We start from the raw sequence: 71,798 nt of genomic DNA, 5'->3' as shown, positions 1-71,798 counted from the left end.
GATCTGCGATATGAATCAGTCAAATGTGACTGTGACCAAAAAGCTCATGGCGCACAAAAGAAACAGAAAAACTGGAAACGAACATTCCAACATACTGGCCGAGCGGAATGCAGCTCCAGACGGCGGGATCCGGAAGAAGTTGCAGTAGCCCGTGAACCTAGAGCCACTGGTGCGGTAACTAAAAAACGAAGGTCGTCACGCAGCGAACCGATAAATGAGAAAAAGAAACGGCTGATCCGCGAACTGCGCACGGCTGGGTACACACGACAGCAAATCATGGAACGCGCGGGCGTCACTTATCACCAAGTGACATATTTTCTTTACAAGGAAAAATTAAGAATGGCGGCTCATGATAACCTTCCTATCAGTCAGGAGCAGAAAAAGGAAGTACTTACCTGCTTTGTAAAAGGGGACACCAAAGCGCACATTTTGGAGAAGATCGGACTGTCGGAAAGCACTTTGGAAATCTTGTTGCTGCAAAATGATAAAAGCTTTCGGGAACGCATGCATCAAAATTGCCTGCAGAAGAGAACTGCTGCTTTGAAACTCCGGACACAGGGATTGTCGCTCAGGGTCATAGCGGAACGGCTAAAAATCCACCACAGTACTGTCCACAGGATGTTGAAAATGTCATGCGAAGAATCGATCTCACCGGATACTAAAAGTCCGCAGAATAACGCGGAGATTGCGGAACAGTCTGGGAGTGTCATGGAATCAGATAATCTTGAAGAACAACAGCTTGTTTCTGCACTGCCAGCTAATGAAGAGGGCGGCAACATAACACCACATGGGCGCCGAGGTCCGCTATAGCGAAGATCATCCAGCGTTGTGATCCAGGCAGTACACATATCTGTAGACGTGCTACCATTTCTAGTTTCGATCACATCCCTGGATATGAGCACGCCGAAACAGCCACAGCAAACATTTATTTGCCTGCCGATAATATGGAAGAAGAAGCACTGACCCATTTCGCCAGGTAGCACTTTTGACGTGTGTTGTGCAGACGAGACGTGACGGCGACAATATGTTTAAACAGAGTTATCGCGCAATGTTTGACGTTAATTGGTACGTCTGGGTACTGAACTACGTATATTTGCAGCGAAATTGTTACAATTAAAACGCATCCGTCCTGGCTCGTATTTTGACGGTGCTCGGCACATCAATCCATGAATGCCTTTTTTACGAAATCAGACCGGGTGACAGAAACACCCAAGGAAATCTCGGGAGAAGTACTGGGCCCGAATCCCGGGAGAAAACAGCCTGGCACAAGAATATCATTATCGAACTGACTAAATAGGCTGTACAGTTTACGAATGTTCTGCGCAGATGCGGAAAAAATCACCTTAACAATTTGTTTGGTAAAAATACGTCACCATCGAATATGGCATCGATATGTTTTCTTCATCATACAGTTATTCAGATGATTGCTCTCATGTTATTACCCGGCGACTGCAATATCATACTCGTATTATGTGCAGTTAATATAAACTAACAAAATAGTTTGCCGTTTTCAAGTCACACCGATTATGGTAGGGAAGCATGTTTTCATAAACGAAAGTCTTGTGTATGTACGAGTAAGTATAATTATTGGATCGGCATCACCTAAATAGGGCTGACCGAATTTTATGTTTTATCTTCTGCCGCAACCTTTTCCAGTTGCTTACTAGCAACTTGTTGCTGGTCGCGTGTGGGTGCGGAATCCGGATGGCCGACGGGTGCTGACATAATGGGAACAGGTATCTTTCTTATGGCAACAGCCAGTAAATTTATGGCAGGTACGTTACCATGGGAAGCAAAATGGTAATATTGGATGGAATTCGGAGATAGTGCCAGCGCATAGCCCGTCAGCGGGGATATTTTTTAACCGTGCACACTGGTAGGTGCCACTATTCTCCCATTGTGCGAGGGTGGAGCTGATTCTTGCATTTCCGGCTGATGTTATGGTAGCACACTGGGTACCGTATATGCAATGATGATCAACGCTGGTAGTGGTAGACAAGCTCTACCTTGCTCAACGACCAGCTTGCAGTGGTGTACATGACGACATATTTCTATAGACATAACAGAATATAGCCACTTCGTACAGTTATAACGTGGAAAACACCCGCAGACAGATAGTAAAGCCTACAGGGTAGAAATCAAATAAAACAGAAATTTTCTAAACCCGCGTCTACATGTGTTTTTAACATTGGTAGTGGGCAAACTTGAAGAAGTGATCCAGTTATGCAACCCATTAATGCATGACCATAGGACGTCTACTGACCTGCCTAATGTAATTTCAACACGAAAAATAATTTTGGGATATTTTCATTTGGTACGGAAGGTGCCACAGATGCTATCCAGCATCCAGACCAATTAATGCCGCAACGCTTGCAAGCCATGAAGATTCTGCGAATCAGCGCAGTCGTCAAGCCGTAGCAAAATTACATCCTTCAATGCATTGAAGTAAACCACAGAGACGTCGGAAACTCATGGACTAACGAATTGCACGACTGGGATCGGAAAAACGGTATTTGTTAATGTAAGTAGTTAGTTGTTAGTAACATTTGCTAGCGTAATTCACGAAAACGTAGAACGAAGACAGCCGCATGAGTTACTGTAACCTGCATGTTTCATGGTGATGGTATACCATAAATGTATTGAGAATTATGGCGATCTTTTTTCATTTCAACTGGCAACTTTAAAACAGTGCTTCGCGTTTTTAGGCTCAACCTTCGACTGCGAATTCCTCAATGCACTGTTGTGATGTACAAGCTTGTCCGGTAATTTCTGCCGGTTCAATACAGCGAAATACACAAATTTGCGTGTTACGCCAAACGTAATGTAGTGGCAATCGCTATAGCGCAAACTTCGCGCTAAATATGTACTATCTGTACCTTTACGACAGAAATTGCCGGACAGGCTTGTACCCAACTGTAGAGTCAACCATCGCGGCACCGTTCCGTATCGTCTCAATCTGAGCTCGACCTTGACCATTAATTTTGTTATTACGAAGTGATTAGTGGCCTAGCGCTTAGTACTCGTATAAATATGTTGTTCACCGTTCCAGTTCCAATAACAGTTGGCTTTTTGATATGGAACGGCGTTGAAAATGAATGTAGTTGTTGCTTTTGTTAGAATTTTTGTGTTTCAAGCAGTGGAACAATGCAAGAGAAGCAAATTGCTGTGCTTGGCAGTTACTTTGCTCACTCCTCGCGTAATCTTTAAACCAAAGAGTTGTATGGGTTCGAGTTGGTGATCTAAACCAAGAAGGTGATCAATGGCAAAGAGCTTTTCACTTACAGTTTAAGAGCAGCTACAGAGTAGTCTATTCAATTCGAAAACGCATACAATACTGTAAACTATATCTTACAATTAGAACATGAGAAATTACAATTTTTCATAGAATCACTGAACAAAATATCAAATTTAAGAAATTTCAAAATTCTTGTAAAGATATCATATCAGTATTAGTGAGCCAAAGCTTAGACAGCAAGCACTCTGCACTGCCTGCTGGCACCACAATGGTAGATTAATCCGTTGCGGCTGCGTGATTAATGCAGCTGTCTGAAACATTCAGTGACCTATACGTAGCAATATACAGTAGTTGCCCATTCTAATGGTTTGCCGGCTTTCAGAAGTATATCCCGTGCAGCACAGGAACAGATCCTTCGATGCAAGAGAACAATGCTTCCTAGCCGTCAAGTTCGACGAAAAAAATCATCATCGTCCGATGCTACGCAGCATATACGACACTAATATTTCGCCCTGACAGCTGCGGTTCCGGCGCTCGGTGATAGCGGCTCGTGGTAACCGTTTTTTTCCGAGGAACAGCCATGAAGACAGACAGCAGGGTTTCCTGAACCTTGTGGCTGTGTTGTTGGCACAGGAGAAATTTTATCCTGAATAGCCAGTGCCACAAAATCGTCATTACGCGTGTTGGTTCCATGATATTGTCCCGGACTGCATTTCCGGATACTGACAGCTAACCCACTCAGTAACGAGATCCCGGGCTTCCAGAATCGGCAGGTTTGGAAAAGTGGTGGGCCTGTTGACGTACGGCGCGAATGGCGATGTACTGTGCGCTACGTAATGCTGATGAGGTGGAAACATATTACACGCTTCGTCAGAGGGTGTCAAGGGACTCGAATTCGGTGCGATGTGCGGGGTATGTTCAGCCATACAACTTCCGCGGCGTGAAACTGAGGCTGCGTGCCCGCGCTTGGACATTGAATCATGCTGATGTTTGACGGTCTTGGCTGGCTGGAACGCAAAAGCAGACGATGTTGTTGGAGTATCATCCAGGTGACATTTTGGTGCAGACGTGAGCATACTGCGGCCACGATCCATCGAGAGTCCCGCGTTCACTATATCGGCAAGGTCGTAATTCCCGCCGAAAAAATCATCAAAGGAATCGAGTTCTAGCTCGCCGTAACCGCTGACCTTGGGCGAATTTTGGCCGTAAAATTCTAAAAGAGGCAATAAAATTTGAGGAACAAGAAATTTTCATTTTGAGCTTACGTACAGGCAACAGAGTGGAAATATGGGAAACCAGCAAGTAAGCCTGTGTATTAAGTAGTCAGTACTCATAAAATCACACGTGCGGATGCCGATGCACAATAAAAATCGCCTATTTCCGCTCAATGTCGTCCAGTGTACCTACATTGTCCAGCACATTTGGTAACATATACTAACATCAGGTTAGAAACTTATTGTCCACGTACCGGCTTGGCTTTCATCGATATCCAGGCGCATAATCCCGTCTTCGGCGCCGTGTGAAAATAATAGCGTTTCAGCTGGACTTGCCTCATCGTGGAAATCCGTAAAACGTCCAACGCCAAAATGCCACATCAGTCAATTAACAAAACAATCAAGTACATTGCAGTAACAATAAATTATTGTGCCACATCAGTAACTGCAGGTGACTGTCCGATCAGACCTTCAACAAGACAATTCCATTCAAACTCGGAAATTCCTTCACCGGAAGTCTCTGCGTTGCTGGTTTCTGCAACGGAAACTTCTGCTTCGAAATTTGCGGCAGTGGTAGCTACTGCATCGGAAGTTTCTGCATGGGTCGTTTTTTCATCGGAAGTTTCTGCTTCAGAATCCTCTGCGTAGCAAGTTTCTATTTCTGCTTCGGATTCCTCTGCATCGGAAGTTTCTGTAACAGAAGCTTCTCCTTCGAAAGTTTTGGCAGTGGACGTTACTGCATCAGAAGTTTCTCCTTCGGAAGTTTCCGCTTTGGAAGTTTCTGCTTCGGAAGTTTCTGATTCGGAATTTTCTGCTTCGTAAAATGAATTGCGTTCGCGCCCTGGATTTCCTTGTTGCATGGCAATCAATCGAGCCGATTTTCGGCTCTCAGAAACCGTGTAGTCACAGCTCTTCAGGTTACCTCGCGGTATCTTGACGGCTTGTTCTTCCTCGGCACTGTTCGAGTCATTTTCAGGTGACTGTCTGTCGACCGGAAGCCCATCTAGCGCGATCGAACCTTGGCTCCAAATTTTTTTCAGAATGCTCCTTACCGCACTTTCGCTCATTTTCAGCTGTTTCGCTATGGCGACCATCGGCAATCCCTCTCCGCATAGTTTCTGAACAGCCGATCGTCTCTGCTGGTACTTGATTTCGGAACGTCCCTGGAGGGATTTGCCATGCAGTCGCAAAATCCAGTTTAAAGCATTTCTTGAGATCCCGAACTTCTCCCGGATGGACCACCCACTGTGACCTTCTTCAAAACAGTGAAGTATTTCGTTCTTCTGCTTATGACAAACAGGGACTGGTTTTTGCCGAGGAAAACTGTGCGAAATTACAGCCGCTACAACTGCTTTACTTAGCTTAACTTCATGCACAATTTCGGTTTTTGAGTAGCCGCGATGGAACAGTTGGAGAATCTTATTCTTCTGCGCACTGTTCGCGGTCATTCGGCGATACTGCTCCACGGTCCACTCGCTAATGTTCAACTGCTTAGCAATTTCTGTTCGACTGATTTCTCCACTCTGGGCTAACTGTCTGATCTGTTTTCTCCGAATTTCGGTCTGTGAGATGCGTTGTTCAGGCAGTTTTGCTCTCTGGATAATTTTGAGGAGTGTTTTCATAGATCAGCCGTCTTTGTTGTTTATCCATTTTTCGCTGCGTGTGTTCAGCAAAAGAATCTCCATGTTGGCTGCATGGAACCTTGGCTCCATGTTCTCCTTCGCGTTTGTACACCGGACCGTGCATGTTTTTAACAGTTTTGGTTAGCTGGACCGTGGAAGCACTGGTTGTTGTTGGTGCATCATTTTGCATACAACGTATTCCAGGCGTGAGGATGGCGCGGACACCATCCATCGTGAGTCCCGAAATCTTGGCCATTTGGGTAAGGTATGCATTTCCGCCTAAAAAATCATCAAATAAATTGAGTCGTTCTTCGCCGTTACTGCTCGCCGGTATCCGAAAGTGGCAACCATGCACTCCAGGAACAGGATTTGTTCTTTTTCATCGGAGCAGTGGCCACCCGTTCCTTGGACGGTCTTGTACCTTACTGTCCTTACATATCTGCATCTACTGTAAATGTAGAGTACAGACTACAGTGTACCTTATTATGTATATGTCGGAAGCTCGTCTCTTACGTTACGATTGCAAGTTTCTATATTGCTGCTGCATATATCTCAACATAATATTATGAATTTTTATGTTCTGTGTCTTCCATGCGGCTCCGTTAGCCGTTAAAACCACAAATTATGAGGACTGAGCGCTATAAACAGCTTATTCAGTAGTATCCCGAAGAGCGTTTGCTAATCTACGTAGTGCATACCAGCTTGGCTTTCGTCTGACTCGTACTTCATAGCTCCGTCGCCGCGGTCGTCTTCTATCCTGGCATCATTCGAAACCAGTTCGGGAGACGCCCTACTTGGCGAAAGCTCATCCGGCGTCCGCGATTCTTGATCCTGGCTTTGTTTCAGCCATTTGCTTATCGTCGGTTTGCGGGAGTGTTCCTGGATAATTTCCGTATCTTGCTGCAGAGTTTTTCCCGAAGTCTTTTTTGAGATGTCGTGCTTTCGCTGAATTCGAGGCACGTTACTCAAGCAAATGTTGAACTGCTTCGCAATTTCTGCCGTACTTCGATTTCCTTTGGATGCCAGCTGTGTGATTTCTTTTCTCTGATCTTCAGTCAGCCGAGTGCGTCTACTAGGCAGTTTTTCTGTTTTGATAATATTTCGTAGTATACGTTTGCTGATGCCCACGCGTTTCATGATTTGCCACAGTTTCATACCATCTTTGTGCAGTTGACAAACAAGCCGCCTTTTCTCTTCGTCCATTATTTCGTTATATGGTCACTTTGGAGTGATCCGGGGTGAAAAGCCGTTTCTGAACAAAGAGACTTTTTTAGAAATTTGAAAGCACAGCAGCTCTTTAGAAAAATCTGTTCTTATAACGAATTGTACGTACATCTCCGAAACGACTAGTGTAAGCGGCTGTATTACGTATGAGCGGCTGTTTCTTTACGGCATAGCGTAATGAAATCACCTTATTGCGGTGCAAAAAAATTGTAAGGCCCAGTGAATGCCGTCAAAAAACGCAGACACGATTATATAGCTGCTTAATATCCCTCCCGCGGGGAGTTGATTGTCCTCGTTTCAACGAGTAAATCGTTTACCCCAGTTTGAAAGACGAGAAATCTTTTGCTTGCAATGAATTTTGGATGCAGAGTATATCTGTAATTCCAGATATACTGTACGAGTACATTTGCAAGAGTCTCCAAAATGATAAAAAGCGTAGTGCATAGGCCCACACATCTATGAAAAATCTTGCGACCATACAAGAAAATGTTGTTCCTGACTGCTAATCGAAATTATCGAGACGTTTATCTAAAATGCATCAGACTGACGCGAGAAGTCAGTTCCGCCTTATTTGAAGTCCGGGCCCCGATTAGTTGAAAAGGAGGTTCGAGCGTCCCACGCCTTAGCACTCTTCTTTTTTCCAAAATTTATAAATTATTTCAAAGGAATTATTTGGGAAAACTGGTAACGTTTATCGATTCATTAGATCACAATGAACTAATCAAAATCAAATTTCAAAGGAAACCTAACTGCTGACAATAAAAACCGGGTGGCCCAGTGTTCGTGATCGTGTTGACTTTTCAATTAACATACTGGCCCATTGTTCGGCATTTACGAGTACATAATACGCCCAAAAACATCTCAACACTGTTAATATCAGATGGACGCATCGGCTATGACTATCGTTTTCTCCGGTCCATAGATGGTTGCCATCTGTCGGCAACTCTGCCGTCCATCCGCGATTGTAGCCTCCGACCGCCAGGGTGTTCGAATCACAAATCGGACCATCTCCATTTACTGTATTTTACGGCAATTTACGCGGATGATGGTAACATAATCCGGGGAAGCATTTTTTACCAATTTCTATACACACCGTACTTACCGTTTTATGGGGATATCCGTTACGGCGGATGACATCAGTCTCCTTTGGAAAATCGTTATGGCGCTTTGGCAACCAGACATACGTGAGCAAACCACAGGTTATTCCTCTGGAACCTTGATCACATAATCCGGTCGGGCTGTCACCTTACACACGTGGGAGTGTTTCGTGAGCGTAATGTGTCAGATTCGTGCGCAATGAGAAAAATCTAAATATATGTACAAAACACTTTCGTGAAGCAAAGAAGCATTGTTTTTACTCTGGATTTACCCAAATGTACAATTTACCGAGACAAAGAGGATGCATTTGCAAAAAATTTACGATCATCCTTTTCAAATTGTCATCTAACAAAATACTGCCGGCCGTATTTGGGTGCGCGTGTCCGACTCGTGCAGGATGCTACAGAGTAGCACGTTTTGACTTCCGTAAATACAAGCCCGTCCACAAACCGACTGACCGCTTAAGGCGAGCAAATTCAGTAGCCACGGGCTTGAGCTATTTAACATACTACGGCACGCCACACCACCGTGGCTATCTTAACGACGCCTGTCGGTCGCTTTATGAGCTGGCTTTAGTACAGTATACACGATTACACGTTACCATGGAAAGCGCAATAACAAGATTTGATGGAATTTGGAGATAGTGCTGGCCGATGGATTGTCACTGGGGATTCTTTAAACCGTTCTCCCTGTCATGTGTCCGCATGGTACGGTGCTTTTTGATGATGCCTTGGAAATTCGCCAGGTGTGGACAATAATGCTGCGCAGATTTAACGAAATAATCAGCATTTTGCCACCTAGCCGTAAGCTCGTGGATGCAACTGAAGCCCGGACTATACCGGCGGTACCCATCACAGCCGAAGTTCACCATGCCTCGGATTTGCATTATCAGCTCTCCTATGTCGATTGTCAAAAAGTAAAATAGCTGGATATATTTCTTGGGACGGGCAAAGTGGTACGAAAAGACCACCGTAGCGGGTATCCATTGAATGTGGTATGTACTAGGGAAAGCTTTTTTTCCGCGATTTTTTTCCAGGGCAGTGTTTCTGCCATACTGTATGTAACGATATTTTTGACAATTTTTCCGTCTTTTTTTAAGTTACTGGCAAAGAAGTTTAAACACTGGTGATGCTAGCCACTTCCGGTATGTTTGGTCTTTTTGGACAGAGCGTAAGGATTTCACTTTCTTATTTGGTTTAATAAAATGCAAAATATTTCAAAACCGGTATTGCACTGCACGTTCCGATACTCCAGTAAAAAAATCGGAATATGTGCAGATATACCAGTTACTTTCGATACTACTCTAGCTTTACGATGAGTTTCACAGTCTGAACTGGCAAAGTCACCGGTAAGAGCCGCTACCCAATACCAAGCATCGGGGTCAGTTTAGCAACAGCCATTATCGCGATTCACCGGCAAAAAAGATGCATGTTGATGTTGTACAATCTGACTAATTATTTACGCTTCATAAAGATATCCGTAAAATAATAACCGATGGCATAATACCATAGGCGAATTAAACCCGCTTGGGCGGGAGGGTGAGAACCCAAAACCTCCCAGAACCAATTACTTTCGGCAACGTAACAACTGCTTTTTATTGTTAAAAACACCCCATCACTTCCCATTATGATAACAATGTACGAGTAAATGAATCACAGACGGCGTTAATATTCAGTTGGGTAACTTGGACGAATATTCATCCAGTTACCCGCAAGTCAGGATACCATCGAAAACTGTAACATTTTATACCATATCTACAAACACCGTCAAATACCTTCTAAATCTAATCAGTCGGAACGAACGGATTGCAAACGTCGAGGAATGACGAGTAATTTTTAAGCGGTTTCACGCATCTTGTCATAAATGATTACAATTTAAGCATTTTTACGCATATATTGCCATAAATGCTATAAATTATCATGTCATGAATCCAATTTGTTGCCGTGCATTTTATTTTTATACTGGATGAATATTGAATACTGAATTTATTTACTGAACACCGAATACTTTTATTTTGAATTTATACATGTCAAATGATAAAATAAAAAGCACAAAATAATTCCGGTTTATTCAATTGCCATTATCTCAACGTTAACTTGATTTCACGTAAAAACGTTATGGATATTCCAATCTGTTCTAAGCTTTGCCGCGCACGTTTTCGGGTAAATTAGGTTTCGGTTTTTTGTGAAACGTAATATGTCATATCCTGTGGATTTAGAGGAAATAGTTATATTTAATCTGATAAGACGACTTCCGGTGGTTTACATATGTATGGAAAGAAACCAATGACTATAGGCACCCCTGCCGCCCCGATTACTATGTGTACCCTCTTATGAACCCTTTTTTACTTTAGGCACCCCTTTTTCGCTTTTTGATTACTTATTGCTCGCACCCCCTGTTGTGGATATGACTAAAAATGGCTAAAAAACTGTCCGAAAAGTTATCAAAAACATCCAGTACATGCACTCGATCCATGTTATTCTTTTTTTTTTCATTTTTTTAGTTGTTGTAGGAAAGCCAGGTCAAGGTGTATAGGGGTAGAATCCACTATCCACCTTGGAATTACCTATCCACCTTGGCCAGGTCATATGCAATTAAGGTAAGTAATACAAGAATTAGGACCGGCCGGTGTTCGATGAAAATCGTAAAACCGAAGCCTACCTTAGCCCAGCAACGAAAGAAAATTCTGAAAGCCGATCTAACGATCAAAATAATAGTTAGGCTCAGAATTCAGTTATGAAGATTTCAGCGAAGGAAATCTGTGACACACGCTTAAAAAAATCGAACTTTAAACCTTAACAAACATCAAATAATTGCACGGCAATGATGCATCAGATATCTGCACCGAGCGGGCAATTTTGGGAGCGCAAAAACGTGCGACATTTTGCTTTATAGTGTGTTTTCATTCCAGTCTGTAACTTTACTTTGCAGTTTGCACCTTACTGCTGCCTATATCTATGTAATGGGTATGAGTATATATGTATTGCCTACAGAATTCAGTGCTTCAGATTATTTAAAAAATTAAAAAAGTTCCTATAATTAACGATTAATTTAAAACAGTTAATTGACGCTACTAGTTGCAAGTTAATAAACGCCAGCCGGTCAGCGAATTAATCAATACTCTGTACACTATTTATCCGCAAAATTTTTAATTCTAATGAACCCGTTATTAATTAATTAATTATAATTAGACATTTTAACACGTCGTGGTAACTTATAAGTTATGTTAAAAACTTATGCGCCCTACGCGTACTGTCTGGTTTACGCTACCAGAATGTGTTTGGATGGCCAATTAACACTAATTATAATGTTATTAATTAATAATTAATTATTCAGATTGGGCACGTAGCAGTGTCGACGATACCCGATAGGCGTTAGAGTACTTATTAATGGAGGTGTACGATTACGGCATATCGCAGTGAAATGTAAGCATTAAAATATGTGTGCACATGAGTTTGCATGAGAAATAGCTAAATTGGCGACTTTGACGCTCGAATATTCTACTCTCGAGTAGCTTTTTCTAGAGCAACATTTACGAATATATGGGGCGTGGGTACAAACGTGCAAAAGACACCTCATCGCAATATGGACCAGTTATGAGCGCTTATCTTATCTCGTGCGTTACTCAGCTTTCGGAGAATTATCACAATTGCCAGGATTTACTAAATTTCCGGTCTATTTTGAACCGGACTAATATGTGATAAAGCAGACAAAACATTTTAAAATTCAGAACCGACAAAAGTAATCAATCTGTAAAAAGTATGACTCGACACACAACAAGGGCAGTTTTCTGAAGGTATTGCGCGAATCTTCGTACAACGGCACGTATTGTACATGCGCTCGTTATCTTTTCTTAGCGCGCTCACTTAGCTTTAGTCCCTGCATACATTCGCGGCGTAGTCAGATTCTTTTAAAAATAATTAAATTTTGATATAGTCTCAGTGTCTCAGCGATATTTGTCTGAAAAACGCCATCAGTTCACTTACAAGTTCCATATCACAGAACCAAAATGCAACACTGTACGCACTCTGCCGACTGCCATTAATATTCTCGCATTTCGTATATTTCTGTGCGCTTAACAGGTAAGCCAATCGAATACGATATCTACAGACTACAGCTGAAAATCCCGCAAATGCATGCACAAAGATCTCTCACGCTCTAATTAACCAACTGTGCCACGGTTAGTGAAAAATCGATTTCCCCTTGGATATAAAATGCAACCACCCGCGTAGTTGAAACAAGGAATTCAGCGCCATATACTACACCACTTTTTCGAAAATCAGTAAATAAGTTCAGAAAAATTTCTTTTGAAAACTGACAACGTTTAAAAATACAAAACGATCTTCGATGATATTTTCATACAGATAAACCTACAAGCTTTTTTTGTAATTTTGTTTAGCATTTCTTTGACTTCCGTTCATACCTGCACAGCTGTACCTAACCGCGAAGGTGAAGGAATAAATAGGACAAACGTTTAATATGTTTTTTGTTGCGCCGCATTAGCCGCAACTTGCTCAAACTGTCTTCTGACAATGCGTTGCCGGTCGCACATGGGTGCAACATCACCCATATTCTGCACTGGGCATTTTTATGATTTAATTACCTCTCAAGCGCAACCCAGAGTAAGAGGGAATCAGTTGCTCACTACAGATCCACCCTGTACTGCTGCTTTAGTCACCCGTATGGACCTGCACGTAAAAGCAGAACAGCGGATCTTAAAGCGCTACATTTATACCTCTGCACTAATGAAGAAGGTTCATGGATCGTGCGAATCTTTAATTAATTGATTTTCATAATACGGCCAACGAGTATTGTACAATGGGTAACAATAAGTAAAATAATATCAATAATATGTAATACATGATGTGAAGTTCGCATAGAATTGTAAAAAATTACAGACTGGCCCTACCGGCCAATGTCAAAACGCCGGCGAATTTCCTGCCGGCAGAATTTTGTGTGGTCAAAACGCCGGTCGAATTTTCGGTGTAAAAACGCCGGCAGATCCAGCTCACAGTTATTGATTTCAAATTAATTTGTAACTACACAGCACTTATTGATTATCACTGCACCTTTACACAGTACATGTGCGGTACGCGAGTACTGTAAGTGGATACGCTACATGCATTGGATCTGTGCTCTACTGGTAGAAGTGCGACTGTACGAGAGGTATGAATGCACATTCCTCTCTTAACGTGGAACGTTCTTTCATCCTCTCGTACACCTTGAGTGACGGCAAATCGTCGGCAATGACTTGCCTCAGTGTGCAGGTACTTACACATGTAGTGCTTTGAAAAACCCCTGTTCCGTTATGACGTGAAAAGTGTGCAACTGATTTCCCCATGTATTAGCAACATCCAACGCATCTGCACATAATTTTCTCCGGAATTAATCGCATTTTAAGTTCACAGTGAATTTGATTTACAGGATGATAATCTTTTTTGTTCACATATGTTTGATTGGCAAAAAGAGAGCCTGAGAGTTTGGTATGACGGGTAAAATAACACGATCAGAACGCGTGCGTGCGTCGCTTCAAAACGGTATGTACCACTGAAAATTTTTTTTCTCCCACCAAGATTTCCATCAGTTGATGGCAGCGCTGAGCGCAAGATTTTTAACAAAATCAAACTGCTACTTAATTTTTCGGCAAAAGCCCGTCTACATATCAATGATATCATTATTCGTTCAAAATTTGGGGCTAAAGTAATGGAAACTGCATAAGTCAGGGTACTCTGACGCCTCCATGTGACTGGGGTAAGGGCTTCGCATCTTAGTAAACCCTTTGGATAAGCGAAAATAATGCTCAAAAAATTCTTCTGCTGTGTTTTTGTGCCTCAAATTTTGTTTGAACAGCTAACGAAAATCGAACAACAACAAACAAATGGGAATGTTCATACCGATGAACGCAAAATATTAGGGTGCTATTTTGCGGGTGCTGCATATTTTAATTTGTCTAATTACTGAATGGCTTTTTTCCAGCTGTAAAACTTCGAGAAATCTTAAGGGATCCGGCCAGGTACGTAGCACAAAATCCCTGTACATCCACGGGAACTTTCGCTGTCGCGCACTCCCAGAAACTTTTATGCGTTGCTTTTCAACATTTTGTTGCCAAAAGATTCGTATATACATATTAGGCTAGAAATCCATTTTCGCGCGCAACCTAGAAATTATGGGAGAACTGAAATTTGAAATTCCAGAAAGTCATTCAGGTCTACCCAAAGTCCCGTTATAAATCTTCTTCAAAGTTTGCACGTAAACATACACATGAAGATCGCACCAGAGTCGTACCATTTTTTCAGATTTTCAAATACCGTAATTCAAAATTTCTTAAAATTCATTTTACAGTTCGGAAAAAATGGTGCACCTTTGGTTTGGTGTAACAGCGATCTTCATATAAATGTGCATTTACCTCAAAATTTTAAGAAACGGTTTATAATATAATAAGATTTTTAGTACATTTTGAATGCGTTTAGACGTTTTGGAATTCGATTTACCCGTAACTTTCCAACCGGATGTTGCGCGCGCAAACGGTTTTCACGCTAATGTGTAAAAATCCTTTGGCTTCAAAATATCAAAAAGCGATACAAAAACGTACTCGACAGCGAAAAGTCCCGTGGATGTTCACGAATTTGGTGCTATACCAGAACATATCCTGCCTCATTTAAATTTGAAGAAGGACATTTAAGTATTTTCAACAATGGCAGAAAGGGTGTACTACATTGCGCGATGGCCACAATAAAGATCCAAAAAAACTGAACGGTGTCATTTTCGCTTAGTCGTACCTAAAGAACGATCTCTTCTAGTACAAATAAAGAAATGTTGCAAAAATAGAAAACTTTTTTAATTTTCTTACGAAAGAGCCAAATTGTTCAGAAGCAGAAGTTAAATTGTTAGGTAAGAAAGAAAACATATTATAGTAATCAGTTTAGGGCAGTGCATTAAGCATTATCATAAATAAAATTTCATTTTACCGCGAGCTGCCTTTGCTTTATGAATCTGTGAGTGTTTGCCAGTTCGCTTATTGCTGCCGTTTTACGGTTGAACGAAATTTATTTTGAGTATTCCCGCAGCTTGAGTTAGAAAATACGAGTACATGTACATAAGTATTCTTATGTACATGTACATGAGTACATGTACATGCGTATGTACATGTGTAAGGTTTGGGTGGATAAGAAATCCAAAATGGAATATATATGCGTCACAAAAAAAGGGGCGTGGGGATGTTTAATGCTTCTTGTACTGGAATATTAAAGGGGCGCAGAATGCGGAGGCTCAGCCGACGTAACTTCTTGTACTTTAGTTATTTGCATGAAACCGAAAAGATTTTGTAATTCCTTCTTTATTTTCTGGAATGTCGCTCGGCAAGTTTCGTTAATAGTTAAACCAGAATTCATCGTTTCATTTAACTTACGAGTAGATCACAAAAGACGAAGTAAACTTGTTGCACGACTTGCAAGTAGATGTTACCCTACTGCAGGTGGTTTTCGGAATGTGACCGAAACCAGCGCCTAAATCTGTAGCAAGTGGCAGAAGCCGTGGAAGTTATAGAACCATAACTGCCAGCCATTGTCATTGTGAATCAACTGCGGAACCGACCCGACCAAACAGAAAAGATTAAGCATACACCTATCATTGGTATCGATATGGCTACCAACACTAGAGCCAGTAAGTCTGTGTTTATAAATCAAATGCTTGCAACGGAAGTAGATCGCGTCGATTTTAAGGAAGAACTGGGGCGAAAAATCTTGATGCAGAACTTCAAAAAGCGCGGAGAAAAGACGCCGATAGCCACGCCGAAACACAAAAACCACCAAACAACGGACGAATCGATCAGAAAAACCGACGGCTAATCTGCAAACTGCGCAAAGCTGGATACCCTCGGAAGGATATCGCGGAACGCGTGGGTATCGGTTTGATGAAACTGAAAAATATCCTGACTAGAGAGAATTGTTCCCTGCAAAAGAAGTGGACTGATGACGAGAAGAAGGAAATCCTGCAGCAAGCAGATAAAGCAAAATATAACATTGCCCAAATTGCAAGGCAGTTCAATATGTGTAGGTCGACCGTGAAACGAATGCAACGCTTGGCCGAACTGACCGAAGAGCAAAGGAAAACCATCCTCGATTTGTTCCATCGCGGCTACTCAAGAGCGCAGATCGTGTGCGAAGTTAACGAAACAGCTGATACCGTAGCTGCTGTAATTGAAAATGACAGGATGAGGAGCTATCGGGAACGATGCCGACAAAAATATCAGGCGCAGCGCACAGCTGTCCTGAAACTGCGGGGAGAGGGAATGTCAGGGAATATTATAAGGCAGCAGCTTAAAATAAGCTGGTTCAGACTAAAGCAGTTAGAGACGCTCAGCCAAGAACCGACCACATCGAGTGCGGGTCCGCTGAGCAACACAAAGAATGATCCCGCACTGGAATCCGATGATGTCGAGGAAGAGCAAGTCGTTCAGACACCGCCAGCCAGTGAGAACCGCCTCAGCGATGCAGTACAAGGATGTCGAAGGTCGGTTAGATTGAAGAACAGGATACATGGCGATGGTGATGTCGAGGGAGAGCAGGTTCAGACACAGCCAGCAAGTGAGGATAGCCACAAAAATACAAGGCTAGTATGTCGAATGCAGCTTCGATCGAAGATTATGCGACTTCCTGATGTCGAAGGAAAGCAGGTCGTTCAGAAACCGCCAGCAAGTGAGGACAGCCACAATAATATAGAACAAGGAAGTCGAATGTCGGTTTCATCGAAGGACATGCGACATGGTGATGTCCAGGGAGAGCACGTCATTGACACACTGACAGCCAGTGAAGACAGCCCCAATATTACACAGCAAGGATGTCGAAGGTCAGCTCGACTCAAGGCCATGCAACGTGGTGATCCAGGCAGTCAACGCAAACCTGCTTGTTATTTTGGCTACTACAACAGCTCTTCGTCTGCCCATGACCAAAGAATCACAGCAAAGATTAATGCACAAATACCTGGTGAAATCAGTGAAGACGAAGATGTTAGAAAGTTACCGAAGTACACATCTCAAGCAATAATGAGCTCGGATTCTGAGGAAAGTCAAACTGGTACGTGATATATAAACGGGCTGCCGTTATATAGGTAATCCCAAAATATGAAACTAAGCATTGCGTGAATTATTCATGCAGAAGCGCAAGGTATTGACGCTGGTAGAAAATGTCACTGGTCAAAAATTTTAACATTTGCAACTGTCACCGGCACTTCGTTAAGCTTTTAACCGTCAACAAATCCATACTTCCCGGCTACGCATATAACATGAGCTTTGCATAACATATACCTATATTTGCATGATTCTTTTCAAATATTGTTTTACACCGCGCTGTGATCACCACCTTATCGCTACCACAACTATTTTCGGCCTAAGACCAAAAATATAGAGACGAATCTTGACAGTTTACATGGTATAAAGCGCACATAAATTTTCTAAACCATGTAGTTAATAACGTGCTCGCTCAACTACAGTACCGTTGGACAAAAATGTGTTGCAACTGCCCGGTCGGTGCGCGGTTTAGAAAAACGAGCATTTTATTCATTAAATAAGGCGCAGCAGAACCACGTCCACTGCGGTTAAACCCCAGCGCAGGTTCTGAACGTATAAGCGCTCGTTCGGAAACAGTTCGTTCAATTGAAGCATCTTCACGCACTTATTACAATTAATCCTACATTTTAGAGTCCATGGAACAATCGTCTCTCTCCTCCGATCACGAGGAAGGTCTGATGCGTATCAGTAGTGGAGGCTCAGTTGTGTCAAACAGTGCAAAACTGCCGGATCAGTTCAACTCCTGGCAAATGTTTGATGAAAGCTTTAAAGAGTACCAAAAGAGCACCTTTCAAACGTTCGCTATTGATCGATCGAAGATGCTAGATGCCGACAATCCACAATTTTCGGTCTTGCAATATGAATTCGTTGAATATGTCTGTGTCCACCACAAAGGCCAAAAGGCTCAGGGAAGCAGAGATAGGGCGAATTCCTTCCAATATGCCCGCAAAACGGGTTGCAGCGCCCGATTAACTGTAGCGGCAAGGCTTAACGATCGCCACCTGATTGTTACGAAAAAGTATTGCCAGTATGAATTTTCTCGGCAAAAACGCAAACCCTTTGACCTTTTCTTAATATTTTCCGGCTAAATGCGGAGCGGTTGGCATTGGCTCACAAAACATTTAAATAATTATCAGTTGGCTGCGATTTACTAACGAACTGGTGGTTGACTGGACGCATGCCTACACAAATTACTTCTTATTTCGCGAATTTTTTGGTTCAATTTGCAAACACAGACAGCCATAATTTAACCGAGGTGATTTTGTTCTACTGACAGAAAAGCATGCATAGTACTGCCTTTTAGAACAAGAAGCCAGTTAAAAAATTGACCGGAAAGGCCCCATCAGTCGACTGGCGGAACGGAAGAGCTAATAGGCCTAGTCCCAAATGGTCGCACTCCCAATCAATCCCAGACCCTGTGTGGACAGTCGCAAGCGGTCACAATTACTTGCAGTCGGTCCCATCCAGTCACAGTTACAGACTTTAGTAATACCCCATAATTTTCCTGAAGTCAGCAGTCATGGCGAGCAGCAACGCGATTCCTATGAAGATTTTTCCGGGGGAAAATATAACCTAACCAATACAGACAAGATCCAGGGTGTAACGGCGAAACGTGCCCGCAAACGGAGGCTCTATTGTTGAGCATGCCCTATGCGCCTCACACAAATTACGTCCACCGGTGTCTTGCAGTGAGCGAAATAAGACACCGGAACCTCGTGAAATAAATGAAAACGCGGGCAGCCAGGGCGGTATCATATGTTTTGTTATTATGGGCCATGTCTGCGCCTGCATAGTACACAAAGAAACACTTGGTGAAGTATAAAAGCATTGATTAGATTACACTGCTACACCGTGCTGCTTCCAACTAACTTGTGGGGAAGCATATTCGTGTGAATATCCGAAGGCTATTGTAGCGCAGAGGCCACTCTGTTCTGCTTACCATTAGTTATGATAAGAATTCTCTGTTGCCTGTTGGGGTAAGCAGAGCGATTTATTTTTCATCAGCATGGTATGCAAATTTATGAATTCGATCTCATAAAGGTGTAGCTTGCAAAATTCTGCAATTTTTACTTGTTATTTTACTAGAACATATATTTTCTGTATACATTCAGTAGTGGTGTTTCGCCTCATATTTAATTCTCAGCCGTGGTTTATTTCAATAGGCTACTCGCCTTTGCCTAATACTTTTCTTCCTGTTATAGTTACTGCTGTGCACAGCCACCAAATCCTGAGCGTCAGCACAGTGGATATCCAGCGGCCGCAACCGTACTATAGCGAAGCCAGTAGCGCTCCAAAGCGTCAGCATAACGTAACGGACAACGAACCGTCTGTCGAATCGACCGCTAATACGTCACCGGCTTTGCCAATCCCGATCACACAAACGCTCCCAATTGAGACGAACTGGGACGACAGCCACTACCTCGCGCAGCAGCCCGTTGTTTCGCAACTGCACATACAGGGATACTCCTGTGCATCAGCAATGCAGCACATTGATGTCGGCCTCCAGTCAAAACACACCCCTTTGCGCGCTGTCAGTAGCGACGCTGTTGAGCGGGATTTCCACAACAAAGAATCACCGGCGATTTTTCAGCTGCCTCGTGTAAGTTCTTTGCAGTGTGCCGGTTATTTGCTGGCTTGTTTGTCCCAGTAAGGCTGGAAAATTAATATCTTTAACCAGGAAAAAAAACACAGTGAAGATGTTTATTCAGCTGTAATGGGCTGCCCCATTGCCTGCTAAGAATGGGGGGCCACACGAAATAGTATGGCAGTCTTACCTTTGTTTTAAAATATTCCCATGTTTATAGGCTCAACCTTCCACTGCAATAGTTGAGGACGACACATGCGTAACTCCGGTAGCTACGCTATGTCGGTTGGAAGGCGTCGGTAATATCGAGCAGCGGACACCAGAAGCAGCTGTTGATCACATCACTACGGGGCCGTTCCCAACTCTGCCCGAACCTGAGGGGATGCCATCTGAAGATCGACAACAGTCGTATGTAACTTCAGAGAAGGAGGATTCAATCAGCGGTCAAACAAGGACTGGTGACGCAGATTCATTACCAAATGACAACTGCGCTGTCGAGGTCCACTCTCCACACTCTGAAAACGGAACAGCAGGAACTGAGGAAATCAGAAGCAGTGACGACTGCCGCGTCATTGAGAGCCAGAAAGGTGTGTATCTAGTTCTAGATCTTTATTACCACGAACAGAAAAAATTGCATACACCAATGCCAGAATCCCAGACCGAATTAACAAAAACCACTGCTATCATCGGAAAGCCCATGTTCTAAAACGCGGCCAGAGGGTGTTCGTTTTTTTCGAAAATGCATTCAAGCGACCAAACAAATCACCTCCAAAAGCCGGGTCTGCCATGTAAAGCTAAAGTTCATCCATACTTAAGAATACTATGTTTATACTTACGAAATTACTGTTGCTACGTTAAAAATATTAGGTTTGAAAATAAGTGACCTCAAAGAAGACAAATATTCGGTTAATCCCATAAGGGATTAATTGGGTCTTATGGGATTGAATATTGATTACCCCTTTCTAATTGTCGAACGTAAGAAAATGCGTAAAACGTAAAACATTTCCACCTTACTGTTAACCATTTCGGGGAAACGTCGAAAATATTACGCTGATCAGAAGTCTTTCAATCAGAAAATCGCTGACAAAAATCTGCATCATGTACCCAGACAGGCATTCAAATCGTGAAAATTAATGCAATTGTGCAAAATATAGTACGGATCACTACGAGGTAATTAGTACTCATTTCACTGACCAAACACACAAGATACTCGTAATTACACTGAATGAGTGACCAAACTACCACCGCTACCTAGTGCACACTTCCCGTTGGGTGAATGAGTGACCAAACTACCACTGCTACCTAGTGCACACTTCCCGTTGGGTGAATGAGTGACCAAAATACCACTGCTATCTAGTGCACACTTCCCGTTAGGTGAATGAGTGACCAAACTACCACTGCTATCTGCTATCTACCACTGCTATCTGCTATCTGCTATCTGCTACCACGTATACGGTATACCTATACAGATCCACTGAGGACCACAAGAAATGCGGAGGCGAAGCCGACGTCATTTCTTGTACTGTACTGTTACCCTGCACTTGTTCATTTATTTTGTAGTGCGGGCGCATGTACGTCGCAGGAGCCATTCACGATTCATAAACGTGAATGGCTCACAGACGGTGAGCCACGTTTGTGAATAGTGAACACGTTCTTACAGTAATGACGTAAATTGCACAGTACTTCCAGCTGCCGATCAAAATCAGCCTTGATGTAACCATTTTAAACTGCGATCTCCGCATGTGCCTACAATTAAATAATTGAATTTTATACAACGAACGATTACTTTACAGAAACTACGGCTTCCGTGTGTGCGAATAATCGTTGGCTTTCGCTCGATGATTATTTCGGCATGCGATATTACCAACAGAACGCTATGCCTGAGGATGATCACGTGGCAACGGAAGTACCGGAAAATATTTCGTCTGGCACAAGCACTGAACCGGGAGAGTTTGCGAATACAGCTACCCTTATGACGGGAGTATCCGCTGACAACACCGCTCCACAATCACAGGAGATGGCGAACAGGGAAATCAGTCAAAATCTAGAAATGCAGTCCATCAGTTTGAAACTCTGCCAACAGGGATCTTCGTCTGAAGCAATGAAACAGCATCTTGCTGTTTGCTTCCTGTCCGACACCGCATCCATGCAAGATGACAGTAGAGTTGACGAAGGGCAGGACAACAACTACGAAGAAGCAAACCCAATCGACCAGCTTAGTAATGTAAGGTTGCGCAAGGTGCCAAACTATGTCTTTGTTTGTTTCCTGATGGTGATTGAGATTCGTATCTGTACTGTTACACAGCGATGTATCGTTAAGTATATAATTTAGCGGGTAAGGCTTTCTTCCTTTAGCAAAATATAGTGTGTCAAGATAAACTGTTGGTTTCGCGGTGTTCTGTGCTGCACATTTCTTAACCCGGTTAAGCCTTACAAAATTGTAAGTCATAATTTATACCTTTATTTAAAAGATGCTTCCTGTATATGCGTAGGCTCAACCTTCGACTGCAATTCGTGACACTGAATCATGCGTTACCCCGGTATTCACATTCTCCCCGTTCGAAGAGGAAGATGCTTTCGATACCGAGCAGCAGCAGTCGGATGCAGTCGAAGATTCAACTATTACGGACCCGATCGTATCGCCTCGACCTGAGTGCATGTCAAGTGAGGGCCTCCAACAGCCATATCATCCGTCCGAGCATATTTCAGAAGCCGGCATAGATGTGGAAACTGACACAATACAATTTCCCTCCAGCGAAATTTCCGTGCATCCAACTTCCAGTACTTCGCTGAGCCGCTTCAGGGAAGCGAATTCCGAGATGTTGTTACTTTCGCCAGAAAATGCGACCACGAGTAGTGTTCGCGCAAGATATCAGTGTCATATTTGTCGCTTATCTTGCGAAGAAGAGGATGCATTCCTATTACATTTGGCAGAGAAGCAGCACGCAGAGCTTTTTGCCACCGGGGTTTTTCTATACTGTACAAGATGCAAGTTCAAAACCAGGAAACCGGCAACGATGGGCAAGCATATTGTCAAGTATCAATCGCAAAGTACGCTGCAAACCAGTGATATACATTCTGTTACAACTTTCCATTGACTTAATTCAACCGCATCATGTTTCTGTACTAAAAGTGTAACACACCAGTTACGGATTCTTCTATAAACAGTGGCACTACTTACTCCACTTATTACGGACGAAGTTCAAGACATAATGCTTGCTGTCTGTGTAGTTAAATATAATTGTTATTAGAGTGGTGTTCAACGGTAAATCGATAAACTATCTGCAGTTTTCGGACTACTCTAGTCTAATTCAATCAAAAATTTTTCGTGATTACAGACATAAATCGAAAAAGCGGCAAGACGTTGCGATTTTCCTCTCACGATTTGTTTATTGAACAGTGGTGGTGCAAATCGGAATACATAAACCATTGTTGACCAATGCTGGTCCATATAGGAATAAAGTAACTCGCGGTAAATCCCGAGATCTACGCCTGACGCATAACGGAAACGTACAAAGCGAGCGAACGGACAAAATAACTGCTTTTAATAACTGCTCCGCTATTTTTTAATAACTGGCGTAAACATATTTTGAGGGCAGTCGTATTGGTATCGCTCCCGTTATTAAAATGGCTTGGTCAGTGGACAGAGTGCACTGAACACGTCCAGTCGGCAGCACATATACAATTATTAATGCCCAACGATCGACCGCGATAGCAGGCCACAGTGATCACATGCTCTTAAGGGAAGTGACCCGGTACATGTTGCCAAATTCGTGTTTTGCAGCCAGATGATTTGTATACATAGGCGTGAAAACCGTCTGTGGGCGCAACTCCCGGTTCGAGAGTTAAGGCGGTAAGCAAATTTTGAAAAGTTTAAATGCATGCTGGGCACCAAAAGTCTGGTTGTCAACCGATCTTCGCCAAATTTTTCATGAAACCCACATATTCATGAAGATCATTATTACACCTAACCACGGTTCTAGCATTTTTTTCAAATTTTCAAATTAATTTTAATTTTTTAAATTCATTTTAAATTTGAACAAATGTTGTAACGTTGGTGCGGTGTAAAAACGATCTTCATACTTACGTGCTTCTATGTGCAAAATTTAAAGACCGGTCCATAATGAGACTTTTGGTACACTTGAATGCATTTAAACTTTTGGAATTTTCTTTCAGCCATTGCTCCCGAAGCGGATGTTAGGCCGCAAACGGTTTTCACGCTTAGGTGTACAAATCATCTGGCTACAGATTGTCATAAAACAAACAAAGAATTTTTTGGGAGTGCGCGAAAGTGAAAGTTTTCGTGCACGCACACGAATTTTGTACGATGTACCGGCAACTTCCTTAGTTGTAAGCACCGAACAATGGTAGTAATAACAGGTCCTGCAACTTACGTTCACTCATCAGCCCTGATCAGTGATCCCTAAACACTGGTCTGGACTGAGCTGACTATTTCTGAATTTTGATCATTTAGAATGATTGTTTCCGAAAAGACGCATTTTACACAAATTCGAAACATCTAATGGTGTTTGCAGTTACGCGGGATGTGGCTGTACCCGATGTGTTAGTAAAGTTAAACTGCAAAAAGTATTTTTGTAATTTTCGATTTTCTTTGCGACTTTACAATTCTCGAAAGCAGTTCAGGAAATGTGTTTTGCCTTTGCTTCAAAACGTCTCGTGCGCTGAAAGGTGAGAACCGACTGTCGCTAGAATTTGTTATATAAAATTATTTTGTTTTAACATTTAATTTGATTATTGTATTTTAGATCATTGCTGAGACAGCGAGACTTCCAGTCCCGTTGAGTAAGCCGGCTAAGAACTTCAGCCGGAAGGTCAGCCGTTTAAGCCGGCCGTTGCCATCTCCTGTTGGCAGGGAGAGGCGATGGAATGCTTTATGTTACATGCGGGAAAAAATTTGGAGTGTATGCAGTAGAAATATGATATAAAACCTTGACATTGATACAATCCTACACAGTGAAATGGTACTTAACTGATGAAAATTTTTCATACAGATGTCCTGCCCTTTTCTACGTATCCTACTCCGCAACACCACAAAACTTAATATAAAACATCTCATTTAAACTTTCGCACCGGTATTAATCAAAAATCTAAAATCAGCTAACAATAATTAAGCATTTCTAACTACGTTGTGATTACATAGCACTTGTTGATTATTACTACACGGTACATGTACAGTACGCCGGATAGTGGGTACGGTACATATAATATTGGATCTGTACTTGGAGATTGTCAGTGCTCTAGAAGAGAGGAATGAATAAACATTCCTCTCTTGACGAGGATTACGTTCATTCGTTCCATTCGTACACCTAGAGTAGAGCAACGGCAATACTTGCCTCGTTACTGCTAATTTACCTGCTGTACTGGAGCCGAGGGGGACGAACGATGTAGATGATCGCCGACCAGATGGTGTATCACAGTTGCCTTGGAAAAACGGACTACGGCTGGCATGGGATGTAACGTGCGTTGACACAGTTGCCTTGTCCAACGTCATCAGCAGCAGTATCAAAGCCGGAGAAGCAGCTAGGAAAGCAGAAGAAGAAAAGTTCCGGAAATACGAGTATCTGGCAACTGAATTCTGGTTTGTTGCTTTAGCTTTTGAGACTTTCGGTGTCGCCAGCCCATCCTGTAAGAAGTTTTTAAGTGAATTGGGTGGGAGACTGAAGGATGCGACCGGAGAACGACGATCTTATGAGTTCTTGCTGCAACGTCTAAGCATCGAAATTCAGCGTGGAAATGCGCTATCTGTGACGTCAACTGTTCCTCGCTCTGACGGGCTTAATGCTGTTTACTTTGTTTTGTAATATCTTTGAATGTGATGTTTAATCAGCTGGACGATAACTAAAACAATAAAAAGTAATAACCAATACTTGCATCAGTGTGCAACCCCTGTTCACCTATGACGTGAGAACCGCCGCCGCAGTGATGTCCCGTTTTTTTCACGGGCTCGGTAAATCACGGGAATTTCCCGCACCCCGCACCCGCTTTTGCTCGGAAAGCGGTGCGGGAGACTTTCTGCTCGGATCGGGTGCGGTCGGGATTAAAGCTTGATAAGTACGCCCGCCCGCTGCTCGGAAAAACTCGGGATTTATTTGAATGATGAAAAATTAAATTATTTGCAAATTAGAAATTATAAAATTATCGTGTAAGCAAGCCACCGTAGCATGTAGCAGTAACTTGCTGTAACTAATTCCACTGCTCCGCATTCTAGTAGCTGTTGTAATCCCATTGCCGCTGGCTGACGGCCTGCAGAGTGCAGACTGCAATACACTTTCAGTACCGTAACTTTCACACTTCCAGTATCGCGATTTGTCTCGTGCCTTGGCACTGGAATTAACGAAAATTCAATTTTACTGCCACCTGTTTTTAACTTTTTGGCCAGAGACTGTAGACTGTAAAGTGGAGATCAAACGTGTTATCGGGAGTTTAGAGTTAGTTAATTTTAACTCCCAAGATTTCAAAGGATCTGAAGATTGTTCTTTTATTGCTCTAAAGCAAGGCTGGGTTGAAAAGGCTACGTTTGAAAAGCAAAGCTTTAAAGCAAGGCCACGTTTGAAAATTCTTGCCAAACAAGTTTAATGCGCTCCAGCAACGACCGCTGACGTCGAACGGATGTTTAGTGTTGCGGGAATTTTGCTCAGTAACAGGAGATTAAAAACTTCGGATCAGCATTTCGAGAGATTACTGTTTTGTAGTATTAATAAACGGCGGTTAGATGGTGATTTAAATGTCGGTGGTAAGAGAAAGTTGAATAGTTGACGGTGATAATAAATTGTACGGCGACACTAAGGCTTCAAGCTAAGGGTGAAATTTCTTAAAAGTAAGATTTACGATGCAGGTTGAAAAAATAGTAATTTTCCAAACGTATGGCATACTTGAAACATTTTAACAAAAAAGGCAGTAACAATAACATTGTTAAAAAATTATTTTATTGAAAATCGGGAGTCGGAGCGTGGTGCGGGACTGTCCGAACGCTCGGGTGCGGGAGCGGGTGCGGGAAAGTTTTTGATCGGGAAAGTGCGGTCGGAACATGAAAAATTGTAAACGGGACATCACTGAGAAGCCATAGTGTGCAACAGGCAACTGATCTCCCCATATATATTGGCAACATCCAGCGCATCTGCACATTATTTTCTCTGAAATTAATCGCAATTAAGTTCACAATGCATCGGATTTGCAGGATGAGAATTCTTTTGTTCACCTATGTTTTAATGGCAAAAAAAGAGCCCAAAAGTTTGTTGTGACGGATAAAATTATACGATCAGAGCGCCGTTACGTGCTTCGCTTCACAACGGTACGTACCAGTTAAAATACTTTTTTCAAACCAAGATTTTCTTCAGTTAAGTAATAGCAACGCATAATTTTCGACAAAATCAAGGTCAAGCTGTTGCATTATCATTCGGCATTCGGCATTTCATGTTACATGTAGCCAGTATATAATATTGCATTACATAACCCCGTATTCGTTCTCATTTTGGGGTTAAAGTAGTGAAAACTGAATAATTCGGGGTAGTCTGACGCCTCCATGGGATTGGGGTAAGGGCTTTGCATCTTAGTAAATATTTTGTAGAAGCAAAACAAAAGTAATTTTTGCGGGGAGCCACAACGAATTACAGATATTTTGGTAAAATAATTCTCGAAATATTCTTCTGCCGTGTTTTTTTGCATCGAAATTTGTTTAAACAGCTAGCAAAAAACGAACAACTTTCTTGGAAATGTGCCTTAAACTGCTCTTTAGCGGGTATTTTAATTCGTTTCATTAATGCATGGCTTCCGAGAGTCGAGAAAACGTAAGAGATTTGGCCCGGTGCATGGCACCAAATTCGTGTACGCATACGTTTGCTGGCGCGCTCTCCCCGAAACATTTTGCATATCTGATTGTTTTATAATATTTTATTGCGAAAATATTTGAATACGAATGCGTGAAATCCGTTGCGCACGCAGCGTTTGGTTGGGAAAGTTATGGTAGAAACAAAATTCAAAAAAGTTTAAATGCATTCAGTGATTCAGGTGCACCTAAAGTGCCGTTATAAACGGCTTTTCTTCAAATTCTGCATGTAAACTCACATGCACTTGAGGATCGTTTTTACATCGAACCAGAGATGCACCATTTTTCCCCAAATTCTGAAAATAATTTTGAAAATGTTTGAAAGTACTCATTTAAAACTGAAAAAAATGATGCAACTTTGGTTTGCGTGAAAACGCTCCTTGTATAAATTTGCATTTACCTGCTAAATTTGTAGAAGATCGGTTTACATATAGTTAACTTTTTGGAATTTTAATTCTCCATAACTTTCTAAGCAGATGTTGCGCACGCAAAAGCGCAAAAGCTAGGAACCTTTTGGAATTTTCGATCGAATGAACCCATCTAATCCATTCTCGACGAACCTTAATTTTTTAACGGTCGCCCCATTTCGCGTTCGATTATCATTGAATACTTACTTATTTGTTTGCGACGGTTGGTCGATTTGGCATCAGTTTGCTTCCAAACATTTGCAACACATTGGCAACACAAAATCTCTCATTATGATTTATTCTTGATTTTTCTTAGGTTTCCTTAGCTTAACATAAGAAAACAGAAGAACTGCAGGAAAAGCCACTTTTCGTAACGAAAATCAGAAAAAGGAAAGAATGAAAACTGAATTTTGAAACACTAGTAGATAAAAACCACAACACGCTATCCCACCGGGCGGTTGTAATTGTCCTAAGCTTCGGAAATCCCATATTTCCTTCATTCCACATTTTCAGCTTAATGTAAAATCTTCAGTGAAATCCCATTAACCCAGACAGTGGTCCAGCTTTGCACTTGATTTTTGCATAGCAGAAGCGAAATCGCCCGTGCACTTATGTTACGCGCGATGCCTGAAACAACTCTACGTCACAACGCGCCTTTTTTTAGAGAAAACAATCTCTTTACATGATGGCAAAAAAAGCCAGCACGACTAGCACGTAAAGTTTGCGGTTGGCAAACTTTAAATTAAAGTGTTTAAACTGACGCGGTGCCGCCGGCGGGTGGATGCGCATAGACGGCGGGAGTATGCAAAACTTTCATGTTTTTCATAGGGCATTACAATTTTGTAAATCACTGTAGCCATTTCTTTTCACCCTGGTTTTTTATAGCCATCCCTTACCCTTATGATGGGTCATCTTCTGCGCGGCTTTTTTGATTGTATAGTAAAGCTCTCGAGCGTCTTCTGTTAGAAAAACGAAGCGAACATTACCACTGTAACGGTCCTCCATGTAAAATGGCATGTACTACAGCATAAGTGGAAAATTTTTTTTCGTACTTGGAATTTTAATCATTTGATGGCAGCACCCATTATTGCGATGGCATGGCCTTTGGTAGCCGACAAGTTGCACGCAAAAAGGTACAGTTCATATGTTTGCTCTTCGGCAAACTTTGTCGAGTGCACATCCTCGCGTTGAATTAACCGGCAGTAGAACTAACAATCAGCTAGTAAATGATTTATATAATTTATAAATTAACTAGGATAGCACTATCTGTACATTCTTTCGAGCTGATTTATATAATTTATAAATTAACTAGGATAGCACTATCTGTACATTCTTTCGAGCTGATAGAACAAGCGAGCGGTTCATTAACACCAATTATGCCGCACCATCTTAAGGCTTAAATCTCGGAACATCAGCACAAGTACTTCGCATGGGGCCTTAAGTTTTCCCCTCATACAGCACGGGAAATTTTGTTTTCCCCGCACATGTGCCGCTTAGGCGCTTACACGCTTCAAACTGACTGCAGTTTAAAGCCGCGTGCGCCGCGGTAACACGTTTGCCGTTATCCGAGCTGTCTGCTCTCTTGTTCAGTTGCGCAACCGGATATGCCGAGTTGGCCAGAAACCGGTTTTTAGCTGCAGCCAGCTTTAAGCTGCATTCATGTAAGCGACTAAGCGGCACATGTGCGGGGGAAAACGAAATTTCCTGTACTATATGAGGGGAAAACTTAAGGCCCCATGCGAAGTATGTAATAATACGAGTATTATAATCGTACATATGCTTACACTTCACATACTATATTACTTTAATACACTTCACCAGTTCACATACGTTAAGTATTTATCCATGAGCCACCCAGAGTACGGCTCATTGTCAGTAAAGATAAAACTTCAAAAGCATTTGTCTTGGAATATGCCATACTCTACGCGTGGAATCTATGCGAATACGGCTTAGCTTTTAAAGTCCAATTTTTTTGGCTTCGGAAGAGGTTTTTATGGCATTACTTCTAAAAATTATGCTAATAACATTAGGTGCACGATTATAGAATCTTTTCAGCAAGTTTCCTTGCTGTTCCGCAGGTTCCGGCCGCGCCGCAGCTCAGCATTGTTAACCGGTCCCGGCGGTCCGCATTCTGCTAATTAATAGTCGCCTCGCCATCAATAACGAACGATGCTTCTTTTTCCTATATTACTATTTAATTTTTTACCAAATTCAAGGGAATTATCAGTATTCTAAAAATATTAGGAAAGTGGTAAAAGATTTGCGTACCTGCACGAATTCTTTCACTCTCGCGCACTTTCAAAATCGCTTTTGCATTGTTTGCCGACATTGCTTTACTAAATGATTTGCATAAGGCGTGCGAACCGTTTGTGCGCGCATGCGCAACATCCGGTGGGGAGTTGCAGTTGTAAGAGGCTTCTAAATGTTGAAGCGCACTCAGGTATGCCAAGAGTATCATTTCGGATAAATCATCTCCAAATTTTGGATCTAGCCGCATCTCAAAATTTTGCATGAAGTATGTATGGAGACTGATCTAAAACCGTATTACATGCACTGTTTTTTTTATAAATTTAACGCACATAACCATAAAGACATGAAGATTGGTTTCACACCAAACCAGCTTCCTGCCACCCTTTCGGAATTTTAAACCGAATTCCAAAAATTCCAAAAATTAATTTAAAGTTTGAAAGAATGGTAAAATGCTGGTTCGGTGTAAGCAAGATATTCATGGTAATGTGCGTTTTCATTAATAATTTTAAGTGGGTTGGTTTATAATGAGACCTTCTGTACACTTCTGTGCGTTTAACCCTTTGGGATTTTATTTTACCGAAGACTCTCAAACCGAATACTGCGCGCATAAGCGATTTTCAAGCTGATGTATACAAATCATTTGACAAATCATGCCAATACTGGCGACCATACGCCGTACACCCCGCCAACCACTCGACCATATCTTTACGAACGGCCGGTTCCGATTACTGTAGCTGTCGGACCTACGGTCCAGACATCGCCGGTCCAGACGGACCTCGGCCCCGCTACGAGCCACCGCCATATTACCCACCTCGCTACGGATATCCACCGTACCCTGCGCCTGGACCTTCAAAACAGCGGGACTCGTCAGAATAACGCTGGCAGAATCAGTGGTGCTACCCGTCTCCATGGGTTTACCAGCCGGACCTTATGGATATCCACCGCCATACGGCGGATATGGAGGATACGGAGAACCAGGAATAGTACCACCGTACTTTCCACCTCCGACGGCGCACCCTGAACCTACGGTTCAGGCGCCGACTTGCCCGATCCCGGAACCTCAGCCACTTCCGATTACGCCGGTAGCCCCCACGGAGGGACCGGCGCCGCTCCCGACCACCTCACGTTGAAGCGGACCGCGCGACTACCACATACGGGTATTCGGCATGGACGGGGTTTGCAGAACTTATTACCGTCCAGAAGGCGACCCCCGCAATCGGCAGCATAAAACATTGCAAAAAAGTGTTTTGTAATGCCCGAAAACAAATGTTTCAGCACGTGTACACCCTCGTGAAAATAAAAGTTAAGAGAAACATCCAGTCACCAAAAGAGGTACTTGTAAAGTTACGCTAAACTTACAAAAAAGTTTTCATGACAGCCGATTATAACTGGGACCTTTCATATAACTTACGGAATACATCAAGTTGCTCAAAAGTTACTTACTCCGTTACTCGTACTACAGCACTGACGCACTGTCTGTAAATTCTTTTTTGTACAGATACGAGGTAATCTTAAGCAGTAATAAGCAGCCACCAGTGGACGCAAGTTGCATCACTGCATAACTGCATTGCTGTTTTATATAGCGCAAATGCACAAAAAGATTTTATGCTATGTAGTTTTAAAATATTTTTTATTAGTTATTGCACATGTATACATATTCCACTTCAATTTATATTTCTCTGGTTCACACAGAGAATAAACAATAAATTAAGAAATTCGGTGGCGTCGTAAAACAAAATTAACCAATATGGCTTTTAATTATTAGTAAACTAGTAAATAAATAAGACACCGTACTGCAGTAAAATTTTACAACAACAAATTACAAACATAGGAAAACATTTTTGTGAAAGTATAAAAGTGTAACCTTACAAAAGCAAATATGCATGTGAAAGTTACATGTTACCCCACGAGGTGGCGGCCGCGATAAGGGCGCACGGTCGAGCACGTAAACATAGCTCAGCTCGCTAATAACGCAGCCGAGCCGTTGAAATTCAAGTTTCAACACACTCTTGTAGGACTCAGTTTGTTTTTAATTTTAGTTTTATTACACTTTGCTTTGATGTTGAGGGTTGAGTAGAAAATGATCAGGTCTGAAACCAGACATGATTGTAGTTTTCTGTATGGAATTTTGAAACATTGAGTCAGGAAGCAGTGCCAGGTTAAGATGGTTTCTTCACGGGTCCACGAGCAGTATCGCCGTTGAGAGCATCTCTGCTGAACGAGGAGCCTGCAGCTGGGTTGTTGGACGAAATTGCCGTGATTCTCAATCATTCTGTTATAACAGGTATGATAACCGGTTTAAAAACGTTATATGAAACGCAGCCATACGATTTTGGAGTTGACTTCGTTCTAGTAAGTGTGAAAAAAAAATTAAAATTCGGAAAGTATCTGACAGGGAACGATTTGGAATTTTTACCTTTATTTTACGCTGGACGGAGTCGACTCTTTAATGTGCTCACATCCTTATGAAAATCTCTTCACACGTTACAGTTTTAAAAAGTGACGGTGCTGCTTGTCAGTCTTTAAGTTAGTCAAGCTAATTTTATTGTATTTTGTCACAGGTTCTTCGGTTATTTTTGGAGTCGACTCCATGGAACGATCTCCCTTCCCCTTCGTTTGGCATGAATTACTGGCACCTTTGTTGCAAACGCACACGAGCGCACACTGCTCCTTTGGATGGAGGTGCGAAGCACATTGCCAGTCTAAACAAAGGTGAGCTCCACAAGCTGGATTTAGACGTTGAGTTAATTGAGTAAATTGGTGTGGAGTTAGTTGTTAAGTAATTGAACTTGTGTAGGTGCAGATTAAAATTATTAAATTGTGTTAAATGTTTTCCCGTTCATCAGGAAATGATAACGGATTTCATTCTCCATTTGATGGACTGGAGTCGACTCCGGAACCGAAGCTGGCTTTTTGTGGTTTGATTTTGGCTGTAGCAATATATTCTTTCAGTCTAAATTTTTAAAACAGCAATTGCAACACCTCAGACGATAATTTGATGTTTATTTGTGTTGTTTTTTTCTGTTATTTCAGTGTCGTGTTTTTTGTGCGTTGAACTGAAGTATGTGCAAAATTACGAGTGATGTGCGGCAAAAGTTGCAATAAAGCTTCTGAAAACGATAAAGCAAAAGTTCTGAATGCTGTACAATAAAACTTCTAAAAACGACTGCCAAATTAAGTTGGGAATTATAAGTTCTACACTAACTTTTACGGCACAGAAAGGTATAGCCGCTGTTCAAAGATTGTTACAAAAAAACTTATACATTTTCACGAGGGACAGTACCAGAATTTGGTACACCTCAATGCATATGAAATTTTTGGGATTTTTTTACAGCCGCAACTCCCGAACCGGATGTTGCGCGCACAACGGTTTTCACGCCAATGTGTACAAGTTATCTAACTACAGAATGTCATAAAACAAAGCGGAAATGTGTTTGGGAGTGTGCGAAAGTGAAAGTTTCGTGCATGTACGTGAATTTGGCACCATGTACCGGGCAACTTCCCTGAAGTGGACAGTTAATTTATGCTCATGATCTCGAGTCTCGATTCAGGAAGGCCGCCGTCCCGTTTTTGGGCAGTGCATCCGTCACACACTGTGCATGATGTACTCGTACTAATATACACTGAATAAAATGAACGCGAAGCCGTAAGCACGGGCGGCTGATTCCAACACCCGTCAAAGTAATCGCCCCCATTTCGGCCAGGGTCAAAAAGAGGGAGGGGAAATTAAAGGGAGGGATTTTCTTTGGTCAAAAAGAGGGACGGAAAACTAAAGGAACGGATTTTGAGTGGTCAAAAAGAGGGAGTAAATTTCTATGGTAAGAAAAGGAAGGGAATTTGAGCGATACTAAAATTTGAAAAATTACAGAGCGAGCAAAATTTGAGCAAAACAAACTTTTCAAGTACTACCTCCGGATGCTGTTACTGCGTAATAGCTTCAAATATTATAGTGGCAGTCTTCCACTTTACAAAAAAAGTTATGTCAGATCTTCTCCGCAAATTTGGTTTTGGATGCTTTAATTATGAAACGTTTTTATGTTCAAAAGTAAGTACTAACTCACAAACTACATTTAGCTCATTTTGCAACCAAGCACCCGAACGAAGTGGGCTTTTCTTTAACAAGCTGACGAGCAAAACGAGCCCGCGCTTCTAATTGATGACATTTGAGTCTCTCGGTCTCTGAATCGGAGAGTACCCCTGACCTTTGGGTCGCTGCGTGACCTTTGGGTCGCCGACGATTTTTTTTGTGATTCATATGTAACTAAACATGGTGAGTTAGACTCTGTAAGAGTTTAAACTCTGTAAAAGTCACAGAATTCTATATGCATAAACGTGAGCGCGGCGTTACAAACTGATACACCAGGTGACCTCGAACCTGGGTACCCGAGGTCGGCACCAATGTTTCCACTGTATATATGCAGTTTGATGTGCTAAGTTGAACTGAAGTATCCTGACATCCCTCAATTTTTAAACAGTCTACTCAAAGTTAAAAACCGCAATATTGAGTAAGGGCTGCGTAGGAGATCGTCGCACACGAGTCAAGAATCGTAGCCGATATTTATGGGTCATTGAATTAGTTTTCAAAAAACCACTTGAACATGATTTTTTTAAGTGACTTTGATTTTTTTTAAGTGACTTTGATTTTTTAAAATATTTCGTAATTCAGAAAAAAGGATGTCCATCAAATTTTGTCTGCCGGTATAAAATGTAGGAATCAAAGTGAAATTGCAGGTTAGGTAAAAATATTTTAATTTGAAGGTTTTACTTCCTAAAAATTTGTTTTTAAATCAACTTTTAAGCATTCAGATAACTTTCGAACCAAAATCTGGTATTTATATTATTTTTTTGAATACATTCTGTATCTACGTTATATATGTTTTTCACGTTTTATATGCCGAATTAATTATAGACTGCCACTACCATTAATTAAGACTACCACTATAATACAAAGTATTTGACAATATTACGCAGTAACAGCATCCGGAGGTAGTACTTGAAAAGTTTGTTTTGCTCAAATTTTGCTCGCTCTGTAATTTTTCAAATTTTAGTATCGCCCAAATTCCCTTCCTTTTCTTACCATAGAAATTCCCTCCCTCTTTTTGACCACTCAAAATCCCTTCCTTTAGTTTTCCCTCCCTCTTTTTGACCAAAGAAAATCCCTCCCTTTAATTTTCCCTCCCTCTTTTTGACCGTGGCCCACATTTCCGCTTTTATTACCGTTGAATCGCGAGGGTTCAAATTTCTGAATCGCATTTCTGTATTTGCTAATTTTTACAACTATGATCGATTCTGTTTTACGATATGCAAAGAAACGCAGTTCTGATTTCAATAAGCATAGGTTTTCTGATTTTCTTTAAAGCGTTTGTGAAGTATTTAATAGTTATATGAATACTGATTATCTGTGCCAGGACTTCAGCCCCTGTCCTTTGAGGCAAAGGATCTCGGCTTCTACTTCACCAATTTTGTTGCTTTAAAGTACATCAAAATTCTCTAGCTGTAGCGGTGGATCCAAGATTGTTGACTTATTGCCAAAATCATTTGTCTAGGTCCAGTGGTCAATCATAAGCTTGTTACCATGGACGCGATAAGAAATGCACACTGTTCTAACACAACTTGACCCAGAACAGGAGAAATATCTGAGCTGCTACTTAACGATAAGTACGAGTACATTACAAAGTAAAAAATTCATGTAACTTAACACGTTAGTCATAATCACGTTAGTCATCATTGCAAATTATGTACTGTATGTACAAGTAAACAGTGTACAAGTAAACAGTCCGTGCTTCGATTAACTTATGTAAAGTGTATCATTACTAAACACACGTACGGGTTTATTATTACTCGTATTATGACAGTCTGTAAGCGACCGCAAAGCAACGCATCCTTGGAATTACTTATTTTTTAATAGTCATCGGCCAATATTCATCCGTGCTGGGCTTGTATAATACCACTTCTTGCCAGCGCGCCGCATGACTGACTGATCTATTAGTCACTACAAAACAACAACAACAATCCGTTGCCATGGCGTATACCACACGCCTGGTCACAGTTATTCGAAGTAAATACGAGAGATCGCGCCCGATATTTGTTAGCGCAGTTACTGTTCGCTTTTTGAGATGGTAAAATTAAAACAAGCGTGGTAGTTACCTTTAGAAGCAAACAAGAGGTTTAGAGTTTTACAGTTCTTGGACTGGCAAAGTAAGCCGTCATAACCGTTTTCCAATACCGAGTATCGAGGTCAGTTTACCGAATAACCATTGCCGCGATTCACCGGCCACGAAAGGGAACGTTACTGTTGTAGAATCTAACTTACAGAGTAGATTGCTTTTTTTGCCACATCAAGGTTTAAGATTATCATAATTAAATTACTTATATGTAGTTTATACCGCTTGGTGCCTTTGCTTAGTGTCCATATTGTGGAACTCATGAATCTGTGATCGTTACTGCTAGGGCCGAGTTTGCCTGTTCGCTCAGAGCTGCCGTTTTACGGTTGAGCGAATTTTGTTTAGAATAATACCGTAGCGTTACTTACAAAATATGTATATGCATTTGTTGTTGGAATTGTTAATTTATAGTTATTTGTTGGCTATCAAAACCGATTTTTCGTGATTTCTGCTGTAGTATTATTTTTGGCAGGGGGTAAAACGTGGCGTTGGCACCTGCCAGTGGCACTGCCAATGGCATGGCAAGCGATAAAACCTGGAGGCTCTGGCAACTGGCAAACGATAAAACCTGGCAGATGCCACATAAAATGTGGCACATTTAATAAGCGGGCGAACGTCGGAGCGCTTGGTCAACTGTAGAGTTCTGCAGTTTTGCCAGTGCCCTGAGTACAGGCAGTTTATTTGTAAAGAAACAGCACTGGCCATGAACGAAGTGCCTAAACAAGCGCCGGCATACAAAATTTCAAAAGGTCACTTTGCATCTTGCCGTTTGCGCAAATTACCGTAATAAAAAAGAATTACCAGACGCGTTAAAAGTACAACCGCTGCACTTTCTGAAGGCACGTCGCTGTAATATGCGTCGCAATCGAATTAAATGATAGATGTGAAGTTGTGAACATATTCAACATAAGCAGTTAATCATCGTATGCTGGCAGCTAACACATTTATGCATATGCACTGTAATGCGCAGCAGTGCGCATGTGGAAAATTGGTGGTTTAAATTGTACCCCCGACAATGATTTAGATAAATACTTCTATCATTATTCAAACCCGAAACATAACTGGCTTGCTGTTATGGAAACAACCGGTAAAATAAAAGTTGGAACAGATTTATTAGTTCATCAAACTAATTTTCCAATTCATTTTTTGGATAGCCGTACACAACATTGCACTATAGAGTACACCGTACACGTACAATGCTGTACAAAACAGTATGCAAAATTATACGCATATTTAGTCAAAATTAATTTTTTTTAGTACCATTGCACTAGTACCATTCTCCGTTTTAGACTATTCAGGAATGACTATGTAATGTATTTACATGATTTATGTTGTACTACTCGAGAGCGGCAGTACCATTTTCGTATTTTTGTTCTGCTTACCAGCTTACATAACGTGATCTGTTTCGGGTAATTTAAATAAAATGTTCTCTGTGATAAGCCCGCTTATTTCTGCTGTTATTAATTTACGTGATGAAACATTAGTTTTCAATTTAGGCGTTAATCGTCTGCATATCGTCTGACTGACCTGGATGAGAAATACAGTACGCAATATCGCTGATTAAGGTAACTGAAATAACATAGTCCATAACAACTAAACTGATCGCGGAGTTAAATGTACATAAAAAATCATTTATAACGACACCACTATAAGCTGCATGTTTACCGATCAAAAACTTATACTGAATGGTAATGTTACTGGTGCTCGTATTTTCGCAGTTAAAAATTATTGAGTTTTTCAAAATGTCGAACACTGTAATGCCAATTAGACATAGTCACGTACCTAATAACACTCCGTGAGTATGATTCACGATAAACAGTTTCGGACTGGAAGAGAAACTATAACTGATTGACTATTGCTATAACTGATTGACTTTATTAACGTTGTCATTTCTGAAGAGAAAATTACAGTTAATAAATGTAGCCGCGCTTTTTTAACACGCTCATCAATAATGCTTTGACTGCAAACTACAAGCCAGGCCGAGAAGGGTAAACGGTGTTATAATCTTTATTTTCAGTCTACGAGTCGTACTGAGGCCTGCTCGGTTGAGTGTTTTAATTATGTCAGCACTGTTATTTAATTATGTGAGCACTGTTATTACAAAAAAAACCGGCGCCACGTAGATTACATTCACAGTTCACATATGAATACATCCTGTGCTTCACATACATACATCCTGCTTTATCTTTTTGTTTTGCCGGCTGATTATTTTGCCCGTTGTAGTGGGGACTGTAGGGTGTACATAAAGCCGATTATCATTCATGCGACAAGCAGATGAGCCCAAACCATAGATTCTTTTTGCCAGTGCGCGTAGTGCGTACGTTAATATTAAATTTGACCGTTAAGTCGGAACTTCTGCATCTGACCTGTTTTTATGAGTCTGAGTGCGACGCTGTTTGTATTGTGCGGCGTGCGGCCTAACAATTCCGACACATGCCAAGTTGACGTTTAGTCAGTTCTATAGAATATGCACTCCATCAAGTAGGATAGGGTCCTCGCGGGAAGCATTACGTAAAATAAATTCGAGTAAAAGTTTCTATCATTAGTCCGGTTCAAGATAGACCGAAAATTTAGTAAATCCTGTCAATTGTGAGAATTCTGCAAAAGCTGAGTAACGCACGAGATAAGATAAGCGCTCATAACTGGTCCATATCACGATGATGTGTCTTTTGCACGTTTGTATCCACGCCCAAATATTCATAAATCTTGCTTTAGAAAAAGCTACTCGAGAGTAGCATATTCGAGCGTCAAAGTCGCCAATCTGGATATTTCTCATACAAGCTCATATGCACACGTTTTAATGCTTACATTTCACTGCGATATACCGTAACCGTACACTTCAATAATTATCCTTTAATAAGTAATGCTAACGCCTATAGGGTATCATCGACACTGCTACGTGCACAATCTTAATAACTAATTAATAACATTATAATTAGTGTTAATTGCTCATCCAAAAACATTCTGGTAGCGTAAACCAGAAAGTGCGCGTAGGGCGCATAAGTCTCAACTTATAAGTTACCACGACGTGTTAAAATGTCTAATTAAAATAATTAATTAATTACGGGTTCATTAGAATTAAAAAGTTTGCGGATAAATGGCGTACAGAGTATTGATCAATTCGCTGACCGGCTGGCGTTTATTAACTTGCAACTGGTAGCGTTAATTAACTGTTTTAAATTTAATCGTTAATTACAGTATCTTTTTTAATTAATTTGAAGCACTGAATTCGGTAGGCAATATATAGAGTCTTATAGACAGCAGTAAGGTGCAAACTGCAAAGTAAAGTTACAGACTAGAATGAAAGCTCACCGTAAAGCAAAATCTCGCATGTTTTTGCCCTCCCAAAATTGCCCGCTCGATGCAGATATGTGATGCATCATTGCCGTGCGGTTATTTGATGTTTGTTAAGGTTCAAAGTTCGATTTTTTTAAGCGTGTGTCATAGATTTCCTTCGCTGAAATCTTCATGACTGAATTTTTTGAGCCTAACTATTCTGTTCTCAATATTCCACTACTATGCCAATTTGCGTAAGTAATAAATAACAAGCAGCTTAATTGATGCTTGAACCTCTGTTAGTCTATTATTGACATTTGACAGCTTTTCAGTTTTCACCTTAAAGGTTTCAAGAAGTTTAAACACACTCCACTTCTGTATGTGGTTTAAATTTTGTACGATACTGGTAAGTGGTAACTGGACATTTTTACAAGTCGGTTGGTATTACATGTACATTATTAGCGTGAAATGTACTACGTAGGAGTACATTTCACGCTGATAATGTAGAAGTGATACAAGTAATGGCGCCGCTAATTATTGGTGTTTACATTAGTAATTATCGGCGCTATTGTGTATGCATGATTTTAAGAAAGCTGTGGTGTTGGATGATTTTGTTCCCAGCGTTGCATAACAATACTTCAGGCGGCATCCATAAAGTCCGTGACGCGAATTGGCAGGAGCAGGAGCGTCTGACAATTCTATTTGCCTTATCTCGATATTACAAAAAACGTATCGCAGGGGAAGGAGGGGGTGAAATTGGCAAATGTTGGCGTTATTTAGGGATGCCGCCTAGGCCTAACTGATTCCAAAACATGAAATACTGTACTTGGAGTATTTATTGAGTTATTCGTAATCATTTTTGCATCCAGTGCATAGAGATGTTGTGATTAGGAACCATCCGCTAGTCATGTTATTACTGTACTACATTTTTGTTGCAAAGCATTCGTACTTCCTTAATTTATTAACAAGAAATTGGTGCAAAATAGCAATTTCAGATAATCTTCGCATGCTAAGTTGTGCAACAAGTGCACAGATAATAACAGCAAAGCGTTTCAGCTTCGAGTGTTCTATCATGGTTCTGTGCTTCTACATAAGATTATAGTTTAAGAGCTCTGCTATATGAGTAAGAACAAGAACACGCAGTCCGCATATGGCAAATTACTTTGAAGCAATAAAACTTAAATTTTTGCTGCTACGTCATTCACTGTGTTACCGGTAGACATCCTGTACTATTGAACTGCAGTTCAACTTACAAAGGCATTTCAACTTACAAGTACAGCTGTACTTGTAAGTTGAAATGCCTTGTACTATACTTGTAATGCCCTGAACGCTTTAGGCCTGGTTGTTTAGGATATTTTTAGTACTGTACTGTACCCCATTTATTGCCGGTTAAAGAACCAAGTTCAACCGCAATTCGCAAATAACATTCCAACGGTGCACCTTCAGTAAGTGCCACCATTGTATTCTAAACTTGTCTGGTAATTCTTTTTTATTACGGTAATTTGCGCAAACGGCAAGATGCAAAGTGACCTTTTGAAATCTTGTATGCCGGTGCTTGTTTAAGCACTTCGTTCATGGCCAGTGCTGTTTCTTTACAAATAAACTGCCTGTACTCAGGGCACTGGCAAAACTGCAGAACTCTACAGTTGACCAAGCGCTCCGACGTTCGCCCGCTTATTAAATGTGCCACATTTTATGTGGCATCTGCCAGGTTTTATCGTTTGCCAGTTGCCAGAGCCTCCAGGTTTTATCGCTCGCCATGCCATTGGCAGTGCCACTGGCAGGTGCCAACGCCACGTTTTACCCCCTGCCATTATTTCTTCATTTTCCAGCCACTGTCACAGTGATTCGAATGCGAAACCGATCCAACCAAACAGAAAAAATTAGGCAGACCCCATCATTGATATCGACATGGCTACTAACACTAGAGCCGGTAAGTCCACGTTTATAAATCAGATGCTTGCAACGGAAGTAGATCGCCTCGATTTTAAGGAAGAACTGGATCGAAGAATCTTAACGCACGGCTTCGAAAGCCGCGGAACAAAGACACTGTTGGCAGCAGTCACGTCGAAATACAAAAGCCGCCAAACAACGGACGAATCGATAAGAAAAAACGACGGCTGATCTGGAAACTACGCCACGCTGGCTACCCTCGGAAGGATATCGCGGAACGCGTGGGTATCGGTTTGATTCAACTGAAAAATTTCCTCGCTAGGAAAAATTCTTCCCTACAAAAGAAGCGGAGTGATGACGAGAAGAAGGAAATCCTGCAGCAAGCAGATGAAGCAAAATATAATATTGCCCAAATTGCAAGGCAGTTCAATAATATGTGTAGGTCGACCGTGAAACGAATGCAACGCTTGGCCGAACTGACCGAAGAGCAAAGGAAAACTATCCTCGATTTGTTCCATCGCGGCTTCTCAAGATCGCAGATCGTGTGCGACGTTAACGTGACAGCTGATACCGTAGCTGCTGTAATTCAAAATGACAAACAGAGAAGCTATCGGGAACGATGCCGACAAAAATACCAGGAGCAGAGAACTGCTGTCCTGAAACTGCAGGCAGAGGGAATTTCAGGGAATATCATAAGGCAGCAGCTCAAAATAAACTGGGCCAGACTAAAACAATTGCTGGAAACGCCCAGTCAAGAACCGACCACATCGAGTGCAGGTCCGCTGATCAACGCACCCACTGTCGACCATCCCGCTTTGGAATCCGATGATGTCGTAGCAGAGGAAGTGGTTCAGACGCCGTCAGCCTGTAAGAACCGCCTCGGCGATACAATACCAAGATGTCGAAGGTCGGCTAGATTGAAGAACATAAGATATGGTGATGTCGAGGGAGAGAAAGTCGTTCAGTCACCGCCAGCTAGTGAGGACAGCCACAATAATACAGAACAAAGAAGTCGAAGGTCGATTAGATTGAAGGGCATTCAACATGGTGATGCAGGCAAAAAACACAAACCAGTCTGTTATTTTGGCTGCTACAACAACTCTACGTCAGACCACAACGAAAGAATCACAGCAAATCTGAGTGCACAGATATCTGCCAAAATCATTGAAGACGAAGCTATTAGAAAGGCACCCAAGGACATATCGCAAGCAATAATGAGTTCGGATTTCGAGGGCATTCCAGCTGGTACGTTCCTTGATATACGTAGTTAATACCAAAATACGAAACTGAGCATTGGGCGAATTACTCATGCACAAGCGACAGGCATAGACGCTTGTTCATGAGTAATATCAGTGGTTAAAAATGTTGACATTAACAATTGTCAAAGGCAAACTGTTCAGTTTTTAACTATAAAAAATCCATATTTCTCGGCTGCGCGTAGAATATCGGCTTTGCGTAATATCTGTATTTTGCATCACTTCTTTTCAGATGTTCCTTTACACCGCCATAGCCTGGTATCACCGCTTTATGGTGATAACAGGCTATTCCTATTTCTTCAGAAGTATGATTTTATACGTTTATTCATTACGTCGATACCACAACCATTTTTGGCCTTTAGAGATCATATAATCTTGACGGCTTACGTGATATAATTTCATATAAAGCATATATAACTTTTCCAAACGATGTAATTAACTACGTATATGCGCGCAAATAAAGTACCGTTGGACAAAAATGTGTTGCAACTAGCCAATCGGTAAGCGGTTTAAAAAATTGAGTAATTAATTTATTAAATAAGGCGCTTTCAACAGGTCCATTGCGGTTGAATTCCCAGAGCCGGTTCTGAAATAATAACCGCTCGTTTGCACATAAATTCGTTAAACTGAAGCATCTACTCTTACTTATTGCAATCCTACATTTTGAGTCCATGGAACAATCTTCTATCTCCTCCGATCACGAGGAAAATCTGGTGCAAACCAGTAGCGGTGACTCAGTTGTGTCAAATAGTTGCGAACTGTCGGATCGCTTCCTCTCGTGGCAAATGTTTGATGAAGCCTTTAAAGAGTACCAAAAGAAAACCTTTCAAACGTTTCTTATTCATCGATCGAAGATGCTGGATGGCGGCAATCCAAAATTTTCGGTCCTGCAATATGAGTCCGTTGAATATGTCTGTGTCCGCCACAGGATTCCAATATGCCCGAAAAAAAAATTGCGACGCCGGATTAACTGTAGCGGCAAGGCTGAGCGCTCATCATCTGATTGTTACGAAGAAGAATCTGCGACATAATCATCCTGAAAACCGAGATCCGGAACAAATAATAGCAGTCCGTGAACGTCTAGAATCGCGAGCGCCAGCCGTTGCAACAGCGAATCAAGCACGGACGCGAAGCGGCAAAGCCGTAACTCTAACACAAAAGCCGTTAAAAAACGGACGAACTGAAAACGATAAAAGACGGGAACGCTATCAACAAATTTGCCAGCAGAAGAAAACAATTACTGTTGTTATGGAAATGCATGAGGAGGGACTGTCATGGGTTTGCACTAAGAAAAAACCTAAAACAAGCGAATCAACTCTTGAACAGCCGCAGAAAATGCCCAGCAAGGAAGCAATCTCATCGGATGAATGTGCGCCAAACGACACATGCATGGAGATTGTCGAACCACAACAGCCAGAATCGGATAATGTGGGGGAAGAGAAGGTCGTCCAGCCACCGCCATATAGCCAGGAAGATAGTGAATACACAGTGCATGGATTTCGTGGCTCCGAACTGAAGGCACTGCAACATGGTGATCCAGGCAACAAAAACCGCCAAGGCTGCAGTTTCAGTAATGATCAAACCTCGGTGCGTGACGACACTGAAAGGATCTCAGCGGGTATTCATTTATCTGCCGGTCACATCGAAGAAGTATTATTTCAAAAAGGTTCGAAGAGCACCCCGGAAGCAATGATAAAGTCGGATTACGGAAGAAGCCAAGCTTGTACGTGGGTTAAACGAGCTAATGCTAAAATACCAAATAAACATATATGGCGCAGTCTTTTGTTTACTCTGTAGAAGCACAAAACATGATCTCTGGCATTTTTGCCTGTCAAAAGTTCTGACGATTAGATACTTTTCCGTCAAAAACGCAAACTCGTTAACATTTTGTAAATATTTTCCGGCAGCGAGCTGCACTGTTGGCAAAATGCAAAGACTTACAAAAAATTTATTATCAATTGTTTATTATTTACTGACGAACTGCTGACGGACGATATCATTGACGTACGCTGGCACGCAGTACTTCTTATTTCGCGAATCGTTTGTTTCAATTTGCAGACATAAACAGCCCTGATTTACCCGAGGTTAGCCATCATGGCGAGCCGCAACTGGATCACTTTGATGACTTCTTTGGCGGAGAGTACCTGTGTCCAATATGACCACGACAGTGGACTTTTAGACGGCTCGTGCCCGCAGTCTCCTCACATTCGGCCCACGCAATCTGCTTTTTGATACTGCATGGCCAGATGCATCCACTACTTCCACGTCCGAGCCCTCGAGGCCTACCAAAAGCCACCGCAACCGAGAATCCAAACGAACACGCGCGGCCTCGGTTCCCGCTCCCGGAAATACCGTTGCTAGACATAGTGAACACACCGTACCTACTTCCTCGGTATCTCATAAGGATAATGAATTGCTCACAGAAGACAGCCGTAACGGTGCGAATATATTTTGCAGTTGATTACTTTTTATATTATGTACCAGTTAAAAAGGGGCTCGAGCAGATGCGCTGTACAAAAGTTATTCTCCTGCTTAATTACATATTAGCGTCGTGATTTTGAGACTTTTTCGAGGTCATACTATACTTTTAGTTGCGGGTATCATACGAATTTTTGCCGTCTAGCTAACCGTTTGTTTGTTCATTAACAATGACGGCTGCACCCAATATACATACTACATTGGCTGGTAATCAAATAAACTTCGCGCTGTCCGTAGAATTCTTTATAAAGCGGAAGTAACTCAAGTAATGTTTAGTAAGCAAACTTATTAATAGCGCGGTATATTTTGCACGTATTCTCTGGTAACGTCGGCCTCGAAGAAGAATGACCAGCGCTCTGACAATGTACATATTAGAAGTTTAGAACGAAAAATTTGTAGCAGATTTTAGTATCTTCTTACGTTTGCCTTATGTTTTTGTTACTCTTGTGTTTTCTTAGGTTTTTGTATCTTTTCGTATGTTTTCTCAGTTTTATTACGCAGGTTATGTAATAAACCGAGGTAATATGTACTACATGTTTTCCTTCTGATGTTTCCTAGATTTATTACATAGAGTATGTATGTAATAAACCTGTGTTTTCTTACATAGGTTTTTTAGGGGCGACAAAGAAATTTAAGCAACTTTTTGACAGATTAACCCACAAATGTCAACCTTGTAGCGCTCCGAAAGCAGCAGAGGTGCTGGAAATAAGATGCTCTAATCGTTTTCAGATATAATCTGACAAAAAAATATAGGCTTTCCGGAGGATGTGGTTGTATAAAAATGTACATACATATACTTTACCAGCAAATTATCAGCAAAATTTTGATTGAAGAAGAGCAGCAGAGAAGCAGCTTCGCTGGGGCTGAATTTTGTTCACGAGTAGGTGCAAACGGAAGTGCGGAGTGTGATGTGGCCAAACTTAATGGCGGCCGAAAAAAACCGAGCAGAAGAAAGCGTAATGAAAAACGACAAAAGTAGTGGTTGTTGACGCCGACGCCAGCACTGTCAACGTTAACAGCAGTGCGCCGGAAACATCGTTCTTGCGTACTCTTCTGACTTAGATTTTGTGCTTTTTCTCGCGTTTTCAACTATGTGCGAACTTGCAGTAAAAACCCTGAAAAGCCTGAAAACGGCAATGTGTCGACGGTACTTTAAACTTTCACGGTTACTAAACGGCAAAGGCAATTGAAACGACTTTTTCAAACGGCCGAAGCAGGACGGTAAAGACAATGGCGTGAAATTATTACATTCATGCTAGCCTGAACTCTTGTGGAAATTCCTTTCCCATATAACGCGATTAATATCTCACTGAAAACTTCAAGCTGAAACTTTTTTTGATACGGAGAAAAATCTGGGACTTCCGGTACTTGAAAAAACTTACAACCGCTCGGTGTGACAGTATAAAAGGTTAGCTAATTTGGAACCGTTTCAAAATTGTTACTGTTTTCTTTTATGATTTTCGTTATAAAAAGAAGTTTATCCTGCAATCAAATATTGCAAACTTACGAGTAAATTATAGAAAACTGTATTATGTTACAAATGCGCTAATTAATGCCAAAACAGCCGAGCTGCGTTAATGGGGCGCCGAAGTATCCAACCTACTCTGTACCGATCGTGGAATAGAGGGGCCTGCTATACTTTACATTTTATTCGGTTACCTATCAACTTAGGTATACTGGTGTACAACAGCGACATATAAAGTACGTAAGTTAGTTCTCGTTCAGCTAGCTAAGAGGCAAGATAATACCTGAATAACAGGGCGTGTTGACACCTGAATAAGGATTTGTTTGTCGAACAAGATCTGCATCAGTTACAAACGTAGTCAGTCGGTAGCAGCAAAGTGTTATTATAATTAACAAATTCTACATTTTTGCTTGTTAACGTTTGCGGGCTGTGATCCCTTGGCTGGTAATTACAAGACAAGGGATTCTATTATAACAAAGCTGCTCACGCATGGGCAGAGTAATTGGTTATTTCCCGAGTAAACCGCTGCGTACTCCATTAACTCGGCCGGGTAACTAGCCGTAAGAAAGAGGTCAGCTGTTGACCCGTCTCTGTTGTGAGCCTACTCGGCATGGTGGAGGAAATTTATTCAAATTAGACCGTATGATAGCAGTCTACGGCGCCGTGATTTCGCCCTGCTGCTGCAAAGGGTCGCGCTTACTAACCTCAAATCTCAATAGGATTTTCTTTTGTTTTCTTTTGTTTTGTTAGTCGAAATTCGGATTTTTGGGTATCGTCCGGTAGCAAACCCATTATGGCCTTTATTGCACCTTTTCCGGGGTGGTTGTACAAATATAACTTAATCCGCGTTGGCTAATCTTTTGGAAAGGCTTAATGCTAATTCCAGTGCTAATTCCAGTGCTAATTTTAGTGCTAATTTCAGTGCTAATTTCAGTGCTAATTTTAGTGATACGGCGCTAACTTATCACGTCGGACTTCCTATGGATGAAAAATTAATTAAGCCATTTAAATCTTGAAATTACTTAAATCTTGTTTATCGGCCGTCGTGTTACGACAGGGACTACACATGTGACGTAAATTACTCATTTGCACACGAAGTAAATATTCCTGGTAAGTTTTTACGTCGCAAATGTTGAAATACTTTTTTTAGTTTCATATGTGTGGATCTGCTGTAAATTTTTGGATACTGTTTTATGTCTTATTCACGATTCGCATATAATACACGACAACAAACAAGTTTCTATAATGATACTTGAACTACTTCCGGTGTGGACCTATTTATGGCATCACATGCAGCATGATGCAGGCAAATTACGAGCCTTGTTATCTGAAGGCCGAACCTTCGGTAACAGCATTTGTCTTGGATTTAAATTAGCCCATAAAATCTGGCCGTTAAATGTGAAAACAGTTTATTAAATTATTCGCCTGGTATTTGTAATTTCTTAACCTGTAATCTGTATGCTGTAATTTTTTAACGCATGGACCTACGATCTTGACCCCAACGTCTATGCTGTCGGCACAGCGGCAAGAATATCCTGGGTGTATCCTAGCCAGGACCTAGCTGAGGTTCAGTGCATCCTCAACTGCCTGCTGTAAAGAGGCATCGCACCGTCGCACTGAGACTAAACATTAATTTTTTTACGAATAATATTACTATTGTCCGCTTTTGGCCTTCGGGTATAATTACTATGTGCCTTAAATGCAGTTGTCGCTAAATCCACGTAAATTTGTAAAACGTTTCTAAGGATTTGTGCAAAACTTATCTGTGATCGAATTCACCTTCGGTAGAAAACAAGAGCGTCTATAACCGCCCTCCTACAAGAATTTTAAATGATCGGGTTCGGAAAAAATGGCGGCAGCGAAGAGCCTATTAATTCACAATAACTATAATTTACTGTAACGTGAAAATTTAAACTCGTACACAAAAATCATCTCCAATTAAGTTTTCTGAGAAAATGGAAATCATAATATTCTGTTTCGGTTGCGAATATGGTTTATTTCAGTAATTATTTTTTTAAGTTCGCGCAGCATAACCGGCGAAAGCTGAACCTGGATCCAGTTTTGTAAACAAGACAGAGTTATGCTGCTGTTAGCTTGACGCAGGCGTCCATTAGAAAATACGTTATCAATGCGGTATTATTAAACGTGCTGCGTGCAAAGTAGCGGAACATTTCCAGCCGTAACAGTTATTTCCGTAATATTGTTGTAGTCCCATATTTTCGATTTGCTAATAATGTTTGCATAACAGGACAACCATTTGCAGCGATACTTGTACTGATTGCTAAAGTTGTCAAACAACGAAATGGATGAGGAAAAAGAACGGCTAATTCGCGGGCTATGCAGTCATGGTTACACACGGAAGCAGACAGCGGAACGCGTGGGCGTCAGTTTGTACTGTATGCACTGCAAAACTTTCTTGCTAAGGAAGAATATGCTCGGATAATGATGCTACCCCAAAAACACGAAAACGAGATCATGGAACTGGCGCGCTAACGAGAGTAGAGGCCAGAACAAATCGCCAAGCAGCTCAGCATTAGCGTAACAACCGTGAGACACGCACTACTAATGGCCGGCGTTACAAACGAACAAAGAACAAAAATCATAGAACTGTTCGATCTCGGCTACCCAATGACAGAGATTATTCGCGAGGTTAACGTAGCAGTCGATGCCGCTAACGCTGCACTTGAGTACGCCGGACGAAGTTTTACCGCAGTGGATTACACTGCTATCAGTCCGGAGCGAGAGAAAAACATAATGAACTGCTTCAGATTGGGCTACGGTCTGCGGAATATCCAAAATAAGTATAATCTATCGGAAAGGTTCCTTAGTTTATTATTGCTGAAGAATGGGATAACCCGCCAAGGATGCTCACGACTGTATGACCCTTGCATACAAGCACAGATTGTATTACGCGAAAGGGCCTCACAAAAAGTGAAGCTGGCCGACCAAGAAGCGAACGCGCTGGATGAGCGTCCGCCGAGCAACGCGGACAGTGAAGTGCAACATAGTGACCTTGGCGCTGAGCATAGACTTGCGTTTCATCCTGGTTTTGATCACACGTATGCAAGTAAGCACGAAGAAAGATCCACCGATGGTAATTTTTCTATTTGTCTGATAGTTTCTAACCTACTTAAAAAATGAAAGGTTATTGTAATACGTCAGTTATTTGCGGACATACCGACCGGCACAACATGGTTATTGAACGAATGGTAAATAAAAAGTTACAAAATCGTTGAGATAAAATTTTCTCTTAGTAGGAAAAATCCACCGACGACCAGCAACGTGGACTAAACGGCAGAAAAAATCGATCGAACATCCAGCAAGCCAAAGAAATTACAGTATAGCCCAAATCGCGAAGCAGTACAATGTTAAACAAACGACTGTGAAGCTGTTGCAGCGGATGATCGACCTTACTGACAAACAAAGAATAACCGTATTTCAGCTGTTCTGTCGTGGGTACTCACGAACAAAGATTATGCGCAAGGTTAACATACCAGGTAACGCCGTGGACGCTGTGATTCGTCACGCTGGTTGCCGTTTCGCCGCGCTGGACCATCGTCCCGTTAGTGAGGAAGAGAAAGAAGACATGATGCAATGTAAAGAGGAGCCTGCCCTTTTCTCCATGCTCAGGCCTGTCAGTGTGGAGGAAAATCAGGTGGCTGAGTCATCGCAAGAAAAGAAGGATGACAGCAGTGCCGGCTGCCGCCGGTCGGCTCGCTTAAAGTCCATGCGAAGGAGAGGTCCAGGCAGTTCACGCACGTATTCCTCTCGCTCCGGTTCTGATCATTCTTCCACCAATGGCTACGACCAAAATTTAACAGAAAATGTTAATTTAACTGCAAGTAACACCGAAGGAGGTGCAGCTACAAACGCTTCGATTGCCATCTCGCAGTGCGACTCTGTCATGGACCAGAATTTGGGAATACACCGTTCTGGTAGGTGCACTATCCACCTGTTCTTATATTACTGATAAAATAAATTAATATTGGTGCGGAGGTTTTTGTATGGTAATGCACGTTTTTAAATAAAAACTGCTGACATATAAAAAGGACATTGCTCCGCTTCCGCCGGACCGCCAACACCCCAGCTGTACAGAACTTTAATGGCACATGCGGCGCCGCTTCGGTCACATGATTGAAACCGGCTTATTCATTCTGAAACTCGGTTTTTGCGTTATGTTACTCGCATAAGCAATCTCTGTACGAAAATACAGTACAGATATATCGAATCGATCATGTATGGTGAAAGGAAACGGTACCTAAATTCTATATACTTCAGTGTTCTAAAATTTTGAATAAAGCTTGAATGTTCTAAAACCACTCACTGCCATGTGGATAAATTCGGCTTACTGGTTATTGCAGAACATATTAGTACTTACTAGTACAAACTACATTCCAGTTTTCACTAACATGACTGATTGTACATACGCTGGTATTCGCATTTTACACTTCTCAAATCTTCTGTATGCTGCGCAATTTTCAGTATCAGACAAAATTACTTTGTAGAGGCCAGCAGACATTATGAGCCGGAACGGAATCTCTATGATGATTTCTTTGGTGAAAATTATCGCTTGGCCGATTTGGCTAAGGCAATGGGGCTAACAACGGAGATGGCCCACAGTATCCTTGTGTCCGGCCCAGGACTTCCGCCGTGTGATACTCCCGAACTGAGTCCTGCCACGTCACAGCCAGGCTGGGCGGACAAGCGTCAGCGCTGTCCATATATATGGGATGTTTTGTTTCACAGGTAATATCGCTTTTGTGTTGCTGTAGACTTCATACGGTATTTGTTTCTTGACGCATATTGCTACTGACTCCGGCAGAACTGTAATTTTCGCTAGGCAATCGCACTGTCCACACCGATAGACAATAGACATCAGTATTGCGCTGCGAGGTGGCGTGGGCGCCCTCCCGGAGGAAGAAAACGGGAAAATGGTGCACTCCTAGCCGAAACTGAGCGCAATCCAGGCGCTTGTTGTCGCACCGACGAATTTTATACGAAAACGAAAAGAAGCTGGCGTTTTTGAGCCTTTTTTCTGTGTTTTTTTTGAGAGATTTGGGCATTTTCAAACGATCACGCGCTTTTTCCTGCAGTCAAGGGTGCGACAACACGGACGATATATTTCTGTCGACATCGCACATCACTGCAATTTCGCACAGTTCCTTTCACATAAGACACTGATAGTCACATGGTAGAAACCAAAGCAAACGGCGAAGCCTAACAAACGATCTACATTCATGCAAGCCCATGCATCACCATAGGGTGTCTGCTGCAATTAGTGCTTCGCATAGGACCTCTTGTTTTCCCCTCATACATTAAGGGAAACTTTGCTTTCCCCGCACTTCCGCCGCTTAGTCGTATAGAAGTACCGATAATAATTACAATCAGCGCGTGCGCTGCGCAGCCGTTATCTCTCCGCACTCTTGTGCAGTTGCGCAATTTGATATGCTGAGTTGTTCAGAATTCAGAAACCGGGTTTACACTGTAGCCAGCTTTGAGCGGCTTCATGCAAGCGACTAAGAGGCAGCCGTGCGGGGGAAAACAAGGTTTCGCTTATGTATGAGGGGAAAACTCCCCCTGCGAAGTACAATAATTATTACAGCTTGAATTACTTTGGGTTTTTTCTTTGGTTACGAAAGGTGCCACAGGTGCTACCCGGCGGTACGCTTATACTGTACCGCATTTAGACATTAATAGATTATTATCGCTCGTTAGAAAAGGCCTACGATATACGGTGCGATATACGGTAGGCTCCTAAACGTCACAACGGAGTACCCTTACCGGACCGTCATACGATAAGTGTGACGGTAAGTAATTGTCCTATCGTTATTCTGCTGTGGGCGTACCGTTGCCTTCTGCGAAATAGCAACCGCCACCTGTGGCATGTACTTGGATATCAGTTCCGCTCGATCGAATGAATTTCCAGAATTCTGATTGGTTGTTCGTATCTCTTTATGCTTTTTGCTGATTACGAAACAACACCCAGCAAGAAAAAAGGAAATTAAAAATTAAAGTTTTTTGATTTCTTTAGGAGATTTGTGAGGTTTTTTGAAGTATACTGTAAGTGTAGTCACGTTCTTTTCGTTACTGGAAATGGAGTCTCCGACACCACAAACGTCTGAAGCAGGCGTTGATATTCCTAATGTTCGAAAGCTAAAATGTCGATTTAACGCCACATCTGATCTCGTTCTCCTGGACCTCGTCAAGCATTACAATCCCTACGTCGCGGATAACAAAGGTGCTGCTTGGAAAGATATCGTAAGAGCTCTGGATGACACTAAGGTAAAAATCAAGCTTTGTTACCAACAAGTATGTATTTTTAAAAAACGCAAGTAATTTCCGTGCTTTTGTGATTACTGATCCAGAACTGCATTTCTTAGATTTTTGTGAAACCTGTGACGGAAAGAGCTGCGAAGGATCGGCTAACGAACTTGGTCGCCTGGTTCAAGGCAGAAGATCTGCGAAACAAAAGCCGCAGTGGTACCGAAGAGCAATATGGACGCATGGAAATGCTCCTCACCGAGATATGTGAACTTATAAAGGGATCGGAGGATGCGGAGGCGGAGAAGAAACGCGCAGCAACTCAGGCACAGAAAGAACGCCAAGAAATCTCAAAAATTATGAAGACTGCTGGCGAACGCGGCCGCAAAATTCCGAACGACGAGGAAGACCATCTGAATTTGGCAATTTGTACGTGTAAAAGACCATAAAACCGTTGACTGAGAATTAAAATGAGAATAAAATCTTGTATTAATTAATCTATTAATAAACTGCATTTTATTAGTTCAGGCGAAGCACAACAATCATAATTTATTTCTGCATAACAAATGTGCTGCAGCTATTAAAAGTAATGCACTTGAAATGTCTAAAATTCGAGTTATTTAAAGTGTTTATTCATTAATAAATTAGCTTTTTTGTAAATTTTAATAGCAGCGGCTTCCTCGCTCGCTTTAAATAAGGAGGAATGGATGAAGGAGACGGGCTGTGACGAGCAGGATTGGGTCGAAGAACTGAAGTCTCGAGAGGTCCAAAAACATTCGTCTAAGCGAATGAAAATTTCACCGCGAAAATTTAAGTTTGTTGGATCTCCCAAAAAAGCGCTGGAGAAAAAGCTCCGCACGTCGCGCTCAAATGCGGCAAAAGTCCAGAATGTTGATGCTGAGGAGAAGTGGCTGGACTACTTTAAGGAGTCAGACAATAAGCGCCTGGAGTTTGAAAAATCAAAAGCCGCAGAAGAAATGGCCGCAAAAATGAAATTGGCAGAAGACGCTAAGGAAGTGCGCTTAAAGGAACTGGAAGTGGAAAAATTACGTCTTCAAGTCGAACTGAAAAAAATTGAGAACGAAAAAATTCAGGAAAAATATTATGGCTTGTAGACTTTTTTAATCTCGCAAATACTCTTCAATGAATGGCGGTTCTAAATTAAAATACTGGCTAGCCTGATTTGGATACAAACAGTTTCTGCAGTTTGTCAGTAGCACAGCGATTCTGAATATCTTATTAACAGGTTTCTCAAATATCTTCATCTGCTTTTTAAAATCAACAAATGCGAATTCTTTGACGACTTCCTTGAAGCCCCACTCAACAGATTCTCTTACTGTCGACATGGCCTCGTTGAGAGCTTCTTTCAGGGGATTACTGGCTGCCTCTACTTGGGAAAATGGCTTAATTAACAGATCTTTGCGGCCGTAACCAGAATCTCCGTAGACGTAATATTTCTGTTGAAAGTTAGCCTGCTTGTCTCTGAACTGCTGTAGGAAATTACTTTCTGCAAAGAGCCTGCTGTCGTGCATCGATCCTTCTTTTCCACCATAAAGGTTACCAATCATTCCTACAAAAGGCACAAGATATCACAACATCAGTGAATAAATTCCGAACATAGCAGAATAGCTCAGAGATTTACTACGCAATGCACACGTGCGTAGCAAAATATGGCGCAAATGCTTATTTTAGCTTACCGTTTGGAAAGAGAACAGACTGCCACTTGGTGCAGTGAAATCTTTTGTGACCGCTGTACATAATCCGCTGATATCTTTTAGGCCGACATATTTCTCGTGCAGTTCCATCTATAAATCCAATCACACCAGGATAAACACCACCCTTCGCTGTGATGACGCGCGAAAATTCGTCGAAGTCTCCTTCCGTTAACCAGCGCTGCTCAAGGTCACGAAGTAAATGCGACCAGTGTGCGTCTATTGTTTCCAGAGTGTGATAAAAAATCCTCATCAAAGAACCATGAGATCGGCCAAAGATGGCTCGCAGATCACACCATCGATTTGGGTACGACATTCGTCGTAATACGATACAGAGCGCTTCCGTTCCCGTACACCTATCCCGTTCTGAAGTTCGAACTGATTCCGGAATACGCAGGGCAACTCGCAGTCTATCAATATCATCTTTTCTAACGCGAAACATTCTCCAGCAGTCAACATCAGAAAAGCGATCAAGATCAAATGGCTGCTCAGCCACACTTCCTGAGTTTCACGATATCGAGCCGCATCCTGTCTTTTCTTCAGCAGTCTCAAGGCCGTAAATCGTTTTTTATCTATTCTACCAGTTCTCAACAGATTCGCAATTATAAACCACCGCATTTTAGCTATCGGAAATTCTGTAAAATAAAACGGTAATGTTGAAAACTGATTTCGTTTTTTCTAAACATAAAAATGGATTAATCAGTGCATATACTGCATAGTCGTTCACCGTACATCGTGTTATCCCGGCTGCGATCACACAGGATGTGAGCCGGTGCGCTTCCGGTGCGGTCGGCATCGACCGTATATCGCTACCGTCTACCGGGCCTGTGGGGCGATAATAATCTGACTTGTAAGAGAAAAAAATACAATAAAGCAGTCAAAACATTTAGTGGCCACAACGAAAACATAAGAAACATTAACAAACAAAAAATTTAGTTGCCGCAATGAAAACATAAGAAAACACAGGAAAACAAGAAATTTAGTTGCCGCAATGAAAACATAAGAAAACACAGGAAAACAAGAAATTTAGTTGCCGCAATGAAAACATAAGAAAACACAGGAAAACAAGAAATTTAGTTGCCGCAATGAAAACATAAGAAAACACAGGAAAACAAGAAATTTAGTTGCCACAACGAAAACTCCAGAGACACCACCTAAGCAACAAAACATGTAGTGGTCACAACGAAATCTCAAGAAACAGCATAAGAAACTAGACATTTAATTGCCACAACGGAAACCTAAGAAACAACACAATAATCAAAATATTTCGTTGCCACAACGAAAACCTAAGAAACAACAACATCAAAAAGCACAAATTTTAGTTGCCACAACCTAAGAAAACTTCAAGAAAACAGAAAATCCGAGGTCACGCGGCAACATGCAGCATCACTCTCAGGAGCACACTTGGGCCGGAAGGCCGTCTGGAACACCAAGCGGAACAAGCGGTCCAGACACAGCCCTGTCGGGTATCCAGACACATGGCGCACATTAGCCCTGGCCACCGCGATTCCCGGCATCCAAACCAACACCTTTGGCTATGCTTGCAACTCTCGAAAACTTGGTGGATCAGCACAGTCGTCACGCCACAGCCGAACCAGTTCCGCCAATGCGTCGCAGTGAAAGTTGTGAAACCATAGATAGTACGCCCGCAGCTGATGAGACCAAAGAATAGCACGATTCGGATGGTAAGGACGGTACGCTTGCACATGGTGTTAGGTTCACTTATTCCGCTAGAGCAGCAACAGCTTCATTGGAAATCGGTCTGAATAGTACTCGACTTTGGTATAGGTACTTTGGTATAGCACGATTCGGATGGTAAGGACGGTACGCTTGCACATGGTGTTAGGTTCACTTATTCCGCTAGAGCAGCAACAGCTTCATTGGAAATCGGTCTGAATAGTACTCGACTTTGGTATAGGTATAAACTTTGGTATAGGTTAACCTATAATGGCTGATAATTTTGCAGAAATTCCTGTTTCCACGAGTGCTAAATATTGCTGAAGTTTCTGCCACGATCTTATTTTCCTTTCGGCATTTTCTCCGAAAAGATGTGAACGAAAATATGTCACACGTGACACCTGGCCTATCCCGGACAGCACAGCATCCGAGCAGTACGGATACGCGGATACACAGTGGTCGTCTCCGGCACGACTTTGCATAAATCCGCCGCTTCATAATCAGTTATGAAAGATAATGTCTGAAACAGATGCATCGCTCAAATGTGGCAGATGAATGATTTCGCCAAATGCTGCAGCCGAAAGCAAAACGCTTGCTGCTTATGCTGTTTTTCGCTTCTCCTGAAACTGCCTTGCTTTGTGATTTTATAATTCAAAGTATGTTGATGCTTATTGCATCAACATTTCATGAATCCGCGATGACCTGCAAAGTAAATGTTGTTTCCTTAGGCGATTTTGTAAAAAAGATATTAGCTTTATATTAACTTGCCGGTTATGTAGTTGAAGTGCCTGACAAATTTTCCGATAAATATTACACGCAACTCTTGCCACAATAGCAATATACAAGAAACAGCCTCGGCTTCGCCTCCGCGTTTCTTGTGGTCCCCAGTCTACGGCCGGTTTATTCAAATGATTTCGATCAGCTGTTTAGTTAACATCTTATTCCTTCAGCAAAATAAAACGGTCCGAAAGAAGCGCTAAAACTTAGATAGGATAATAAGTGAATTTACGGCATTTTTGCACTCAGATGCATGCTTTGACTCAGAAGGGAATCTTTGTAAAATTTTTCATCCCGACTCTGAGTCTACGAGGTAGAAAATTTCAACGTAAAGAACGCTTGCATTAGATGCTGGTGGTAGTTCGGTCATTCCATCACCTAGGGGGCTGTGTGCTCTGGACAGTAGCGGTACTTCGGTCACTCGTTCGCCAAGCGGGCTGTGTGCTCTGCACTGTGCTCAGACAATGGAAACGGTTTTTGCTGATTCTATACGGGACAGCTGCGTTCGTGTATCCCTTTTTTTGTAATAATAAAGATCTCAAATGTCCTTAGTTTTGCTCGGACTGCAATGAAAGGTCAGGCACTCAGGCCGTGTGAAGTTGTGAACGATTGCGATGGTCAGTTTCTTTTACAGCTGCCTTCAAGTGGCTTTTAACGAGCGTTCTTATTCTTAAGTCATGGTTTTGAGCGCTTTAAATTGTTAACGATTTATTGAAACGAAGCCATCCCCTAGCAGCATCGTTTGTGTTACTGCTAATATTATTGGTTTTTCCAGTTTTGTAGGAGTAAAAGTTTAAATGTTTTTAATTTGCTGGTCTAAAAATGTACCAGTTTAATTCTAATGATTTTTTCTCTATGCAACCGGACTTGGAAATTATTTTCAAGGTCACCTTGAGCTTTCAGCTTTACCGGCACGAGCACGGGAGCCAAAGTGAATAATTTTTAAAACAAAATGCAAGTGACACAGTTTCCAGACATGCGAAATCGAATGGCGTTATCAGTTTTTCGATTAATTTTTTGGTTTGTTCTGACCAGATCGTACGGGGTTTTCCGTTGTAATATAGATCTTTATCTTGATAAGGTCCTTCGAAAATCATTTCAGTTCAAGGGCTTTCGGCTGGTCCGTACGCGCTGATATTAGCCCGGAATGGCTCTTGCCCAATAATTGCACATCAAGGAGCAGAAGCTTACTTACCTTTAAAGCAATTTTTTGTCGCGTTAAAGTTTGTATCACTCACAGGCTCACAGCAATCAATCGATGAAAGCGTGGTCGAAACTAGAATAAATTTTTATGAGGTCGCGCTCGGTTGCTGCCATCCCTAGAGTAGGAAGCCGAAAGGGCTGGACAGCGATTATAACAATTACAGTGACTGTTCAAGCCGTGAAAGCCAGCGAATTTTGTCTACCGGCCGTAAATCACAATATCAGCTGTTGTCCCGTCTCGTGCTGTCTCTTGTGTCCCTGTCCAGCTAGATAATGAAAAGCTAATTACATGAAAAGCCTTGCCTGTATTGAGCAATACCATAGTGAAAGGTTATATAGGCTTACAGTGAGATTAGTCTTCGAAGGAAACTGAACAACTTGATTCCTTATGTAAACAAGCTGGCGCGCGTAAATGGGGTTTTGTTTACCTTGCGGGATAACAGTCACATTCGCATGGAACAAAGATGCGTCTTGCACACCTATGCGGAATTCGCAAGCGTTTGTCCTTGCTCTATCTCCCTACTGGAAGTTATTGCACTAGAAGATACAAATCACACCAGCCTGTCTGTTGTCAGACGCAAAAGAAAGTGTTCTCCTGTGCAGAAGGAACGGCAAGATTTTCACTCAGCGCTCAACCCATTTAGCGCGGTCTTTGTTAATGAGATTTTTGTCCTTTAACATGAACAAGTTTCAGATACAGCGGCTGACAGGAGTAGGTGGACTATTATAGTAGACTGTGGCAATATTTACTCTTACTTAGGCATTTAGGCACTGAAAGCATTCTTAAACTGCGTCTTCTGGGTAATATGTGCTCCGACGAAAAGCAAAATGCTGATGTGGGATTTTAGTTCGGCAAAACTGCTCAAATTGTAATCTCGGCTTCAATCGCTGCTTCGCATGCTCTCGTATGACTGTATTATCTACAAAATTCCTTACTTTGTCAACTATCAAAAGTTTAGTTTTTGTAGTACGATTTGTTCTTAAACTGGAAAGGAACAATTACTTGACACATATTTGTAATTTTTGCTGTCTATCTGTATGTAACCGTTTGTTCGTTATCAATGATGGCGGCACCAATTATACTAACTCGTAACATTGGCTGTAACTCTGGTATAGGTTTGGTTTGGTACATTGGCTGCTAATCATGTAAGCTTCGCGCTGGCCGTACAATTCTTTATAAAGCGGAAGTAACCAAAGTAATGTTTAGTAAGCAATCTTATTTAACGCCTTTGTTCGAGAAACGCCGACAAATGGTTCGGGACAAATGGCCAGCCTCAGCTCGGCCGCTGAGTCTCGTGGTATCGTCAGAACATGCATGTCCACCGGGAAGGAATGTATGCGTATGCGCTTGTATGCAATCGCAGACACCTGAGGCGTGGCCAGGGAGGTCGACAAATGATATGTGTCCAGGTGACTCCCACCAAGGGAGTTGGGACCACCATCTGACTGGTGGCCAAGGGATGAGACTGCCTTCCGGTGCGGTCTGCGCGTACCATAGCAAGAGAGCTGCGCGGGTGAAGTCAGACCTTTAATCAGAATTTTGTACAGCGCTGCGGAGAGAGTTTGCTACATAACGAAAAAAATACTTGGAAGACATACTTGGAAGAAGCAAGCGTCAGGGTGGGATGGCGAGTAAATTCAGTAAAATTCAATAAGTTATAACACGGCAAAATACACACTCAACAATCACTGAACAACTTCTAAATTCCAGCCCGCATACATAAACAAAATGCCAGACACAGATCGCACACAACCAGTAACCATCTTCGCGAATGCAGTCAACATCCTCCGCTGAGCGAAAGAGAACAGGCAGACAGCTTTCGAAGAATTGGCCAGGCTGGCTGACGCAGGTAAATGGAGCAATCGAACGCTGCATACAGATAATAAGGCAGGCGTTCCGCTTGCAACGGGTAACTTCACATTCCAAGCAGTCAACGGAAGGAGATAGATGATACGAACAAAGGCTACTGTTCGTGAGCCACAGAATGAGAGATCAGCCGTGCCGGCGTTTCTCTCACGTCGTTAAAACAAGCTAGCGACTAAACGCTTTTTTTTTGCACGTATTCTCTGGTAACGTCGGCCTTGAAGAAGGATTACCAGCGCTCTGACGAAGTACCTACTGGAACGAAAAATTCGAAACAGATCTTATTGTCTTTTTATGTTTACCTTATATTTTTGTTTTTCTTGTGTTTTCTTAGGTTTTTTTATCTTTTTTTGCCTTTTCGTTTGTGTTCTTAGTTTTATTACACTTGTTATATAATAAACCGAGGTGACATTACATGTTTTTCTTCTTATGTTTTACTAGATTGATTACATAGATTATGTAGCAAAACTGTGTTTTATTAAAAATACACAGATTTTATAGGGGCGACAAAAAAACTTTAAGCAAATTTCCGTCAGATTGACCCACAATTATCAACCTTGTAATATTCCAAAAGCACCAAAGCAGCTGGAAATAAGCTGATATAATCGCTTTCAGATCTAATCTGAGAAAAAATGAAAACGGCAGAAGTAGTTGTTGCCGACGACGACGTCAGCACTGTCAACGTTAACAGACGTTCGCCGGAAACATCGTTTTCGAGTGTTCTTCTGACCTAGATTCCGTGGTTTTTCTTGCGTTGATCAACGATGTGCGACGTTGTAGCAAAAATCTTGCGAAGTCTGGAAACGTCAATGTGTAGACGATAATTTGACCAATAAGCGTTAATAAACAGGCAAAGGCAATTGAAACAACATTTTTTTAAACGGCCGACTTGAATGCTAAAGACACAGGCGGCTCAAGCAAAGGCTGGTAACACACGTGGGATTTATGCATCCTATCCTTTTGTGGAAATACTTTTCCTATATAACGCGATTTATATTTCACTGAAAACTTCAAGCTGAAACTTTAATATGAAGAAAAATCTAAAACTTCCGGTGTTAGAAAAAATTACAACCGCTTTGTGTGACAGTGTAATACGTTTGCAAACTTTCAAATGCTTCACAGTCGTATCTGCTTTTTCTGATTTTCGTAACAAAAGGGCGGCTTACTCTGCAAATAATTTATTGCAGAATTTATAATAAATTATAAAAAATTGTTGCGAATGCGCTGTTGTCTAAAAAAATTCAAAAATTCGCGAGCTGCCTTTATGACACACTGAAGTATCCAACGTACCGATCTTGGAGTAGGGCATACTATAGTTTACATTTTATTGGGTTATCAAAGTCTACAGTACACGTATACAACGGTGTCAGTTAACTTAATTCTCGCTCAGCTAGCTCAAAGGCAAAATAATATCAGAATAACAGATCATTTGAATACCCGAGTAAAGATTTATTTGCGGCACCAAGATATCATCAGTTAGTTATAACTTATAAGTGTAATCAACCGATAGCAGCAAAAGCTCATTTCAGATTATCAAAATTTTAAATTTTCGCCGGTTAGCGTTTGCTTGCTGTCATCCCTCGGCTGGTACGTAATTTGAAGCGGATTCTATTATAACAAAGCTGCACAAACACGGGCAAAGTCGTTGATTATTCCTCGGTAGCTTAAATCGAGTAGACTGTGCACTCCATTTACTCGGCCGGTTAACTAGCCCGTTCAGCCGTACGAAAGAGGTCCGGTGTTGACCCGTCTCTGTTGTGAGCCTGTTCGGTCTAGTGGAGGAAATCTTTTCAAATTAGGCAGTAAGATAGCGATCAGCCTACCGCGCCGTGTTTTGCCCTGCTGCTGCAAAGGGTTGCGCTTGCTAAGAGTTCAGTAGCATTTTCTTTTATCAGGCTTTCTCAGATAAAGTCAAAATTCCGATCTTATGGGTATCGTCCGGGAACGAACCCACTATGGCCTTCAAATACACTTTTCCTGGAGGGTTGTATAATTTAATCAGGCTAATCTGCATCGACTAATCTTTCGAAAAAGTTGATTTGCACAGTCTGGTGCACAAATATTATTTTGAACGCTACAAGTTAACCATTTATTTGCCCTCTTCTAATAGCATAAGTGCTAATTTTAGTAATATATTGGTAATTTATCACGCCGGGACTTTCTGTGGATGAAAAACTGATTAATCCGTTTAAATCTTGAAATTATTGCATATCGGCCGTCATGTTACGACAGGGATTGTACTCCTAAGCACAAGAAATATTGCTGGTAAGTGTTTACGTCGCGAATGTTAAACTTCTAAGTAGTTAATAATTTTGTAATTCTGGATATGCTGTGAATTTATGGATATGCTGTGAATTTATGTACTGATTTATGTCTTATTCACATTTCGTATTCAATACTTGCCAATAAATGAGTTTGCTCTCATGTTTGATCTGTACTACGCTGAGTATGGACCTAAATTTAGGCATTACGCGCAGACAAGCTGAAAACCTTGTCGTCTTAAGGGAACAGATTCGGGAGCAGTATTTTTCTTCGATTTTTAAGACTCTTCTTCGGGAACAGAATACCGCCAAGTCATTTTTCGTGCTGCAGCATCCGAGGAGGCATCGGGAGAAAATTTGACCATAAATCTAGCCGTTAAATGTGGAAAGAGTTCATTGAATTGTTTACCTGATGTTGGTAATCTGTACGCCTATCGCATAGAGCCCTTTCTATTTTGAACCCCAAAATCCCTGCTGCCGGCAGGAGTAATATCCTGGATGTATTCTAGCGCAGGCGTAGAGCTGCGCCGTTACTATTACGCCCCGACGGTGGGTTGGCCTGATTGTGAAAGAATAACTCTAGCTGGTCTCAAAATCAATCTACGTAAAAAGCTTACAAAGTTTCGTACAAAACTTATCTGTGATGAGTGTGATCCAATGCGCCTTTGCTAGAAAAAACAACGGCAACAACCTTCCGAACAGCAAAATTTTTTAACGACCAAAGTCGGAGAAAATTGCGACAGCAAAGAGCCAATTAATTCATAATAACTACTTTAAATTTACAGCAAATTTGACCTCTTACATAATAATTTGATTGCTCCAATTAAGAGTTCAGAGGATATCATAAAAGATATCATAAATATCAGATATCATAACGGATATCATAAAATTCGTTTTTGGTTGCGAATAGGGTTTGTTTCAGCACTTAGTTTTCGTTAAAGTTAGCGCAGCACAACCGGCGAATGCTGACCTGGAGCAAGTTTTGTAAACACGACAGGGTTATAGTACCGTTATCATTACGCAAGCGACCAATATAAAATAATGCATCATACTGTAATAAATGCGGCATTGGTAAACGTGCATATTGGCATTACATTTCCAGTCGTAACAGTTATTTCCGCAATATTGTTGTAATTCCACATTTTTGATTTGTTAATGGCGATTTTACAACAGCTCAACCATTCGCAGCGATACTCATACTGATTGCTGCAAAAGATGTCAAACAACGAAATGGATGAGGAAAAAGAACGGCTAATTCGCGAACTACGCATTTATGGCTATACGGGCAGCAGATCGCCGAACGCGTGGGCGTCACTTTGTCTGCACTGCGAAACTTTCTTGCTTAGGAAGAATATACTCGGATAATGATGCTGCCCCGAAAACACGGAAACGAGATCATGGAACTGGCGCGTAAAGGAGAGTACAGGCCGGAACAAATCGCCAAGCAGCTGAACACTAGCGTAACAACCGTGAGACACGGACTACTAACGGCCGGCGTTACAAACGATCAAAGAACAAAAATCATAGAACTGTTCGATCTTGGCTACCCAATGACAGAGATTATTCGCGAGGTCAACGTAGCATACGACGGCGCTAACGCTGCACTTGGGTACGCCGGACGAAGTTTTACCGCAGTGGATAACACTGTTATCAGTCCGGAGCGAGAAGAACAAATACTGAACTACTTCAGATTGGGCTACAGTGTGCAGAATATCCGAAATAAGTACAACCTATCGGAGAGGTTCCTTAGTTTATTATTGCTAAAGAAGGGGATAACCCGCCAAGGATGCCCACGACTGTCTGACGCCCGCATACAAGCCTCACTTGTATTTCCCGATAGCACCCCAAAAAAAGGGGATCTGGTCGACCAAGATGCGAACGCGCCGGATAAGCGTCCGCCGAGCAACGCGGACACTATGGTGCAATATAATGACCTCGGCGCTGAGCACAGACTTGCATTTTATCCCGGTTTTGATCACACGTATGCTCGTAACCACGAAGAAAGGACCACCGATGGTAAGTTTTCTAATTTTCTGATAGTTTTTAACTTACTTAGTAAATTAAAGGTTATCGTTATACGTCAGATATTCGCGGACTTACCGATCGGCGATCGGTACAACGTGGTTAAATAACTAAATAACGAAGAAATAAATGGTTGAGGAAATATTATTAAAACGGTTGATTTATCGGTTACGCAGTGCTCGCCGCACAGGGTCACAAGTCGCGAGACAGTGCCTGCCAGTGCGGGTGCGCTGTACAGTTTTCTTTTAGTAGAAAAACAGCCAGCAAGCAGTTGTTGTTTTCATCGGCAATTTTGTAAATAAAAATAACGGACATTCGCAATATTATTCTCTGGTTATGTGGCTGAAGTGCTTGACAAATTTTCCGATAATATTATTATGCACAATTCTTGCCACAATAACACAACTAAAGTCCTTTGAAAATCAATTCAGTTCAAGGGTCCGACCTGTACGCGAATGATGTCAACCCGGAATGGTTCTTGCACAATAACTAAACATCAACGAACAGAAGCGTACTCGTACTTTTAACGCGATTTTTACTCGCGTTAAAGTTTGCATCACTCAAGCAATCATTCGATGGAAGAGTGGAATCATAACAAATAAAACTTTTATGAGTTGGCGCTTGGTGGCTGCCATCCCTGGAAAGCCAATTTAATGGGCAGAGTGGCTGGACAGCGATTGTAACATTAATTTTGTGACTGTTCAGACCGTAATGGCCAGCGCATTTTCTACCGGCCGTAAATTATAATATCAGCTGTTGACCCGTCTTCAGCTGTCTCCTATGTTCTTGTTCCGATACGAAATAAAAAGTTAATTGTGGTATGAAAAGCCTTGTCTATACTGAGCAGTACGCTTGCTTTAGGCACAGAAAGGGCTTACGTCACACGTCTGCATTCCTAAACTGCGTTTTCTGGGTAATACATTGTCAGACGAAAAGCAAAATCCTGGTGTGGGGTTGGGGTTCGACAAATTTGCCGATTTCGTTCGACATACTGTCCTCCGCTCCAGCGGTTGCTCCACATACTCTCGTATGTATTATCTATTACATTCCATCCTTCGTCAATAATATCAAAAAGTTTAGTTTATGGAGTCTGATTTGTTCTGCAGTTGGAAGGGAACAATAACTTAACACATTTGTCGATGCTGTTATTGTTTGTAGCGCTCCTGTTGCTTTATTATTTTAATTTTTGTGGATAAAAATTTGATCAGGTATACGGCACAGTAGATCTTCAAATAATTATGATACAATAACCGTCTGTCACAAAAGGGATTATACGGGGAAGAAACTACCGTTAAATTACTCATACTCGAATTACATATCAACGCTAAGTGAATACCTAGCACATTAATTTTTTTAAGCTGTTCATGGATGTCCGCAGTGGAACTATATCCTCGGTTCCACAAATTTTGAACAATATTCGAGAACGAAATTTTTCGGTCTTGCGACATATTGTGAACCAATTATGGACCACCAGCAACCACCATAAAAGCGGGCTTTCTTTAAAAGGAGACTGTAGCGGTGTATCGGTTATCTACACGAAAATTTCTTGCTCGCCACGCCGGCCAAGTTAATGAGTTCGCCCTAGTTAATGCAGAGCGGCCTAACAACCATTTAAGACATTTTTGAGCAGTATTCTTCCATTTCATTCATAGTATGTAAATCATTTATATTATGTCACAGAAAAGCGGAATCAGACTGCCACAACCGGGAGGCTTGCATTTGTTCTCCCACCGGAAACGGTTGAAATGTGCAGTTTTGGAGGGTTCAGTTGATATTGTTTTACCAAAATGGTTGAACGATTTAAAAGCAAATAAATTCTGAAATGAATTCAGACAAAATAATAAGAACTTAACTGTCACGAGCCGTTTAATAAAATTTTGATAGATTAAATGGGCCTATTTGGACGAGCGCGAGAGTTATCCAAAGGCGAAGGCCACTCATACCTAGCCAAAATGATTGTTTTTGGCTGTTTTCTTCGGTACGAAATGCATTGTTACAGCAGCCAACTCGAGCGGCCGCCTTTCAGATAAATTTGCTTTTGTTAGACAACAATAGTCCAGATTTTTGAACATTTTCAAAACTTTCCAATATAAAGCACATTACGCTGTTACACGGGGCGCTTGTAAATCTTCCATTCCATAATGTCCCGGAGTTTCCCTTATAAGCAGAGAAGCGGCAAGTTTCCCCAAGAATGAACGACAAATTGAAGGAATTTATTCGTATACATACTATACTTAAAAGTCAAAATTGCACACTTCTACATATTTGTACCGAAACGATTCTATGCGCCTCTCGGGCAGTAAAAATAATTAGAGTACACTTAAAATAAAGGTGACCACTCCGTACACACCCTTTCACACCCTTTTACACCGTACACAACCTTTTGCACTACCTTTCATTCCGTGCACAACCTTTGACACTACCATTCACTCGGTACACTACCCATCCACGATCAGTAAACGTTTTATCAAACGTTTACTGCAATTAAGTTCTTTTAAGCTTTTTGATCTGTTATGTATACTTATGGTAATCTGGAGCATTTTCTCTAATACTTTTGCACTACATCAAGCTCGGACAACGAAAATTGCACTATGTCAAACTAGCAAACCACTGTCCAAACTCCAAACTCTGCGAAGGAAAACTGGCACAAGGGCGCCTAGAATTATTTTCTCACGGGAATTCCATTTTGTAACTGCCGATGATACTTTGAAATATGCAGCAATAACTGCTGCTAACGAAAAAGTGGCAGTTCCAGAAATAACTGTGATGTGAAAAAATAAAAAAATAAATGATAGTGCACGCAGATTAAGGTTGGGTACGGAGTAAAAGGTAGTGCTCAAAAAGGTTGTGTACGGAGTGAAAGGGTGTGAAAGGGTGTGTACGGAGTGGTCACCTAAAATAAAGCTCTTGATCACAAAGACTTTTGTTGCAACAGGTCAACCATTCACATTGCCGGCATCCGTACTTTTTATTGATGAACATAAAAGTTGCCAACTAAAGAAGATACCACAGATACTGGATAAAGAAAAAGGGCGGCTAATCTGCGAACTACACAAGGGTGGATGCGCACTGCCGCAAATCGCGGAACGCGTGGGTCTCCCTGTGAATACAATCAAAACATTGCTCGGTATGGAGGAGAACTCCGCTCTTCCAATGAAGCCGACTGAAGCGCCGAAAAACCAGATCGGGCAGCCTGTACGCAAAGGGAAAAATCGACCGTCACAGACTGCGAAGCAGCTCAGGGTTGGTGGGACGACCGTGAAAAAAATGCGGCGAATCCTGCCGCGAATGCCCCGCCTTAGCGATGAGCAAGCGAAAGCAGTCCTGCAACTTTTACATCGCGGCTACTCAGGAACATATATTATGCGCAAAGTTAATGTAACAGTACCAGTTGATGCCGGTACCGACGGACATGCAACTGTCGTTCAACTATCGCCTGGTATAACGTCGACAGTGCAGCAGGTTGATCAGGGCGCTGAACTCCATAACCACGACGAAGAAACCATAGATGCTAATGTTTCTGCTTGTAACATCAAAGGAACAGTTAAGGAAGTTGATCGACAGTTGAAACTGAACGCTTCGATTGTGCAACCTACTACCAACGCAGAAGTTTTCGCGGTTCGCCGACCGGAATCGCATGGCTGCAAGGGGTGTGTGATCGAACACGGACCGGGAATTACTGAGCGCGATGATCAGGACGCTGCCGCAAAGCGCCCAAAGGTGAATCGGTTAGTATATGCCAGACCGGACCCTTCCGGATGCCAATCGAGACAAGATGTTTGTTCTGGTTCCGATCTCAGCGATACTGATTTTCACGATGACGACACTGTTCAGCGCCCTTTGCATGCGCACGGAGTTGAGGATAGAGCCAAAAATTCGGATTCCGAGAGAAACAATGCTGGTAAAACTACCCATTAAAACGTACATTGTCTTTGTATGTAACAGCACGGGTTTTAAAATACAACGGAGTACAAAAAATTATTTGCTATGAATTTCACACAATCCTATTTTTTCCAGTTGATCTACCTAATTCAGTGAGTGCAAGAAGCTGTTCTTTACTATTTCTTGATTCTTGAACAATTTTACTGCAACTTTCAGAAACGGGCTGCCGTAAGTCGGCAGTGGTCAATGGTTCAGAGAAGCCGCGACCGGATTCTCATGATCAGTTCCTTGGAGGAAAGTACCACATCCTCGATATGACCGAGACAGTGGGTCTCCCGGCGGAGCGTGCTGGCAGTACTCTCAGATCCCGTCCACGACGCCAGCTCTCTCTTATGCCACCAACTTTCAGTACTCCGAACTGCAAGCCAGCCAGGACCACGAAACCTCAGCGCAGTCAAGCATCCACGCGCAAACGCGCAAGCACTGTTGTAAACCATGGAAGTTTGGTGCCAAAACGCGTGCCAAAACGCAATCAACAGAGGTCACAGAAATCTGATGCGACTAATGGATTCCGCAACACGGAGAGCCAGAAAGGTATGCACATTCTTATCTACTATCACTTTATTTACTTGCTAGAATTATGAAAAATTTCGATGGGATTAGCGAACAACTGTTCGCTGGTTAACCCGAGTTTCTTCAATTGTGTATACTTCACTTCGACTTTCCTAAACAATGGACAATGGATAATTTGAACAACCGATCACCCACGCATTCCATTTTTCTGATAAAACAAAATAAAAATTTGAAAATTAATCTTTACATTAATTTTTAAATTAATCTTCGAATATTAAGCTTTTCTAAGCCACCACGGCTGTCATCTTTATTTTGCAAACAAATCTGCGGAAAGCAAGTGCTGATCTCACAGTGAAAATAAAATCTTTTGTTTACAAACTCTGGGCAAGCCGCACAAAAGCACTTTAGTGGATCTGTGGTCAGAGTCTATCACGCTAGCATGTATATGTGTAAAGAAAAAATGGAAGTTGTGAGTAATAAATCGTGACTATGTAAAATAATGAATTTTCAAATTTCTGTACAGTGTACATTCAGGAAATTTGAAAAACGTGATCGTTATCGAAATGTACAGTCAAAATGATGAAAAGTCTCGGAATCGCTCCGATTTCAGCGTTATGAATCCCAAAGCAACCACACGATCCGAAACCATGAGAATTAATAGGAGGAGATTGTCGACAAAAAATCCCTTGAAAGAGGAAATCCTGTTACGTATATTTTACATTGCCCACCCGAACGACGGCCAACAAGAAATGAGTCTTAAAAAAATCTGTACAAGCTTCTAGTACGTTTAGTAAAGGGATGCACATTTTTAAGAGCAGCGCACCATAGCGGATAAATGTTTAAAATACTTAATCGATTTCGCCGCTGGGAATGCAGCACCGCAATCGCGCTTCTTACCACCCTTCTTAGGTCTTACTGCAGTGGATCTGAAGTATGTACCGTAAGCTTCCGCTAAACAATACAGTACTTTTTGGCGATTATCTTGATGTTTTTCGTATTTGTTTTACAGATACTGATGACATTCAAGCATCTCGTAAGGCTATGACTTCACTGATGGAAAGTATTGAGGACATGGTTATCCGAAACCATACCATCATAACTTTACCGCCTCCTCTACCAATAATTAATCGTAAGAGTAACGCTTACATTATTAGCGACATGGTAATGTTTTATCGCCTCTGTTCCCAGCTTCCACTGTCAGCGGATAGTCAGGCGAAGCTACTGCGGTAGTCCAACCTTTAATGATCAAGCAAGCAGCTTGCAAGCCTCTTTCTGGACTTCTGTTATTTATTACGTATTTATAATTATGGAAATAGCTTTATATTTCGAATTTACAAAAGTTTAAAAGAAGTTTCTCGTAATATACGTCATATATTTGCAGCTGTACTGACCAGCACAGCACGGCCAAACAACGAAGAAACTGATGGGAAGGAAAGACAGCTTACGCCTGCTGATACTGCCAAACTTCGTGCGGAGGGTTGGTCATGGAATAAGATAGCAGAGCAGTTTACATTCAGCGAGAACGTGCTACACCAAATACTGGCAAATGCCAGTCAGGACGCGATCGCACCGAACGAACACTCGTCGAGCAGCGCGGATGATTTCGAAGAAGGTGTAGTTGCAAAAGGGCAAAAGAGCACCTCCCAACCGGAAGCTGTCAGAGCACCTCATGTCGATATACAGCAGACTGGTACGTGCGCTAAGCTGCTGTTGAATTACAAAAAACTGATAAGGCGGCATCCATAAATTACGTAACGCGGGGTGGGAGGAGGGGGTATCCAAAAGCGTTACTTCCCTAATAGGAGTATGAACAAGCGGCAGTACAGTACATACAATTAAATCAGGCGTGGTATTTAAGCCCCATGTTTAGCTACAGCGTAAAACACCGCCCGGGTAACAAGTACAAAGAGTGCTTGCCTGAGCCTCTGCCTGCCCCTTTTACATCTAACCAGTTGTCTGCTGTACGAGTATGCGCAATGGCGTGTCCCTTCATTTTGTCCACCATTCATTTTGTCCACTGTACATTTCGTCCACCATACAGTTCGATGCACACTACCGAATTCGATTTATACTTTACTGCACCTACGCAAACGCTAACCCTGTGCTAAAAACGATTACAGCGCTTTAGGTTAAACAATATAACACCTCGCAACACTCAGCTCTATGCTGAGAACGATTACTGTGCTAAGTTAGGTTATCTTGGGATTTCTTAGGTTTATTAGGCAATTCTAGGTTTTCTTAGGTAGTAATTCTCTTCGGTTTTAATGGTATTCTTCGGTTTAAATGGTTCTCTATAGTTTAAATGAGTAAATAGTTAGTGGACAAAGTGATTGGTGGACAAAATGAATGGTGGAGAAAATGAATGGTGGGCAAAGTGAATGGTGGACAAAATGAATGGTGGACGAAATAATAGGAAGCCGCACAATGGTTGCTAGATACAGCAATAACATTCCGCATGTTTGAACGTGAACCGACATGAACTATTTT

General features: G+C 41.8%; 4 protein-coding genes and 2 long non-coding RNA genes across 8 annotated transcripts; 4 read left to right on the top strand and 2 right to left on the bottom strand.

Moving 5' to 3' along the window:
* Positions 1-13,502: 13,502 nt before the first annotated feature.
* Positions 13,503-23,396, top strand: LOC129592279 (uncharacterized). 3 transcript variants are annotated; one of them, XM_055488273.1, is made up of 7 exons: positions 13,503-13,660; positions 15,868-16,055; positions 16,115-17,467; positions 19,662-20,059; positions 20,265-20,631; positions 21,838-22,268; positions 22,537-23,396. In XM_055488273.1, exons 2-7 carry the CDS (start codon positions 16,034-16,036, stop codon positions 23,140-23,142), a joined length of 3,177 nt encoding a protein of 1,058 aa, XP_055344248.1. In that variant the 5' UTR covers positions 13,503-13,660; positions 15,868-16,033; the 3' UTR covers positions 23,143-23,396. The 3 variants fall into 3 exon arrangements, with proteins under 3 accessions (XP_055344248.1, XP_055344249.1, XP_055344247.1); XM_055488274.1 differs by lacking the exon at positions 13,503-13,660 and adding an exon at positions 13,676-13,930 and having other exon boundaries at positions 16,145-17,467; XM_055488272.1 differs by lacking the exon at positions 13,503-13,660 and adding an exon at positions 13,676-13,930.
* LOC129592281 (uncharacterized) lies at positions 19,449-22,215 on the bottom strand. The gene is made up of 3 exons (XR_008690954.1): positions 21,703-22,215; positions 20,235-20,559; positions 19,449-20,112 (listed from the first exon to the last, which is right to left on the bottom strand). It is a non-coding gene; the product is annotated as an uncharacterized LOC129592281 (long non-coding RNA).
* A 9,174-nt stretch (positions 23,397-32,570) lies between the features above and the next one.
* Positions 32,571-33,649, top strand: LOC129592325 (uncharacterized). The gene is made up of 3 exons (XR_008690962.1): positions 32,571-32,831; positions 33,109-33,259; positions 33,394-33,649. It is a non-coding gene; the product is annotated as an uncharacterized LOC129592325 (long non-coding RNA).
* A 10,206-nt stretch (positions 33,650-43,855) lies between these two features.
* On the top strand, positions 43,856-45,614 carry LOC129592330 (uncharacterized). Its single transcript, XM_055488341.1, has 2 exons — positions 43,856-44,859; positions 45,195-45,614. Exons 1-2 carry the CDS (start codon positions 43,929-43,931, stop codon positions 45,293-45,295), a joined length of 1,032 nt encoding a protein of 343 aa, XP_055344316.1. The 5' UTR covers positions 43,856-43,928; the 3' UTR covers positions 45,296-45,614.
* A 7,467-nt stretch (positions 45,615-53,081) lies between these two features.
* On the top strand, positions 53,082-54,455 carry LOC129592257 (uncharacterized). Its single transcript, XM_055488249.1, has 3 exons — positions 53,082-53,361; positions 53,460-53,769; positions 54,010-54,455. Exons 1-3 carry the CDS (start codon positions 53,173-53,175, stop codon positions 54,453-54,455), a joined length of 945 nt encoding a protein of 314 aa, XP_055344224.1. The 5' UTR covers positions 53,082-53,172.
* A 6-nt stretch (positions 54,456-54,461) lies between these two features.
* LOC129592256 (uncharacterized) lies at positions 54,462-61,882 on the bottom strand. The gene is made up of 3 exons (XM_055488248.1): positions 61,864-61,882; positions 55,038-55,553; positions 54,462-54,910 (listed from the first exon to the last, which is right to left on the bottom strand). Exons 1-3 carry the CDS (start codon positions 61,880-61,882, stop codon positions 54,462-54,464), a joined length of 984 nt encoding a protein of 327 aa, XP_055344223.1.
* Between the last annotated feature and the right edge of the window lie 9,916 nt (positions 61,883-71,798).

This window comes from Paramacrobiotus metropolitanus, unplaced genomic scaffold (assembly GCF_019649055.1).
Source record: "Paramacrobiotus metropolitanus isolate TYO unplaced genomic scaffold, Prichtersi_v1.0 Parri_scaffold0000051, whole genome shotgun sequence".
Classification (NCBI taxonomy): Eukaryota; Metazoa; Tardigrada; class Eutardigrada; order Parachela; family Macrobiotidae; genus Paramacrobiotus; species Paramacrobiotus metropolitanus.
Note: the sequence above shows the minus strand (reverse complement) of the source record. Positions and strands in the feature narration are given on the sequence as shown.

Coding starts and splice junctions, on each gene's coding strand:
- LOC129592279 (XM_055488273.1), top strand. CDS start 16,034: ATGGCTACCAACACTAGAGCCA. Junction 20,632..21,837: donor CGTCATTGAGAGCCAGAAAG/GTGTGTATCTAG, acceptor ATTACTTTACAG/AAACTACGGCTTCCGTGTGT. Junction 22,269..22,536: donor CAATCGACCAGCTTAGTAAT/GTAAGGTTGCGC, acceptor GTATATGCGTAG/GCTCAACCTTCGACTGCAAT.
- LOC129592330 (XM_055488341.1), top strand. CDS start 43,929: ATGAAGCCTTTAAAGAGTACCAAAAGAAAACCTTTCAAACGTTTCTTA. Junction 44,860..45,194: donor TTACGGAAGAAGCCAAGCTT/GTACGTGGGTTA, acceptor TTCAATTTGCAG/ACATAAACAGCCCTGATTTA.
- LOC129592257 (XM_055488249.1), top strand. CDS start 53,173: ATGGAGTCTCCGACACCACAAACGTCTGAAGCAGGCGTTGATATTCCT. Junction 53,362..53,459: donor GAGCTCTGGATGACACTAAG/GTAAAAATCAAG, acceptor TGCATTTCTTAG/ATTTTTGTGAAACCTGTGAC. Junction 53,770..54,009: donor CCATCTGAATTTGGCAATTT/GTACGTGTAAAA, acceptor AAATTTTAATAG/CAGCGGCTTCCTCGCTCGCT.
- LOC129592256 (XM_055488248.1), bottom strand. Junction 54,911..55,037: donor GTCTGTTCTCTTTCCAAACG/GTAAGCTAAAAT, acceptor TGCCTTTTGTAG/GAATGATTGGTAACCTTTAT.